The sequence below is a fragment of the Parasteatoda tepidariorum genome, chromosome 2 (assembly GCF_043381705.1).
Source record: "Parasteatoda tepidariorum isolate YZ-2023 chromosome 2, CAS_Ptep_4.0, whole genome shotgun sequence".
Lineage (NCBI taxonomy): Eukaryota > Metazoa > Arthropoda > Arachnida > Araneae > Theridiidae > Parasteatoda > Parasteatoda tepidariorum.
In genome coordinates this window covers 48,300,737-48,372,825 of record NC_092205.1, presented here as the reverse complement: position 1 = coordinate 48,372,825, position 72,089 = coordinate 48,300,737, and the positions used below count along the sequence as shown (strand labels likewise).

At 29.8% G+C, this 72,089-nt stretch overlaps 3 protein-coding genes across 6 annotated transcripts in view; all 3 read right to left on the bottom strand.

Annotated features, from left to right (window-relative positions):
- The window catches only part of LOC107437920 (U2 snRNP-associated SURP motif-containing protein), a 33,776-nt gene extending 12,284 nt beyond the window's left edge, over window positions 1–21,492 (bottom strand). The window contains exons 1-11 of one of the 2 annotated variants that reach the window (XM_016050066.3): window positions 21,364–21,492; window positions 18,439–18,506; window positions 17,258–17,356; window positions 14,041–14,155; window positions 13,819–13,940; window positions 12,078–12,142; window positions 11,898–12,001; window positions 11,679–11,767; window positions 10,896–11,061; window positions 10,029–10,234; window positions 5,854–5,897 (exon numbers count right to left, since the gene is read on the bottom strand). In XM_016050066.3, coding sequence (XP_015905552.1) covers window positions 5,854–5,897; window positions 10,029–10,234; window positions 10,896–11,061; window positions 11,679–11,767; window positions 11,898–12,001; window positions 12,078–12,142; window positions 13,819–13,940; window positions 14,041–14,155; window positions 17,258–17,356; window positions 18,439–18,474 — 1,046 coding nt within the window. In that variant the 5' untranslated portion in view covers window positions 18,475–18,506; window positions 21,364–21,492. Of the gene's footprint in view, window positions 1–5,853; window positions 5,898–10,028; window positions 10,235–10,895; window positions 11,062–11,678; window positions 11,768–11,897; window positions 12,002–12,077; window positions 12,143–13,818; window positions 13,941–14,040; window positions 14,156–17,257; window positions 17,357–18,438; window positions 18,507–21,214 lie in introns of both variants that reach the window. The other variant, XM_043038719.2, reaches the window with a different exon arrangement.
- Window positions 21,493–25,019: 3,527 nt separating this feature from the next.
- Window positions 25,020–28,809, bottom strand: LOC110283126 (zinc finger protein 570-like). Its single transcript, XM_071177556.1, has 2 exons — window positions 25,750–28,809; window positions 25,020–25,593 (listed from the first exon to the last, which is right to left on the bottom strand). Exon 1 carries the CDS (start codon window positions 26,561–26,563, stop codon window positions 25,880–25,882), a length of 684 nt encoding a protein of 227 aa, XP_071033657.1. The 5' UTR covers window positions 26,564–28,809; the 3' UTR covers window positions 25,020–25,593; window positions 25,750–25,879.
- A 9,684-nt stretch (window positions 28,810–38,493) lies between these two features.
- Window positions 38,494–68,115, bottom strand: LOC107437919 (cystathionine beta-synthase). Of its 3 annotated transcripts, none has more exons than XM_016050065.3 (13): window positions 67,969–68,115; window positions 57,017–57,424; window positions 55,873–55,979; window positions 55,045–55,182; window positions 51,837–52,048; window positions 50,532–50,693; window positions 45,405–45,530; window positions 44,343–44,427; window positions 44,048–44,231; window positions 42,878–43,012; window positions 41,890–41,998; window positions 40,356–40,431; window positions 38,494–39,100 (listed from the first exon to the last, which is right to left on the bottom strand). In XM_016050065.3, the coding sequence occupies exons 2-13, from the start codon at window positions 57,421–57,423 to the stop codon at window positions 39,006–39,008; spliced, it is 1,836 nt and encodes a 611-aa protein (XP_015905551.1). In that variant the 5' UTR covers window position 57,424; window positions 67,969–68,115; the 3' UTR covers window positions 38,494–39,005. The 3 variants fall into 3 exon arrangements, with proteins under 3 accessions (XP_015905551.1, XP_015905549.1, XP_042894654.1); XM_016050063.3 differs by lacking the exon at window positions 67,969–68,115 and adding an exon at window positions 61,213–62,046; XM_043038720.2 differs by lacking the exon at window positions 67,969–68,115 and adding an exon at window positions 61,296–61,504.
- Between the last annotated feature and the right edge of the window lie 3,974 nt (window positions 68,116–72,089).

Here is a 72,089-nt window from a genome sequence, read left to right as displayed (position 1 = left end):
ACAGATAAACCATAGTCAGATTTAAAAGAGTAAATAATAATTACAACAACAATTCACTTTACTTATTGCTTTATATTATTGAATAAATAAAATAAGGAATTTCCTAAACACTTTAGTTAATATATATAGTTTAATTTAGTAATGGACTTAATATTTAGACTTTAAATTTCTACATTCAGTATTGAATACATTTAGTTATATGTTTAACTTGAATTCATTTAAAAACAAATGCCTTACCCATATTAAATACTCATAAGTTAAAAATTTTTATATCAAACCCCTGATAAAGAAATTTTAAAAATATATCTCAGCTGCATACTTTTTCAGTACATAAGCCTTGAAAGGACAAGACAAAAATAGCACAAGTATTATTTTTAATACTTCAGAATAGCAGCTAATTAATAATTTAAGTTTAACCCTTTTGCGCCGACTGTCACATAGACGTGCCAGCAAGAAACGTGCTCACTTCCCGACCCACACACCCACGTGCCAGAGCATTTTCTCATTTAGCCCCGGCTGTCACTTGTTTGTGCCAGCGTTTCGGAACGTTTTAAAAAATAACATTTCTTTCAGAAGATGGCATTGTATGTACATATGGTTTCAGATACATGTAGATTTGACCTTCAACTCAAGATGAGAGTACATTCACGCGGTTTTTAAGGGAAAGGAATGGAGGGGGAAGGAATGTTTTATGATGGCTCTTTAAATTCGCACGTGGTATTTGTTTATAGTAAGCAGGGGAGGTTTTTTCTCTCGCTACTTTCGATTTTTGGTTTAGTTTTTAGTGGATAGTTAGATCTTGTAGATCCCTGTTTTAAAATTTTTCATACGAAAAAAGAATTTTAAGTCATACATTTAGTTTTCAGATATGTAATGTTAAATGTTATTAAATGATAGGTACATAATGAAAATAAAATGTGTAAAATATATATTTAAACAAGAAATAACTTAAGTAAATAATGTATACATAGAAATATATATAAAGCATGTAATTTAAACACTCTACAGAAAAATATTAAACATTGTGTTGATATTTCGTTAATTTCATGTAATTAGGCTTAACTTCAAAAAACCCACCGGCCCTGGAGAGACACACGTGAGAGAGACTGCTGGCCTCAGCGATAAGAGCGCTTTCACACTTCCCGTCGCGAAAGGGTTAATGAAAGGAATATCATTAAAAATTTTTTTTTAAAAATTTAATTTCTTATCTTTAAAACTAATAATAAATTTCTAATTTGATTATAAATTTTTCCTCTAGTAAAATAATAAGGTACAGTAGATCAAAATATTTATTGCTGTATTATATGTCAATATATTTCAGTACGTAGTAAGTGTACAGGAAATTTAAAAAGCTAACTTTAGCATATTTTCCTATGCTTTTAACCTTAGGAAATATCAATCAATTAGAGTACATGAAAATGACATTGATAATAACAGAACACACAAAACATTTAACATTTTAACAATTTCAAAGGTATGGAAAAATTATCTGACAATTAGTACACAGATACCCATAGTTTCTCATTACATTTTGTTTGTAATGTAACGTTCTAAAATGTGTATAAAAAATAAAAAAAAATAAAAAAAAGAGATAAAATCATAAAAAGGATAGAATAACAATAAAATAGTTAATAATAATCTAAAATTTTCAGTGCACTTAAAAGAGTTAAAAAGGCTAGATAGAAGCACACTTGACAGATACGTTTTAAAAGAACTAATAAGGAAAAAAAAAAAAGAAGCCTAAAAATGGAACTACTGATTGTTTAAACTTTAATAAATTAAATATATAATTCAACAATTCCAAATATTTAATGACTTTATATAAAGAACATGCAAAATGAAATATATTATAATAAACTATTTATAAATATATAACATGGAAAATAAGGTTTTTATGCTGCTAATATTCCTTTAACAATAATAATTAATTTTTAGAATTTACTGGCAAAAATTATGTTTCAATGTTCCACTTTCAAATTACTAGTTTTACTCAACTTGGCAAATACTGCATCAAATTTCAAGCATATAAACAGATTTAAAAATTGAAGTTTGACAGTAACAAATAATTATAAATACACTGGGTTACAGCAGAGGAAAACTATAACAAGAAGCATAATACACATAGGTTTTAGGAAATTTAATTTTATTGGTTCACAAACTACTAGTGCATCATTAGTAGTTCTGCAGCCCTTTGTAGATCCTGGTTTTCTTAAGTTGTTTCCGATATTTTGTTGGTAATAATTCTCCAGTTTACAATATTTAATACTACTAAGTTTTTTTCTCAAGGTACTCAACATACCAAAGCTATTATCTGCTTAAAGATATAGAATACTACAGCTTGAGGAAAAAAATTCTTCTAATATTATCCTCTTTCATTTTCACTCAATTTGTCTCTCTGAATTTTATGAATTTAAAAATATCTGATAGTTCATATATGTATTTAAGCATTCTTTTAAAATATAAAAGGGAAAAAAAATATTAAAAAGTCTAAATGAAATCAATCATTTCTGTACAGCAATAGTACTTTTTGTTAAAAAAATTTTCTTTTACATTTTATAAGTACTTTTTTTAAAAAAGTTATATTAAGCTTCAAATATTTTGCAGCTTAAGTAAAAAAATTGGTACCGGTCCACTTCTGTGAGCCGCAAAAAAGAATCATCAACCAGTTATGATTAATTAATTGTGGTGACAAGCATTACTATTGTGGTACTAGGTACCTATTATACTAATATAGATACCTAATATAGATGGAAGTTTTTTTTAGCTTCCCCCCCCCAAATGGATAATTACTAACATATTATAGCACTATTTGAATGAGTTGTAAAATGCTTATATTAGCTCATGTTTATTTCTGAAATTTTTTAACTTGATACTATATCACTTCACACGGCAGACACAACTATAAAACTGCAACAAAATTTTAAAAGAACTCCATAAAAATTTTTGGAAATTGTGAAATTTCTGTCAAAACTATCATATAACACTAAATAGGATATTGTACACATTAGAAAAATTTAAAAATGCTAGGGGTTTCCCACCACAACTCACTATCTGCTAACCCTAAAATAGCTTCTGTAAGTTTCTGTTAGATCAATTTTGTAAGCGTACATGAATCTTAAGTGTGTAGTGTTTAAGCACCATGCTTGCACGCAGTCTGAAACTATATGCATTTTGATAGCACAGTGGAGCCGCCTATTAAAATAACGGCCATTCTGAAAGCATTTGACTTTATAAAAGTACTAATTTTATAAACTAAAATGTTTATACTTATGAAATTTTTCCTTTTTTGTTCACTTTAAAATATTAGTATATTTGTTTGATAATTTAAGTTTAAAATTAAATATTCAACATGGTTTGAAAGTTTAAAAAAATTATTTTGTAACTAACAATATTTTCTTTTCTTTGCTGCAAAGTTTGTTTAAAAGTATAAAGCATTTTCTGACATCTATTGAAGACAGATTTACCTTAGTGAATGAGTGCTCATCATTGTCATTGAATGATAGGCATTCTAACCCTTTTCATAAAACATGAACAGTTTTCATTTTGTTTTCTTTACACAACCTGCTTCATTATTTTTAATTTCTTATTTTTAATTTATCTTTTAATTTCCATAAGAAGTGCAATCCACACCTGTAACTTTATTATTTGTAGGGGGAACAATGAAATTTGTTATTTACATGCTTTCAAAACTTGAGAAAAGAAAAAATTCTAATTATTCAGACAAGCAAAAGAATTTTTAATTATTTTAAGCATACCTAAAAATATGATTTTACAAAAAAGGTGATCGATTTTAAGAAAAGGGGAGATTTTAGCATGTTTTGATATTGTAATAATTCCGTTTTTTGAAGATTTGATTGTAAAAAGCGGTTGACTTCATAATCCAGTGATTCAATTAATGACAGTCAATGCACACAGATTGCAAACTTAAATGTTCTAAGTTATTGAAAGAAATAATACATAAATTAGTTACAATAAATACCAAAATTTGTTTTCATGTAAAATTGTACTGGATTTATGAAGTAAATAGAAAATTATTGCATTCATTAAAAATACTGAATAAAAATAAAGAAAACTTCTCATTTAGAAACAATACCACTTCGGTGTTTGTCACATACAGATGACATATGATAGGTATCAAACTTTAAAATTTTTAATAACATGTTATAAATGCCTCTATGCTTGGTTGCCAGTAAATAAAAATTTTATCAACACATATTACTTATGCTTACACACCTTTATTTCTCTTTGCTAACAAAGAAAATTTTTCAATATGAAATGAAAAAGGCAATAATTTACATTTATGCTTATTTTTTAACCTCAAATATCCAACATATAAATTTTAAAACAATAATTGAATATAATAACATATTTCAGTTATCTGCCTTTCAATTGATTGTTTGTTACTTGAATTAAAGAAAAAGGCTATAAAACTACACACATCACACTGAAATTTTTTAAAAATATTTTGTCAATTTATATCAGTTTCTTTCTCTCCTCACTGGCACAACAGCCCCAGGTGGGCTCTGCCCTTTCACAGAATTTTATTCCAAGTTGTCCTGTTCTTGGCAAATGATTTCCAATTTAGTACTTTTACAGTTTTTAAGTCATTTTCTAAGCAATTGGACCACTTAAGTCTTGATCTTTTGTTTTCTAGAGGAGACCTTAGCCAAAAAGTTCTTTCTTTGTGGTTTGAGTATTATTCATTTTTGTCAATTGTCCTGCCCATTTTAACCTTTAGATAGCACTATACTTTATTATGTATTTATATAATAATCTATGAAGTTCTATGTTTAACCTTTTTTCTCCATTGAGTTTCCCCACATTTTATTCCCTAATTTTTTTTAAGTGAATTAATATTTTTAGAATTACAACTAAAACAAATCCTTTCAATTTTATTTAGCGTTGCAGCATGCAAAAAGTTTTATTTGAGACAAATGACACAGTTTTAAAAAGCCTTGATCAAGATCTACAAAACTAGAAGACAATTTTAACGTTGAAAATTTCCTTGCAAAAGGAAGTGTTTCAAAATAAACACCAAATACTAGTACATATATGGATGATTATTGCACTTAAATTCTGCTCATCAGTGAAGTTTAAACTTTGAACACTCTGCAAAGTTTAGGGGGAATTTTTTCCAACATATTATGATTTAGTGGAAAAATCTGTTCAATTGTCCTCATTTACCAAGTAACAGAGTAAGTGTAAAAAATTCTTTATTTCCTTTATGGTTGAATACAACAGTAATTAAACACTGTAGAATGTTTTTTAGGGAAAAATAAATAAGAAAATAAAATCATACAAATGTTTTAATAGCATTATGAAAAACCTTCAAGTGGTATTTCTACACTTTTTAGCAAACAATTATTTATAATAGACTAATATATACAGCCACAAAAACTAGAAAGCCCATTGGAAATATGAATTACAAATAAAAACGGAAAATAATACAAATCCAAATTTTGAAATTAATAAATTTTTTCATTTTTTGTATAAGGCAATCACTTTTAAGGCAATTTATATTTCAATCAATATAGTAATACCACTACTAAAGTAAATGAATAAGTAACAGTATAAAAAGCAAGTTTTAACATTATAATTAACTCTTTACTGCAGAAATATTTTTAAATATTGAAATTCACTTTTAAAAATAACAATTCTGTTGTATTGTGTAAGAAACATCAGAGGAAAGTAAATAAAATGTTTAGTTCAAATATACCGACTTTAGGATTCAAGTCATTCACATCCATTCCTGTTTCTTATAAAACAGCAAATTTGCTTCGCTCAAGAAAATTTTGGAAATAAAATATATTAGGTAGGCAACTGTTATGAAAGAAAGCACTGAAAAATATATACCTTTCGGTAGGGATTACCACTTTGACAACAGCATTCGCTAAAAGCTGCAGAAGATGTCGACACCGAACAAAGTAAGAATAGATATCGATTATTATTAAGAAAAGCAATATAATGAACATAATATAATAAACAAATAAGAAAAAGATATTTAATTATAAAAAGTTATAGTAACTAATCTAAATAATTAATTTTCACCAAACAGAAACTATCATAATTAAAATAAAGTAAATCCTTTATTTAAAAGTGTTCTATAAACCTTACAAAATTTAGGATTATGTTAAAAAGGATTCCCCCCCCCCCTTTAAGAATTAGAAATTAGCTGAACATAAATCCCCCTTTAAGAATTAGAAATTAGTTGAACATAAATCCCTCCCTTTAAGAATTAGAAATTAGTTGAACATAAATCCCCCCTTTAAGAATTAGAAATTAGTTGAACATAAAATCTTTTGACAGTATCCTCTAAACAACTGAAAACAAATTTTAAATTAAATTTTATTTAGTATCGGAAAAAAAATGATGGAAAAAAACAAAAATATATAAGTATTGTTATTTAGTTAGATTATATAAATCACTCCTTTTCCATAAAAGTCAAGTGTTAAGAACAAAAAAGTCATAATAGTATAATCTCAACTTAAAAATATGACACAAATGTCATAATGCTAACTTTAAAATGAATGAAAATGTTAATTGTCAGAGAACTCTTTTTCACTTATTATTATACTAAACAAAATTAATTAATTTTTTTAGCAAAACTGTGTTGTTCATATTTATTAAGAGACGAAAAAAAAAAAAAAAAACAATTACGTAATAAAATTTTTTAACACCTGTATTTTTGTGTTTTATTTGATATTTTCGGATAATCTCAAGTTTTTAAACATTGCTCAAGGGAAGCACATCTTTCACAGAAATTTGAATTTCTTATTTTTAGTTTTGGATGATCTCACTTCTCACACATAACATTTTGTAGCATATAATGATTGGCTTGGTTGCCATAATTCTAATGGAATTTTAACAGTAGCGAATTATATACTCAATTATGATTTTAAAAATGAAAAAGAAGGCTGCTGCCACAATCGATCAGCTGCAGATCAATGCTAAAATAACTATTCTAGACATGAAAATTAAAAGATTTCTAAACATGATACATGAGAATAAGAATAGTGAATTATTCTAAAGAGGATTCTATTGTGAAATGTAAATAGTATCTGAATCAGTTCTGATTGCACATGAAAAATATTTTAATAAAATTATTTGTTTGGAAAGTACATTTCCAACATAAGAAACATAATGTTTCAGATATTAATAAAACTCTTTAAAATAAGGAACTGACAAAATGTTTTAAAATCTGAAAAACAATTGTATGAAAAAATTCAAAAACTTTTTAAAGCTATAAAAAAAATGGATGATTAAGAGAAATTGAAATTTATGTTTTAATTGATAATGAAGTACAATTAAAAATTCTTTGAAAAACTGAAGAAAAAAAAACAGTGAATAGAAATTTATTGAATATAAAATTAAAAAATATCCACAGACTTTGAACAAGTTTTTAATAAAATTTGTAATGCAAACAAGGAAGAAATCGTCAAAATAAAACAACTATCTCGTTAAGTTTAGAAATTTTTTTTTACTAAATTTCAATAAAGTAATAATTGAATTTTAAAATGAAATTTTTATGAAATACTGTTAGAAATAATAACCAAACTCAGCTCATGTATTTATTGAAAGTTGGATATTGATAGACATGCAATAATTTTGCAAATTTTTACACAAGTCCTTTAATGAAAAAGAAAATGATAGTAGAGACTATAAAAACTCAATTTTGAATAAATTTGATATTTTCAAGAAATAAATTTCTATTAGCATGCATATTGTATTATTTAGAATGAATTGGCATCACACACAGTGTATAAATCTAAAACTATTATAATCCACTAATTAATCTTAATAAAACTCAGCAAAAAGCTAAAAACTTGGTTCAACGGATTTTCGTCTTAACTATTAAGATAAAAATGTATGTAAGAAAAGACCAACTTGAATGAGTAATGTAATAAGAGGTGATTAGCTAACAGAAAGCCAATGGGAAAAACCTTTTTTCCTGGTAGTTATTCTCTCTTTCTTCCCATCCAGAAGACATTGTGTGAATTGATTTACTTAGTTGTTTGCATTTGAGAAAATAAAACATTTTCTCATGATTAGCAGTACATAACGAATACAAACACCACGAGTATAATTGAAATTTAGATCGCAGTATTGATACCACTTTTTTTTAAATATTTCTTTTAATTCTTTTTATTATGTATTTAGTAATATGAATTTATAATACTTGGATTGGTTTAACATATATAAAAAGTAAATTTTTAAGATTCATAGTCCAAAGATTTACTTTTGGTTATATATACATTATTCCGAAAGAATTCAAATGGAAACTTTTTATAAAATTTTGCTTTTAAAAATTAGGTTATGAACTTAACATTTCATAAAGTTATCTTTTTAAAATCATTACACTATTATTCTTATTTTATTACAAAAATCACATTCGTACAAGACCTGAACAGAAAATAATTTGATAATTTTATGAAACTCTAATTTTTGAAACTTAAATGTATTTAATATATACCCACTATAGATAAAGAACTGACCAGAAAGATACTACCATTAACATGTTTGATTATGTTCACATTAAATCTGAATTAAAGTTATCTTAATTTCAATATAAACAGAAAAATACACATTTTGTTGGAACAAAAGCAGACAACTATGCACCCAAAATATGCATATTATCCACAATCGAAAAAAACTAAACTTTATTACATGAACCTATTTGTTTATAACTATGTTAAGGGAGAAATAGCTGCGAAAGAAGTGTTACTAAAAACATAAAATAAATAAGAGTTGGTTTCACTATTCAACACCTTATTGTAAACTAAAATAAAAATTTTCATATAAAAACAAAAATTGCTTCTCACACAAATTTTAAACCTTATTGGAATATGATTGTCAGGATATTATATATATTCTATATGCCTGGTTTTAAACAAAATATGTTTCAAGAAACCAAGTAAGACATTACTTAAACATACTTCTGGGAGATTGTTTTCAAGTAATTGAATCATATAACTTTTTCAGATATCAATAGTCTATTTTATAAAATATGAACATTTTCAATTTGATAGCTGAACTTGAAACTAAATTTCAGTTCTGGTAAAAAGTCCATAAAAAAGCATCAAAAGGCTTAAGTAATAAAAAAAGCTAAAGCACTACTTGTCAATAGTGAACAATAAAACACTAGATGATATTGATGAGCAAATACTACACCAAAGAGTAACTATTAACAACAAATTTTCTGTACAAGCACCTTGAGTAAGTAATTCTTGAATCCTAGCAACAAATATATGTATTTTTTTTATCGAAGTCATATATTTTTTGTAAGAAAAAAATCAATTTAAAATTAGGAAAATTTCAGATGTTATGTGGAAAACAAATTAACTGATCAAGCAAAGATGCCATGAATTAAAGTACTTTTACTAATGATTAATGACATATACAGGAACATTCTCACTATCTTTGTTAAATTTAAGTATATATTGCATTCCAGATGATCGTAACAAGTTTCAGTCTTATTAAAATAGACATTAACAAATTGTTTTTCTTTCTTTCAGTAATGGAATAACATCTTAGGAAAACAAAAAATACACATAAGCTTAGTGTGGAAAATCTTAAATATGGAAGTAGTTTTGGTTTCAACAATAAAATATTTCACAATGAACAATATTTTATTTAAGCAGAGACTTGTAAATGCAAATTTATTTCATTAAAATGTCTCATAAATCACTACATAATGCCTAAAAAAGCAAATAATGCTTTGAAAACTCAAAACTGTTGAAATTTTAAAACAGCAAAAGTTATTTGGAAACAAAATACAGGTAATAAAATAACTGAAAGGGCAAGTATATTTCTTTTCATGAGATAAACAAAAGAAAATAATTATTTATTTCAATATGTAAATTTAAAAAATATATATTAATGAAATCTCAAATTTGAATAACATATAAAACCAACACAATTGTTTCAATATGTATGATTTAGAAATATTATAAGTGTAAATAAAATCTTTTTGGTCAGATCTTTATATATATACTTATGTTCAAAAATTACACAAATAATTATTTGTTTACCTTCTCAAAAGACTCTTTAGTTTCTGGCTCTCCAGGCCAAAGTTTATGACGATCTTTTTTATCTAATTGAGCATTAAATGGTAGACCAGATGGTGGTGGTGGGAGAGTGAACTCAACCATTGCAGGAGGAATATAAATAGGATGGGGAGGTATAGGTACAGCTTTACCCCAACCAAGTTTCATTTCAAAACTCATGATGTCTTTTCCTACAATTAAAAATTGATTATACATTTATTGATTATTCACTATTATGTTATATATATATTATGTTTCATCAAAAGAACTAAATAGAATTAATCATTAAATGTCTCAAAAAGAAAATTAACAAAATTAAAATAACTCTAAAGTATATTTAAAATCATTGAAAATATTCGAAACTTGTTCACTATTTAACAAAATTTCTTAAAATTCTGTACACTTTACATGTAATCATTTGATTTGATGACTTAAATTTTTGATTGCCCTTGGCACTAGCAACCCATACTCTAGGCTGCTAAGTATTAGTTTATCTCTTAAATACTGTACACACTAAAGTGAATCACCTTGGAAAAATAAGATTGTATTATTTAAAAAGTAATAAACATTTTAACTATCAATTTACATTCACAGATGGAATAAAATTGGTATAAGGTGGGTTAAAACTGGTAATAATTGAAATTTTAAAATTTTTATTGCAGAATGTTTTTTCAGTAGTTATATGCCTAATGATTAATACTGCAAAATTTGGGCATAATTAAAAAATAACTTATTTTTGATTGAATAAATTTTTTATTATTAAAATGCATATTTATACAAAAACAAAATTAGTATACACTAGAACACTTAATTTATTAAAAGCAAAAAAATTTTAATTTCTGTGATAATTACCATTCAAGTTTTTCATGGCTCTTTCTCCATCTTTTCTGTTCATAAATGCAACAAAACCACAATTTCTCCCCCTTGCTCTCTCTTCATCAGAACGGGGCCACATAATTTTAACACTAGCAAGGGGACCAAATCTGCCAAATACTTCACATAATTGCTGTTCTGTCATCTAAAATTCAAATGAAATTAACCATATTTAAAAGATAAATTTGGAGAAAAAAAAATTGCAAAGATCTCTTTTTACAAAATGTTTTAGATAATTCAAAAGGGTAAAAAAATGTATTGCAACTATTGCTTAACAAGATAAGACAGCAAAGAAAATTATGTTGCTTATCATATAGTAATATTTATGTTCCTATTAAGTATTTTGGAATCAAAGTGATTAATGATATATTTTCAAGAAATATTTTGATTTTAAAAATAATTTAATGACAAAAAATTTTTTTTGTCGATGATTTCATTGCATGTGTGTCATCCACTTTATATAAATTATTTAAAGTACACATTTGATGCAGAGATTGTGACTTGTCGCTCAAGTGAAATGCTTTTAAGAAAATATTTTTGCAGAACTACAAAACAGATTTATAATTATAAAATTCAGTCTAAGTAGAATCCTGATATTCAGATTTCTATTGCATATATAAATACAATTTATAGCATTGAATAATCATATACAGTACTTTTAACTGTATGAATAAATGTACAGAAGGATGAGTACTTATAACAATTATATTTATAAATAGCATAAATTAAGGCAAATAACTTATATATAATATACATAAATACCTTTGGATTTAAGTTTCCTAAATAAAGATTAGTTGTACTAGGATCTCCAGTATCATATGATCCATATGAAGGATACCGGTAATCATCAGCTAAAATAGAAAAATAAGAAAATCAATGGACACAAGCTTCTTTTACCTAAATAACTACACAAAGTTCAAATGTTAGATAAGGCAATTTCAAAAATTTAATAAGAAAGAAAGAAAAATATCCAAGTTTTACCCAGTCTAATTTGTGTTTCAACAGGCTCAACAGGTCGGCCAACTTTAACTTGCTCCTTAACAATGTTTTTCAGCCGATGTCTTTCTTCTCTTTCCTCTTGAATCCTAAACGATACAAATTTGATTTTAAATTTTTATATTAGAGACTAATGCATGGAAATAAACTTGGCATGCTACTTACATCCGCAGTTCTTCTTTAAATAATTCAAGATTGCTTTTCTTTTTCTCTTTCTCCTTTTTCTTATTCTTTATAAGAAAAAAGTTTAAAAATGTAAAATAATACTAAAACTCAATTTTTTTTTTAAAAGTAAGTTTACTTTCTACATTATTTTAGAAATAAATACAATCATTATTATTTTGTTTAAATAATTCTTGATCACCACTGCTTAAATTTCTGACAAAACACCGAGATATTGAAATGGATAGATTTGTTGTAAACTGGAAATACTTAAAAATTTAGCTAATATTTGTAAAAGTGGTTCGAAATTTCTGTTTCAACTGTTTGTATAATATATCATAAAAACTGACCAAAATTTGGATTACAATATGTGAAAAAAAAAAAAAAACACTGCACTATATTTATTCACCCCCTTTTTAAAGAAAAAGAGGTTATTTTGATATAGAAATGGTGAAAAGTATATAATATAAGCGAAAGTAAAGAGACGAAGGAGAAACCTTTAAAACTCTAAATAAATAACTACAGTTCTCTTAATAAAATAAACTAAAAAGATTTTTTCCCTTTAAAAATGGATTGCATGGTCATAAAATTCTAAAAAATCTATACCTATCAACTTTTTATAAATGGAACATTTTTGATCAGTTACTATATTAATTAAATCAAGAAGAAAAAAATAAAACTTTATGATTTAATGACTCTAAAAGTGTATATATATATGTAACATAAAAAGCTTTTATTAATCTTTTTATGTTAGTTTCTTTGCTATAAAACAACTCCTACTTTATTACTAATTAATTATTCTATTTGAAATACTTTCTCACACTTTTAAAAGCCACATCCTGTTTCTAAATCTATTTTTGCCAAAGTATGCATACATTTAAATAAAGATCTTTTTTCCCCTTTTAAGCCGTGGGAATCACTCGAGCAAGTTCATTAACCAATTGTAAGTTCTGAGATTTCCCTCTTTTCCCTAAATAGAGACATTTTAGGATTTTTTTGCAAGATTTTCCCTACCAGAAAGACTGTTTGCTGATGGAGTAAACATCACTTCTTCGCTCTCACTCAACTAAGAATGTTCAAATAAAAGTTACTCTGATTTAATTAAAATCCTGTGTCTGTTTTCCTGCTCGGTCCGACTGCAACATTTTACATATATATATATGAATTATATAGTACGAAAATTTTTTTTTTACTCAACTTAGACTTTACAGAACGCAACAATTAATGTCTGCATCAATAATATTTTTATTACAAAATGTGCATCAAACTAAATGCTAAAAATGAGCAACATTAAAATGAGCTAAAAAAATGAGCAACAATTCAAGAAGAGCAACTGAGCAACAAAAAAAGAAATGAGCAACGTTTTGTTGCTCTTTCAAAATGTTAACAAACTTTTGATGAGCAACATTTTATATTTTACACCTAAAACTTTCTAAAATGCGAGAGTCAGAAGTGTAAGAAATTCTGCATCTATTAAGTCAACATAGAACTGTTAGCATAATTTTGCACAAATTTATTTGAGTACTAATTTGACGATTAATTATATGGATATAAAGAATACAAACAACATCAAAGCTACTAATAATAAAGAAATACTACTTTTGACACTACAATATTATATCTTTTATATTTACAATAAAATGTTTTAAATTTACTATTACTGTCTTTTCTTATGGCAAGAAAGATATAAACTATGTAAAAATAGAAAGAAATAATAAATAAATAAAAAAGATTAAAATCATACCTGACGTTCTATTCTTTCTGCTTTTTCTTTTGCAGTTTCTGGTTTTTCTTCAGGTTTTTTAATATTTTCTGCTATTTTTGGGGGCTTATATAATTTTCCAGTTTGAACAGTAGGCTTCTCTTCTAAAAATATAATTTATTTCTAACTCTCGAGATACAACAACAAAAGCAATTACAATAAAAGTAATAACAAAAGTAATAAAAACATTTGTTCATTACTGACCTCCAGAACCTGCATTAATGACAGTTCCTCTAACAAAAAGTTTGCCATGTTTTACTGGTTCATCAAATGATGCCAAAAATTCTTCATAGACTTCAGCTGCAGCTTTTTCTTCTTCCTATAAAAAAAAAAAAAATTTAAAATATTTTACCTTTTTTATTGCGTCGTACATGATAAAAAATGCAATTAAGTTGTGATGGAAGTTCATTAAAATTTAAATCACCATCTGTACAATGTCTTCAATCAAGAAACTATTGGTCATTAAAACTGCTATAATCATGATGCTGTGACATAAAATAATCCATAATTTGCAAATTTTATAGGGTCACTTGAGATAAAGTAGGTACATGGGGTAAAGTAGTATATGTTAAAAAATATATATTTTCTGCTCTTAAGTTCTTATAATTTATTTAATATTTTAAGAGACATTTACGGATTTCTGGCAGGCATTTTTATTTCAATTTTGGAGACTGATAAAAAAATTTTATGTTTACAAACTACCTATCTGTTTATGATTAACTCATAAAGTATGTTAGTTTAAACTGTAGATGAACTTTCTTTGAATATCTTTAAAAAGTGTCAAAAAACTATTAGATTAAGTTCAAACTGGTAGAGAGATATCTAAAGAACAGATTAACAAGAAAATTTAAGAATTAATTTTAAAATTCTATTTATTAAGAATTGTTTTCTGAGGCAGGGTAAAGTGGGTATATGGTTAGGCTCAGATAAGTGCTGTATGATAGGGGTATTTTTTTATTTTAATTTATTATTATTATTATTATTTTTTTAGTGTTTTAGCTCTCATAAGTTTCTAATGCTCTATATTTTATAATAAAACAGCTAAAAAATAATAAACTTGTTTGATACATGAACATGAACATAGTTATTTTAATGTTTAAAAAAAATTCCTTTAAATTTTATTTTTTTAAAGCGAAGAATGATAGAGGGAATAACAATAACATATTATACAATTAGAAAAATGAAAAAAATTGCATAATGGTACAACTTATTGAGCATATTTAAGATAAAGATGACTTTTCATGCAAGTTTCTGCTTTCTGTAATACAAAACAATTTCTTTAAAGTAACTAAATTCAATTTAGAGCGGCAGAGGAGATGGGAATTAATGTTGTAAAAACTTAGTACACGGAAAAATGTAAATCTGCAAATGATCAGATAACAAAGCTTACTGCAGATCATTTTGATTTTGAAAGAGTGCATGGTTTCATCTACCTTGGCTCCATCATTACCGATTTAGGAAGTAACTCCAAAGAAATACATGCAAAAATTCTTTAAGGAAACGAGTTATACTTTTTAAGCTGTTACTCTTTTGAAAAATCAGCTGCTTATAAAATCTTTAAAAATGTGACTTCATAAAACTATTATTAGACCAATTGTGACATATGGAAGTGGACAATCATCCTAAGGTCTTCCTAGGAAAAATCTAGGTCTTCATTTAATATAATTTGCGTAGCTCTCTGACTCACATTTTTTTCAACTGCCATTTTATAAGCAGAATGTTGTAGATTTCTTCAATTTTTTCACTAATTCTATTAATGTGCTCTTTTGTACTAATTGAGAGCGGACGACCAGTCCTGGGTCGATCTTTACAGCTATTAGTATCTAATTATCGATTTATAGTTTCATCTATTAATGTTCCATTAAACCCAAGAGGTTTTAATTACTTAAAGATTCTACCTGCAGAAAATTTGCAATCGAAAAGAAATAGCATAAAATTCACGATCCTTCTTTAAACTAATTCTAAATATTTAACTTTACACAACACAAAAATCGTCTGCACTTATAGAAAGTGTCACTCACAGAAGTAGTGAGAGAGTAATTGTTTTACTATACAATTAATTCTTATTTTTTAGAGAGTTACAGTATTTAGTAGCCACAATGTAGAGTTCAGCAATATATACTGCATTCAAAGTGAAACCTAATTTTGATAGCCATGTACATTAACTCTTTAATTTAATAATATGATAAAATTTTTTAAAGCATTTTTTTAAAAATATCATGATACATTTATTTAAGAGCATTGTTATTTCTAAAACAATATTTGTACATGTTTTTTAGTGAAATATAAACTAATTTCAGAACTACACCCACTTTACCCCAGGGTATATCAAAACATGTTCTTTTGAATGCATTATTGTAAGAAAATAATCAAACAAAATGGATAAGTTATGCTTCATATTTAATCTATATGAATCCAATGTATATAAAATGTATCAAAATTTACAGTTAAACAAATTTAATGGTTTGGTTAAGCAGCTTTCTTTTAAAAAAGCTAATTTTATACCCACTGTACCCTACCTGACCCTATAAGACTAATAGTAACCGACCTCACCCACTGTCACGTGAACTAAACACTACAAAACTACAGAAAGTAAAATCAAAACTAAAAAGATTGATAGCACATAGGAAAAATCCCAAAATCGAAAAGATGATAAAAATAAAACAGAATAAAAATTAAAAGTGCTTAAAACATCTAAGTGAATAAAATTAACCAACAATAAAAGCGTCGAAAATACAGGTAAAAACACATAAAAGGTCAGGTAAAATATCAAATGGTAAAAATATGAAAAATCACATTAAATACAAATAAGACTAAAATAAGATTAATACAATAATTAAAATAGTTGACTAAAAGTTCAAGTATCCCCCTTTCAAGGCTAAGTGCCTCTAAGATTAAAAATGTTCAAAGGTAAACCTTAGTTTCTCTAAAAAGGAGAAACACTCAAAGATAACACCAGGTAAGACAGAGGGTGCTGAAGTTCACCAAGGTCAAGATTCAAGGTAAAATACTAAAAGCAAATATTAAAACCAGTAAACCAAAAGTTTAAAAAATAAAACCAGATAAAATTAGTCAGGTGTACTCTCAGGGGCAAGCAGATCATCAAAATACTTGACCCTATAAATGATATGTTATAAAAACCAGTGTATGTAATGCAATACAAAACATGCAAGAGTAACACTTTTTAATGTCTGCTAAACAAAACAGAGTAATTTTTTTTAACTTAGTGTAGCAGTTATAATATAAGGAATGACATCTGACAGCATTAACAAAGTTTCCAATATTCAATCGGCCTTGAATTTATAACTGAAGCAGTCATTACCCCAAATAAGTTTTATTTAAGTTTTTGTCACAAGAAATAATTGACTATTTAGAAAAATATATTTTATTTAAATGCAATATGCATAAGATATGTACTTACAGAGCATTTAAGTTTGGGAACTTTAGATTTGTCTACTTCTGGTGGTTTAGGACCTTTAACTCCTACAGGATATATATTAAAAGATTTCATCTTCTGATTCTAAAAAGAAAGAGATTGACATCTTTCAGTGGACTATAAATAAATGATTAAAAAAACAATGCAAAATGTTTAGCTTTAAATTGATCCATATTAATTTAGTGTGAAACATAATTAAATACAATATTTTAGATAATAATGGCTACAGGGTCCATAGCCAGATTTGTCAACAAAAAATAAGCACTCAAAAAATATTCGATTATTTTCATCTCTGTAGCCCATAAGAATTTTTTTTTTTAAAAAAAGGAAAGTACTTTTTTTTTTAACCTTACTTATACAAAGAAAAAAAAAATTCCTTTGAAGTCTAAGTCAAAATTTGTTTCGGAATACTTATTTTTATTCATAGAAGAGTTAGGATGCCTATCGTAACTTTTAGTACTTTTCGTATCAGAATATATGATCTTTTTTTAAGAAAAAAAATTCTTTGAAGTCTATGTTAAAATTTGTTTCAGAATACTTATTTTTACTCATAGAAGAGTTTGGATGCCTATCATAACTTTTAGTACTTTTCATATCAGAATATATGATCTTTTTTTTAGAAAAAATATTCCTTTGAAGTCTATGTTAAAATTTGTTTCAGAATACTTATAATTACTCATAGAAGAGTTTGGATGCCTATCATAACTTTTAGTACTTCTCGTATTAGAATATATGATCTTCTCGCACACAAAATCATCCTCACTACCACTCATTTAGTTACTGATTGCTAATAGTGAAAAGTTTGTATACCATATTTCACAATACCATTTGCATGCAGTCTTAGCTTTGGGAAACTTTTTGAAGAAAAAATCCACTTTCCATTTACAATTGGAAATAGTACAAGGTATCTTTCTAACATACAAAACATATTAATATATTTTGTAAATTATTAGCAAATTTACAGAGTAAAATTATTTCTATACAATAAGACCAAATTTGGTTCACTTATATTTACAATCTAAATATATTATAATCATAAATAAATTAACAAAAACATAAGCTACACTTCAAAAATACTTTCTCAGCATGTAAAACAACATAAATATAGAACTTGATATATAAGTGCGCAACTACACAACAATAGTACAGACAAATCAAATTTTTACTTTAGAGGAAGAATCATTTCCTTTCGATTCAGCCATTTTTAACTTTCAAATCTATGTTCCGGAAAACCCTGGACAAAAATAAAAAAATTAAAATTAATACACATTTTTCTTAGGGAAAATATGTTTTACAAATTCATATTGATTCTTTGTTATGACATAAATGAAATAGAAATATGACAAAAATCTAACTTTATATCAAAATTGCAATTGTATGAAAGTTCACAAGGCTTATACTAAAAATTAAGAATATCAAACAGTTTGCTTTGAGCATGTAAGATTTAAAGATTGGGCACCTCTGACGAGCAAGGCACGTCGACCAGAGGTCTATTGTACCCGAACCCCATGATTACCATGAAAGCCCTATAGCGAGATGAAATTTAACAGACACCTTACAGGAACGTCTTGCAGTTCCCAGGCGTTTTGAGCATGTAAAGATTTTGGGCAAACTTTTCTAATCATGCATAGTAACGTCATTCAATATTAAAGTTAATAACCATCCATCTATTCCATGTATAGAGGTAGCAAAAGATTTTCAAATTAATATGTGTCATTGATGCTTAATAAAATATGGTAATAGGGACTTAATGGGAACTATTCTATTAATTAATTAAGCACAGCTGTCATTAATAATGATTTGGTTATTTTTATGGCCCCCGAAAATGGAAGAGTACCAAAACTGGTTTATTGTGCCGATAAGCATCAACATTAAAAAGTTAATAGGTAAGATACAACACATCATTAAAAAAAAGAAGACATTCATAAATCCCAGTATGGGATAAACAGATATCCATAATATAAATAAATGTGTGAATGCTGTTTGTGGAAAATTTATCACTATCATGGAATTTTTTTAATTATTACTCTTTATAGAGAGTATGAAGTAACTAACTATAAGGTAAAACACGGTAAGTCAATAACTAATAGTAAAAGCTACTAAAATTTAAAAAAAAAATTATGCTGGTATTTATGAGAGTCAAAATAGTTTTATAAAAGTAAGATACGTTTAAAAGAAGAAAAAAAATCTGTGATTTTCAAACAAATTTCATGAAATTTAGATGACAGCAAAAGGGTTTGAACTTTAAGAGTCAAGAAATTACTTGCAAACAGTTTTTTAATTGAGATTTTGTGTTTACAGAAAATTTTTCATTTTTTCATAATATCAAAATAATGTTAAGGAATTTTAATTATCATACAGTGGCCTTTGGTAGGATGAGTATCAAAAACAGGTAATAATTGGCAAGAAACTTATTTAAGTTATTGATTAATAATCAAAACCCTAAACTTATTGCCGGCTAATACAAAAAAAAAAAAAAAAATCAACCATCAGAGATCAGGCTATTTTAGATACATTCATTTATATAGAAACAAATGCATAACTATTTAAACATAAATTTCATGAAAAATAAAATCAAATTTAAATAAAGTAGCATTTTTACAACTTGTTAAACTTTTCCACAATCCTATTAAATAACATGAAAGAATTTTTAAATCATAATATTTTGTTTTCTTTCCTAAAAATAATTTTTAAAAATTAATAATTAAATTGAGCTTAGCACTTTGTTTTTTAATCAATTTTGATATCATTAATATTAGAATTCATTCTTATTGCCGTAAAAGTTTTGTGATAAAGTGCTTGAAGTTGTAAAAATTGTTGTCTTGCAAAATGTATCCAAATTGATAAAAACATAGTCTAAACATCTAAAGTCCCTTGAAAATGTAAAACAAATTTGAAATTTTAACATTAAACAAGTTTTTAGAAATTATTTGTCAAAAACTTTGAATCAAGAGAGGTTAATTTTAAGCTTAACTATTCACAATATTTTAATTTCGGGGATATTTATGTATCGGTATCTGTTTTTTCTCTACAACCTTCACCAAGGTACTAAATAGTCTTTTGATAAAAAAAAAAAAAAAATATGTTGTGGTTTTCCAATGGTCGGCTATGAGTTAAACTTTTCAAGATTCTCCTCCTTTCTCCTTTTGCGATTTTTTTTTTCAGTTCGTCATTGGCCGCTGCTCGGAATTCGCCAAAACTTAGCAATTACTTTGGGGTAGGTACCTATACAAAATTCTTTTCTTAATTTTGGTAGTTGAAAAATTCAAACACCCTTTAAAAGTTTTTTGAGAGTTAAATATTTTTAACAAAATAAATTTGTATAAAGTTAGTTTGACTACATGCGTATGATGAAATACTATAGCTTTAGCATACAATCATTTATTTTTACTTTATAATTATTTTAATAAATAAATATCTATAAACACAAATTTTTTTTCATAGAGAGAAAAATCAACAGCACAAAATAAGGTTATATTTTCAATATGAAACTAAGGTTTAAAGGTTTGCAATAAACTTTCGTTAATTAATATATAACCACCAATTAGAAAACACTTGCAACTTATTTTGTACTAATAACATTATGTAATTTCAGCCTTTATAATAAAATTCACAAAGCCATGAATTTCTTAAATTAGGGTGCAGAGGTTATTTTAGCCTATTTAAGAATAAATTTTTCACGCCAAATTAGGTAAAAAATAGTTTTAAGCTTCTGATCCAAACTAATTATTTAAAAACTTAAAGGAAATAATTTTATGAACAAATTTTCAGGGTGTTAACTTTGAATTTATATTAGTCGATTTTTGAAAAATTGTTGACATCAGCAACAGGGAGAAATTACGTTACAAAAAGCACAAAATGAAGTCTTAAAGAAATAAAAGGTAAATGTTTACTACTAAAATAAAATAAAAAATCGCACACATAAATAAAATTAAAGCATACTACAAATAAGCCGTGTGATTACTGTGTGAGAACAGTAAAGCTGTTTTTTTCCACAAAAGCAGGCATTAAAAAAGTGTGTCAAACATATATAAGATGATTAGAAATCACTGTTAATTAATTTTACTGGATACGTTATTGAATAAACAAACCTTTTTACAAGTCAAACTCTTTTCATATTAGCTAACTATATTTCACATAATTTGTAAAAAAACTTAACAAAACAATAACAATCTCGAAATGTATGAGTTGCCATCTGATTATCTAAAAGAGTACACATATCGTCAGTAGCCAAGTGACTAACGAGCATCATAAATAATGAATGATATAGTAAAAAAATACTTCAACTTTTTTTTAGCAATCTAAATTTAAAGCAAAATTAAGCTGTTGTTGTAGTATAGTTCATTTACGTCGCACTAGAGTTTCACAATGGGCTATTGGTGACGGTCTGGGAAACATCCCTGAGCGTTGATCCGAAAACATGCCATCATAATTTTGATCCTCTGAAGAGGAGATGGCACCCCCGCTTCGGTAGCACGACAACCTGTATGCGAAGTCGAGCTCTTTGCGGTAGAACAGTTTAACGAGGACCAATACCGCACACCCTTGGTCCCTACGCAGACTGATCCAAGTGGTCACTGACCGCAGCCAGTAATGCTTGACTTCGGTGATCTGCTGGGAACCGTGCCTTAACGATCTCTCCACTGCGGGAGGAGCGAAATTAAAATCGCTTAAAATTAAAGCAAAAATTTAATTAAAAAAATTATATTGACAAAATAAGCAAAAAGTAAAATTTTACATTAAGGTGTCCAAAGTGTGGACTGCTCTCTTGACCATACCATTGGTACTATTTTTCCTAGCCTTCAGCTACCCCATATGTTTTGGGGGACAGAAATATTTATCTGTCAAAAGAGAAGTATCTCTTTTAGTTACCGTTACAGTGGTCACTTGTGACTAAGCCACGGCGGTGGAGTGGCGTCGTCCACGTCATATACAACCACAAACCCGTTTGCAGGGCGGGTTTGTGCTCACACTGAGAGAGAGAAAGTTACATCTATACCTACTGTGTTATTCGAACCCACGACCACTGGCTCTGTAGTCCAGTACAGTAACACCACTAAACCAGTGATCAGCTATGTATATATATATTATACAATATATCAAAAAGATATAAATAAAAATTTTTGCTATTTGCTACGTTTAAATAACGAAAACTGACACTTTTTACTATATTTTTTATATCTTTTTGCTTATATATATAGATTTAGGTCTGAAATTTTTTTTTATTCACCAATGAGTGTTGTGTATATAATTGTCTAATTTAGTTGTATTTTTATTCTTTAAAATTTGAATGATCCAGTCATATTTAGGATGTCTGTCAAAGTATTCATATTTTTTTCTTTCACATTTTATTAATATTTATAGATAATTCACAAGGCCATTCGCATTCAATCCTATTGCCCTAAGTATACATATGTAGGTTTAAAAAATTGGCAATTTCATACAGTGGAAGTTCTCCCTAGTTCTGAATTGTAATATCTATATAATCGATTAAAAGTTATTTTGATTTCCAATTTATGTTATCCGTCTTTTCCAAAATAAATGTGTAAGCTCATAGCTAGAAAATTTTGTATTTTATTTTCAGCTTATTGTATATTTTGTTTAAAGATAAGTTATCTAAAAAAATAAATATTACTTTAATTTTTTTAACGAGTTAAATTTTCATTGCAACTTTTTTTTCACGCTAACGTATTCTTTGTTAATTTCAGATGGGAAGTTCGTTACAAATTAATCGTTTCCTTAAAAAACTAATATTTAACAATAAAACTACAAGTACTAACATATCACCCTATAATATCAGTAAATCAAAAATACTGTAAAATCTAAGAAAAAAAATCCTCTGATCTAACATGCATTTTTGGAAACTTACAAGTTTTATTAAAAAAAAAAAAAAAGCCTAAATTTGAAAATGCAATTTAAATTGTTCATGACTACATGGATAATTTTCTGTTCGAATTTGTTCAAAGTAGTTTGTTTCATAAAACTTATGTAATTGATTATTTATTTAAAAATTCAGTAATCTGTTAATAAACATTCTCAAGAAAAAAATTATTAGGATTATTTTCTGAATTATAATTAACTTAGTTTATTAGTTATGAAAAAATGACATGACAGAAAGGGCTTGCAATTTGCTGCTCGGGCAGATCATTTTCAAGATATTTGGATATTGACCGATAGTCGTGCCTCAATCCAGCATATCTCTAATTGGGATATTATCGGAGATCAGACCAGCCTTGATATTTTAGACCTATTTGACAGGCTTTCATCCAACCATTCTATACACTTTCAGTGGATTCCCTCACATGTTGGAGTTGATGGGAATGAGAGGGCTGACTTCCAAGGCCAAATCCGCTGCCGAAGAAGACACTGATCATTGTGGGAAGCTTACCTTTAGTGAAATTTCTTCCCTGGCAAAAATGAAATTAAACAAGACCATAAGAACTCCTCCCAACCACTCTTGGTATTTTGCNAAAAAAAAAAAAAAAAAAAAAAAAAAACGGGTGAATTTTTCAATCTTAGATCGAGAGCCTTTTCAGGCTTCTTGAGTGGACACACTATAATCCTATCTTTCAAATGGGTTCAAAAAACCTATCCTGAATGCCATTGGTGCTCGACAGACATGGCCTCCTCTGAGCATATTCTGACTTGTTTGGGGTTCGGTAAAGATGAGGTCCTAAGAGACTCCAGTCTTTTTATGGACTTCCTGGAGGTGTTCGGATTCATGGGAGTCCGAGATTAGCAACAACAACAAAAATGACATGTATTAAAGATATCGGCTGATAAGTATCTTTAGCATACTATATAAAAATTTTGAGTATTCATAATTAAGAGCATTTGATAAGAAAATTAGTATGCTATTTGCAATGGTGAATACAATATGGGATTTATAATACAATACAGTATATATTTTATTATAATTAAAAAATTTATTAGAATTTTAAAATAAAGCCTACTAATTTTTTGTGTTAAACATCGAGAGAAACTCCGTTTTTAGAAAAATTTCAAAACATATTCATTCCATTAATTTTTATTTCCAATTTTTTCGTTTATTATTATCACTTTAGGTAACCCAAAGGTGAGCAGTGCTCTTAAGGTAGACCACCTCCTAAAAAAAGAATCAATATTATTTTTAATCACTATATAGTGCTACTGCATTTTAAATAATCCATAAACAGAGCAAGTGGCCGAATTTGAATTGTTTAGTATAATCAGGGATGATTCTGAGTCCAACTTAAAAATCATGAAAATTTCTTGAGTAAAATCATTAATAACGCATTTAAAAAATTAAATGTCCTTATAAATTTAGATCATTGATATTTTCAAAAGAGATTGAGTTCTTTTTCAAAAGTTTCATAAATTATACAATCTAAGACGTTCAAATGTGATTAACAAAATTTATGTCAAGTAATCATTTAAAAAACCGGCATAATATTCAGTACAGTAGTATTTCTGTAACATAAATATAAGATTTATAAAATGATGAAGACTTAGAAAAAGTTGAGATTTAAGTACAAGGAATTGATTTTATGAAGCAAATATTACTTTATCTATATGCTTCATAACTGCAATTAAATCGAATTTACTTCAAAACATTCATTAAATAAAAGATGTTACATGATATTTTAATTAAAGGCTGCTATTTAAGTTTATTATTATTAAAAAACATTAGCAACAACTCAGGATTCTAATGCTGAGAGAATAAAAGACAATTTATAACCAATAACCAACATTAAAACTTCTACTAAGATGTGTTTACAAGAATGCATTTTAATTTTAATCCACAACTTTTCAATATTGGAACTTATTTTACAGGCATTACATAAGTGTAAAAACAGAAAAACTGCATTTTAAAATATTTTGAAAATAAAAAAAACATTTCAGCTTCATTAAATTGTGTTAAGTCTAATGACATTTCTGCGAAAGTTTTTACTTATAATGGAAGCAAGATTTTCCTCAGTGAGAAATGGTCTATGTTCAGTCAGTCACTTTTTACATATGCTGCAAAAATAAATGCACCAGTATGAATTAGAAAGTTTCTTTTGACATGTGCAACAAGAATTAGGTTTCTCATCTGGGTCAATGAAACAATGATTAGTTCGATTAGCTCTTGTTAAGAAAGACTTATTACAGATGCTACAAGAATATGGTTTCTCAACCACTATGAACAAGAGTGTAAATATTCAGATCACTATTATTTAAAAAAAAAACTACTTCATCACATACTTCAAAGACATGCTGTGTCGCTAGTAGGAACAACACTGTATTTAGTCAGATGACATTTCTGAGAAAAAATCTTATTACGTTATGGTACAACAACAAAGCTTCTCACCAGTGCAAACACAAACATCAATGTTATAAGAATGCAGGTTTTAACCAGGATGAATAAAACTATGATAAGTTGGATGCGTTTTAAGTAAAAAAAAAGACTTTTTTTATACAAGTATATGGCTACTACACAGTATGAACATGAATGTGACGAGTTAGGTAATCCTTTCTTGAAAAAGTCTTATTACATGAAAAAGGTTTTTCACCAGTATGAACACAAATGTTCTTATTTAAAAGAACCATTTGTGAAAACTTTTATAACATATACTACAAGAATTAAGTTTATTCCCCAGCATGAACATGACTGTGTCTAGTCAGTAGACGTCTCTTTGAAAAACCCTTATTACATATACTACAAGAATAAGGTTTTTCACCAGTATGAACACGACTATGTTGAGTCAAATTAGATTTAGTTGAAAATTTCTTATTACATTTACTACAAGAATAAGGTTTCTCACCAGTATGAACACGACTATGTTGAGTCAAATTAAATTTGAATGAAAATGACGCATAACATATACTACAAGAAAAAGGCTTCTCACTTGTATGAACACGACTATGTTGATTCAAATTACTTTTTACTGAAAATCTCTTATAACATATACTACAAGAATAAGGCTTCTCACCTGTATGAACACGATAATGTTCAGCCAGTATATTTCCAGATGAAAAACTTTTATTACATATACTACAAGAAAAAGGCTTCTCACCAGTATGAACACGACTATGTTGAGTCAAATGACCTCTTCGAAAAAAACTCTTATCACATATACTACAAGAATAAGGTTTCTCATCAGTATGAAGACGACCATGTTGAGCCAAATTAAATTTATCTGAAAATCTTTTATTACATATAGTACATGAATAAAGCTTTTCACCTGTATGACCATAGCTGTGCCTAGTCAGTTGAATTGTTCGTGAAAAACTCTTATTACATATATTACAAGAATAAGGCTTCTCACCCATATTAACAAGATTGTGCTTAGTGAGATCTCTTTTGTGAAAAACTCTTATTATACTCTTCTTATGCTACAAGAATAGGATTTCTCATCAGTATGAAATTTGCAGTGTTCAGTGAGACTACTTCTTTTTGAAAAAATATAGTTACATATATTACAAGAATAAGGTTATCTTACAGTATGTAAAACACTTTTACAGTATATGTTTACTTTTCTGAGAAACAATTTCATCATAAGTGCAGATAAATTGTATGTAGTTGAGTAGAATAACAATCATAAATATGCTGCAAAAAATGAAGACATATATCCACTTTGCAATGATATTAAAAATAGAAATGCATAAATATAAGAAAAAAATACAGATTTTTTATTCAAAATAAAATTTTTGCTTTTTCCTTTTTATTTGAAACAAATAGCTATAACTAGATAATAGAAAAATAATTAGCCATTAATTAAAATGAATGCAATAATTCAGAATAATTTTCACTACAAAAGTAAGTCATTTAATAGTATAAAGTGGCCTTCAACAGCACATAATTCAAAATTATAATGTTGTATCAAATAATTTACTTTGACTAAATTTTTTAAATAAGCAAAATAAAATTGTGTAGAAATATGATCACTTTATAACATGAATATGATTTATTAATAGGTTCTGTGAAAGGATCAATTTAAATTATACTGAGATGAAATTTTTTCCCCCCACAAATTTTAACAATATTTCTATTTTACCATAAATACAAAACTAAATTAAATTATTTTACTTTATATTTTTTTTACACAAAAAACTGCAGAAACAACCTCTTTATCTAGGAAATTCTTTTAAATTTAATAAACTATGAATGAATGCATTCTTAGACATACTGCAAAATGAATGCTATTTGTTATTACAAAAACTTGTTACAAAAATAAACAGTAATGCTATTTACTATTATGAATATGAAAATATCAAATTAGATTTCGTCTACAATTTATTTCATATGCCCATCGCAAAAATATGGTACACAATATATATTTTTAAGTCAGACAATATATTTTTATTTTCACTGACTTAAAAGATTTTGACATTACAAATATATATATACATTAAAAAAACTAAATTGCTAATTTTTGTATCAATGTTTCATCATACACGATAAATGCATGCTTTCATAAATTAACATAAATATGAGAGGGTCAAAAAAATTTAATTTTATCTAACAATTTTAAATTTTACAAACTGCATATAAAATACATTTTCTCAGTGTCAAGAAAATCACAATCTCAATTACTTGTATATAAATATCAAATTACATGTGCTTTATGAACGCAAGAGACAGTTTAATTACTTGCAATTACAATCTATTTTACAGTTTAATAATGCACTACACGGAAAAGTTCGTATAAAGTGTTAGATAATTACGAATTTCATTCATCATGCTTGCTTAAATAAATTATTCCTATATTGCAAACATAAAAAATTTAAATGAAATCACTTGTTATTGCATACTTTTTACAGAACTATCATCAATTACACTTGTAAACTTTTAAGCATAGTGCAAACATTAAATTTCTACGAAAACATTTCTCTCTTAGAACATCATTGCAACTGTGTGTCACACTTGGCGGAGATACTTTTTACCGTTAGTGTCGCTACAAAGAATGTTATTGTCCACACAAAAAGATATTGCCTTCAATAATAATATCTCTTTCTGCCAGTAATCTATCTTAAACGAATCGAACAGAAAACACGCTTTTTTTTCAATATTTAGGCACGCACAACAGGAATTTTATTTACTGTCAGTACAAAGAAAATGTTATTTTATCATTCCATCGATTTTTGTTTTCAGTATAACGAAGATAATATCATATGAATACTATTTGCATGGAAATAGTTTTATTACATCCTGTCCCCAAGTACGGATAAATCTTCTAAATCCAAATGTCACATTAAGTGAAATACAAATCAAAAACAATTTTCTTTACACATATTTAGTTGCGAAAGTCTTCTTCAGTTTATGCAAGATAGTATTGTTTAAATTAGTTTATAGTTAGACTTATTTAAATTCTAACAGTAACCATGACAGTAACATTTGTTTTATTGTGGGTGGTGAGGGATGTATAAGACTGCGACGAGCTCTCTGCGTTAGCTTATAGCTTTGCATTTCCATTATTATAGTTTAGGGTGGAGGCTTGATAGATAGCTGGAGGTTGTTGCAGTAAGTCAGAAGCGGTTTGTTGTTGTTGTCATCGCAACGCTCGAAGATGGACGCTCGAACGATGGGGAGAGACCGGTTTCATGCCTTTGGCCCTTCTCCCTTCCTTCTCCCCCTCTTTTCAGTTGTATGCGAATGTACTGCAATATTTTCCCTTTTCTTAATATTTTTCATTTTTATTTGTTGTTGTTAATTTACGTCGCACTAGAGCTGCACAATGGGCTATTGGCGACGGTCTGGGAAACATCCCGGAGGATGATCTGAAGACATGCCATCACAATTTTGATCCTCTGTGGAGGGGATGGCACCCCCACTTCGGCAGCCCGACGACCTGCGCGCGAAGTCGAGCATTTTACGGTAGCACAGTTTAACGAGGACCAATACCGCACACCCTCGGTCCCTACGCAGACTGATCCAAGTGGTCACCCACCCGCACACTGACCGCAGCCAGTGATGCTTGACTTCGGTGATCTGCTGGGAACCGTGTCTTAACGATCAGTCCTCTGCGGGACTATTTTTATTTAATAAAAATATTTTTTGAAATTTCCGTGATGCTTTTCTTTAGAACAATGTTTAATGTAGTTTTCTAACTTAAAAGATTTTAATCTACATGAAAATCAGGAGAGAAACTAGTGTACTTCCTTCCTCTATGACTTTCCACAGGCTAATGGGGAAAGCATGAGAAGTGTTGCCATAGGTAGAGAGTTCTGTTCTACGCCGTCCCGCAGTGGACTGATCGTTAAGACACGGCTCCCAGCAGATCACCGAAGTCAAGCATCACTGTCTACGGTCAGTGTGCGGGGGGGGGGTGACCACTTGGATCAGTCTGCATAGGGACCGAGGGTGTGCGGTATTGGTCCTCGTTAAACTGTGCTACCGTAAAGTGCTCGACTTCGCGCGCAGGTCGTCGGGCTACCGAAGCGGGGGTGCCATCCCCTCCGCAGAGGATTAAAATTGTGATGACATGTCTTCAGATCATCCTCCGGGATGTTTCCTAGACCGTCGCCAATAGTCCATTGCGCAGCTCTAGTGTGACGTAAATTAACAACAACAACAATCTGCTCTACGCCACCTGCAGCCCATTTCGATTGCCAATTTGAGTTTGGTTCGAGGATTAAAAGACAAGTTCACGATATCGGTATATGTTGAATTCAGAAGCGATGAGGACTGGTGAAGCTCTTTCCGGGGGTTCAGGAATGAGGGACATTCCAGTAGGAAGTATTTGTTTGTGTCGATACCTCCACAGTACGGCAGTTTGGGTTTTATATCAATTTACACTTGTGTAAAAATAGCATTTGTTGGAAGAGATTTCGGGAGCTGATTAGTGGACGGTGATCTTGAGATCCATCAAGATGAGGGAAGGAACGGAAGTATTTGCAATCCTTCCTTCCACAGAGTTCTTTATTGAGCTGTTCGTTAAGGAAAGCTTGGCGAGATGGGAAATGAAATTAAGGATGAGATGAGAAATGAAATTTTGGTTTAGTGCTTGTTTCACACGCTGGTCTACGTGTTCGTTTTCTTTTATTCCAGTGTGAGTTGGAGCTCAAATAAATGAGAGAGAACTCATTGTCTGACTTGATTTTATAATTTGATCAAGAAGAAGAGATTCTTGGAGATTTCCGGATGCCGTTTCCGGTTGTCCGTTAGACATATACTGTGGTCGTTGCTAGGATAACATGAGATGGTGTACCCTTTGGAGGTATATAATCCCCCGCCAATTTTGTCTGATTGTTTGGATCTATTTGTTACCTGAACAATGCAGTTTGAGAGATTCTGGAGGTGAAACTCTTCAAACAGCGCTCGAACCTGTAGCGGGAGTAAATTTTTGGTTTGGAATGGTAAATTGTCAAGATAAACTGAAACTTTTGAAGGGATTTGAGTTGGAGAGTGATATTTAATAACTTCATCTTGAGAGATATTCTTGGTTGTCATCCATCTATGCATAAATAGTATAAGTGGAATTGTTTTACCTTATGGAAAGCTGGAGGGAAGGAGATGTAGGTGATCGTGAGCGGAAGAAGATGATTGGAGGGAGATGTGTCGGAAGTAGAATTTTGCCAATAGCCATTTATGTCGTGAAGCTAGAGAGCTCACTCCCACTCCTTTGAGTAGGAGAGCAATAGGCGCTCAACAAGTCAAACCAGTTGCGACTCGAAGTGCAGCATTGCATAATACGTCTAAGGTTGGGAGACCGGTTTGACTGGAGAAGGAAAATATGTGACTTCCAAAGTCAACGACACTCCTGATGCAAGAATTGACTATTCTAAGCAGGTGATCTGATTGTGCAGCCCAATGTGTGCTAGAGATGCAATGGAGCACAGAGAGTTTCTTAATTAACTTTTGTTTTAACATTCTGAAATGATAGTGAAAGGTCATTTTGCTAGAGAAATGTAGGCCGAGTATTCGAAGGTTTTGGACCCAAGGGATGGCTTTGTCGAAAACGTTGAAGCTACAATTATCTGCTATCAGTCCTCCAGAGAAGTTAATGGTGGTACTTTTTTCTGGAACAATTTCAAGGTTCAAATCATTATACTATTTCTGAATTTGGTGGAGAGAGAGTATTGGATCTTGCGTTTTACTCGTAACTAGATTCTGCGTCTGCAATAAGATAGATATCGTCCCCGAAAACAAGGCTCAATATATCACCAGGAAGACTCAGATGTAGATCAGACAAGTATATCATGAAGAGGAAAGGGGAAAGAACTGACCCATGTGGAACAGCTTGGTTCATTGGGTAATAGGCTGGTAGCAAATTTTGCCATCACACGGCAATCTTTCTGTGTTTGACAAATACTAAAAGAAAACACAAATATTTTTAATTCTAAATAAATAAAACTTCTTTGAAAAAAAAAACGCGCTGAAAAGCAGCAGAAATTTCAGAAAAAAGTAACAATAAAGGAAACGAAGGAAATAAAAATAAAAATATGACCACCGAAGCCGACGTCTTCAGGGGGTACCGGCCTCGGTAGCCATAAAGACAAAACCATTTCTAATTGAGGGAGAAGCAAAATTATGGATGAAGAGGGCAGCTCTGCCTGTAATGCCAGATTTTAGGAGTTTGAGAATTAAGGCTTCCTGGTTGACATTGTCATAAGCTGCGTGGATGTCAAGTGAGCAGCAGATTACGAACTTCTTTTCATGTCAAGCCCGAAGGACTTCATAAAGGTGGGTGGCGAGAGCTGAATCTGCTCATTTAAATGGAAGGAATCCGCAATGGAAAGTGTGAAAAATTCCTGTCTTGAGTGAAAAGTCAATGAGGCGTTTTAGGAGCATACGTTTGAGAGTTTTGCTTAGAGTGGATGTTAGCAATATAGGTCCATAAGAAGACACCAGATCAGTAAGTTTTCCTTTTTTGTAGATTGGAATGACGTGGACCAATTTCCAGGACTCTGGGATTCGTCCAAAAGCCCAGATAGAGTTTAATTCATCCAGAAGTTTTTGTAGAGCTGCTTCCGAGAGAGAGTGCAATACTTTTAGGGGAAGTTTATCTGGTCTTGGTGATTTGCATTTGGAGGATGAGAGAGCATCTTTGAATTCCTGAAAAGTGAAGCGTAGATTGAATTCCTGATATGCTCCGCTGAAGTCCAGGGGAAGCCAGTTTTTGGTTGGCGGTTTAGAGAAGAAGACTGCAAATGCGTTTGCTAGTGCTAAGGCACTGTAAAGTTCACTGTGATAATATTTGAAGGTGCATGAAGGACCTCAGGTTACATTTGATATATGTGATATATTTTATATACGGAGTATTTTATAGAGGGATTTAGATTGACAAGCGTTAATGCAGATTTCAATTCAGTGTTTCCTGCGGGCTGAGTGCCTTCCGCAACTCTGCGGCGAACTTTCTATAAATTTTTCCACACATCCGGATTTTAAGTACGACGAGCAATTCTGGAATATTTGTTTTTTTTTTTTACCTAATAGAAAAAAACAAAACACCGACTGTTACTGAAAGGTGGAAAGCGTGAATTAAGAACCGTTCTAACTGAGCCGTGTTTCTTGAGTTTTTGTTGGTACATTACTTGAAAGCTTTGCGTGGAAAAGTTATTTTCTGCCAGGATAGTTTCTTCTAAGTCTGCGATTAAGTCGTCCCAAAGTACTCAAATTTGTTTGCTTAAGGGAGGGTTGTTGTTGGAGATTGACAGAGTGATATTTTCCGAAGCGTGGTCACTATCAACTGTATCAGAGGATACAACAAAGTTTGCTTTTGGAAAAAGCTCAGTAGACGTGATGATGAGATCAAGAAGTGAGGGTTGGCATTTTGGCTTGAAACAGGTTGGGAATTTTGTATTTAGAAGGCAATATCGTGCTTCAAGAAAGCAACTCGAGAAACCTTTTTACATCTTTTGACGTTGACTGGGCTCCTGGAGCAGCGTGGTGTAAGTTGAAGCCTCCTAGTAAGATGAATGAGTTAATTAGCCATTGTCTAAGGGATTGTAACCAGTCGACTGAAAATCGGCCCTTAGGGGTGTAGAGGTTAACGTGAGAGAAAGTGCTGTCAGAAGTGGTAATGTGAACTGCTAGAACTTCGTTGTCGGATGGTGGTAGGTAAGATATGGGTATAACTTTCGTTGGTAAATCATGGTCAACTGCAATGATTAGTCCGCCCCTCGCGGCCATTAGTTTGATCCTGTCGAAATATTGTTTTGGAGGGAGCATGAAAATTGTTTTCTTTAGTTAAAAATGTTTCCTGAAGAACTATCACTTGAGATTGGGAGAAAGGTTTTAGTTTTAGCCAGTGGAGTTTTTTTTCATGCTGCGACAGTTCCAAGTAGTAATACTTATTGACATGCTAATGATTGTGAGTAGAATGAGGGACTGTGGATAATATTTATATAGATGTACTGGCCACTTAAATATGGAAGTAGAGTCTTACAGCTGTAGGAAACTAAGATCTGAAAGCAGCAAGAAATATTTAGGCTAAAGAGACTATTAAATGAAACAATGAACTGTCGCAACGCAACTACCAAGGCATTATACTTTTTGATGTGGCTTTTAAAATCTTTTCCAAAATGTTAGACCATAGATTTAAAAATCATACGAAAATACCAATCTCGTTTTGAAGAGAGAAAATCTACTAGATTAATTATTATTAATAATAATGTAAATTTGATTATAATTTTCTTGGCTAATTTATGAATTCATTTTCACTATTTTGCTTTTTCAATTTTTCGTTTTGCGATTGATTACTGTCATGCAATAAGACCTTCATTTGCAAAATAGGTTTTATTTTAGGTCATTATTTTTATTTTATTACCGAGCAAACCAATTGAAACAAACTTCCTTAATTTTTAACTATAGCCTACAAAAATTGTAATAAACGTGACTTGCGCATTTCTGAAAAATATGTTATTACAAACAACATAAGACTGTAGCATTAAATAGACTGGGTTAATTCTATTAAATCAGGGAATAAATTCTTCCTTACAAATATAAAAAAAATGTCGCGTGTGTCCAGTAGGCACGCAAAAATATTTACCTTAGGCCGGCCCTATTGAAAGGTACAAAACTGCAAGATTTGGTTTGTATTTCCTATTGTATTGCTAGTTAGTCTGTTAAGAGACATGAAAACTCTGAAATTTCAGAAGCGTAAAGGTATTGATAGATTTTGGGGAAAAAATACCTTTCTATGTTTTTGAAATGTCTGAAAATTATATTGTGTGACATGTCAGGGTCGGGCATGATGATATTTTAACAGAAATAATACCTTTAACTGATTAAGTGCTTTTTCAAATTTCGAAGAAGAGCACAAAGATGTTATATACGGTGTTAAACGGTGTCAAAAAGAAAGAAATTAGATTATTAGAAATTAGACTTAAGCATTACTAAATTGAAACTGATTTATCTTATTCTATTTATCTTCCTAGCCATGTGTATTTTTATTGAAAATAAATTTGCTTAGACAAACTAATAGCGAGAATCTTCAATGCAAGTATATATATTTTTTCTGACAAAAATTAAAAATGTTAGACCATAGATTCTCTAAAACGAAAGTGCATATAGAGGATTCTAAATAGTTTTTATTAATAAATTTTCGCACCGCAGGATTGTTTTCTAACTATGATTAAAAGAAAGGATTAGTATTAAAATTACTAGGGAAATAATTTAAATTTCTGAGGAAATAAAATTTGAAGGGAACTAGTAATTTTATATTTAAATGGATGAAATAGACTTCACGACACAGATTCGAAATGAATATTTGTAAGTGGTGGATACTGTTTCCAAAAATAAATAAAATAATAATAAACAAAAACATTGTTGAGGTGTTAAATTAGTATGTGGAATGCATGTATGACGTTACAAACCGAAAATGGGGGTAAAAATGTTCGGAACTGCACTCTTTTGTTTGGTATTTATAAAGGGAGTAGAGCAACTGTATAAATTGTTGCAATTTCGGGGGAAGGTTTAGGAAAAATAACAGTTAAATGGGGGGAGTCTTCCCTTCAGGGGATAGAAATATATAGATTTTTTTTAATATAATACTAGATCCACAAGACAATTGTTTCATAAATTTCAAACATCTGTCAATTATTCTGCTCTATTTTTTTCCCGTTGAAGTATTCAGATGTCATTCCTATGTTATAGGAATGACATCTGATCATTATTCCCATGCTCAGAATTCTTTGTTTTATTATCCTACTGACTCATTGTAGGTATAGAATTTGTAGGAGATTTTTTCTGGTTTTTAAATATGCTTTCAGAAGATTTCCATCTTAAACCAAAAAAGCAATACGCACAAAACTGATTCTTCCGGGGTTTTCCTGGGGAAAAAAACGTTCGTCATAAAATGCGGATTTGTTTTCCAGAACCCCAAAAAACTTCCAAAAAATAAAAAATACCGACGGCAATTTTCTAGAGTAGCCATCATTTAGTTGCAAAGTTTGCTGAAGACTTAAATTTGGCACTATTTCGGATTATTGGCTGTTGAAAAATGAAAAATTGTTGAAAGGAAGTTTTGTACATGTAAATTACGTAAATGATAATGTAAATTGTTGCAAACAGAGCAAGTATCATCTATTTGAGGAGCCATAAACATGCAAACTTTCACCATCCCGTTCAGTGCAAAGAATTTGAATCAAAGTGAGAAGCTTTTTTCGCTCATAGATTAACACATTGCAGTCACGTGTCAAGAATAATTGTCAATACCCTAAATCATGAAGAATTAGTAGCGCTATAAGAGTAGTGTGACAGCAATTTGTTTATTGTAATGTATTTTGAATATTTTAAGTAAAACAATATTTATGCATTTTATGCCACACTTATATTTAAAAAAAAAAATCAAAACAGTGTATAAGAGGTAAACGAGGAAAAGATATTATTATCTCTAAAATCTTTTCTGTACAAAGAGTTAGTTACTTCTTTCGAACCAAGAGTTAATTATCTAAATCATGAAGAATTAGTAGTGCTATAAGCGTAGTGTGACACCAATTTGTTTATAGTAATGTATTTAGTATATTTCAAGTAAAATAATACTTGTGCATTTTATGCCACACATTTATTTAAAAAAAAAAAAGAAAATCAAAACAGTCTATAAGAGGTAAACGAGGAAAAGATATTAATATCTCTAAAATCTTTTCTGAACAAAGAGTTAGTTGCTTTCCCGAATCAAGAGTTAGTTACTTTTTTCTACTTTTAATGGACATGACAATAACGTGTTGTTTCCAAGGAATTGTACATTGAATGCATAAAAAATATGTGGTTTTATTTATATGTGAAGCCAAAAACATGATGTTTTTCCTATCTCTTAGTTCATTGTTAAATTTCAATAATTATTGTATTATTTTTAAAATTTTGGCTCTTAAAAGTGCTGTAGGGAAAAAAATGTCTTTTTTCCTTCATTTGGGAAAGAAAACATTGTTCAATATAGAAATTATGTAAATTGATTACATTGTAAAAAATCACGATTCGTTGTAAGATATTGATATACACTGAAGAGCCATTACATTATGACTACCCTGCTAATAACATGTAGGACCACCTTTAGCCCTCAAAACTGCTAGCACCCGCCGTGGCATTGATTCCACAAGGTGCTGATAGGTAGTCTGAGGTACCTGGTACCAAGCGCTCACCAACTGGTCCTGCAATTTCCTCACATTGCGAGGGGGTAGTATGGCAGCAAGGACCACTTTTCCAAGTAGGACCACTAATGCTCTATTGGATTAAGGTCAGGTGAATTTGGGGGCCAAGACATGACTTGAAAGTCGCTGGAATGTTCCTCGACGATTCGATCCTTATGACACGGTGCATTATCCTGTTGGTAAACACCATCCCCCGCAGGAAAAACTGTTGCCATGAATGGGTGAACCTGGTCTGCAACTATGTTCAAGTAGCTTACAGACGTCAGAGGTTGCTCTATGAGGATTATGGGTCCTAATGTGCCTCATGAAGACATTGCTCCTGGGCGAGAAACCATGAAAACTTGGGCGAGCCCATTTTTATAGATGGAGGGTGGTCATAATGTAATGGCTCTTCGGTGTATTTGACAATATGTCATGATATTAAAAATTCTGATATCTAACAGTAGTGGTTGCGTACTTAATCTCTCAGTCCCTCCTCTCTAAACAGTACTTCTCACTTTTTGCTTACTTTTAATACGTTTTAAAATTTTCGCAATTGGCTTTCTTTACACACTATGTTTAATGCAGGTTTAAATTGAATATAAAGCTTCCAAACCTAGAATTTTTTTGTCAGATTTAAAATCAGGTGCGGTAAAAATTCGCAAAGTGTAATCTATAACACTGGTAGAAGGAGATCATGCCCTGGGCCAACTCTCATTAATATTTAAAGGATTTTAATTTTAGATTTTACTTAAGGTTGTGCCTTGCTGATTCATTAAACTGTTGCAGTAATTCAATTTTCATTAAAAAAAAAGAAAAAAAAAGAAAAACAGTCAAATCAATGGCTCATGTGTATCAATGCTAACTTTTGCTACTGAAAGAAAAGTAGCTACAATGTATTTCTGTATAAACAAAACTATGGCTCATTCTGGTTATATATGCATCATGCGTATATAGACGCAGAGCTACAATCCGATTCTCAGTCATTAGTAGCTTACTATATTTTGTCTAATTAAGAACTCCTCCAGACATTCGTCTGGACCTGTGGTGGTGACTATGGTAACGAGGTATGACTATTTCAAGTAGGGGCGCGGGGTCACTGTTTTGATGTGGTTTCGGCTTGGGTCGGCGAGAGATAGGGAATCTCTTTCTTCGATCTATTGTGTTAGTCCTAGAGTGAAGCTACCCTCCCCGAAATGCGCCATTCTTGTTTCCATAGCACCAGACGGTCTCAGACTTTGTGGCGGGAGTAGTTCTTTGCTTAGACAAACTATAGACAAATTTAGGAACTGATTGGCGAAGCATTGAGACCTATAATGCGTGTAATACAAATCGCATTGTCAACACTGAAGTGATCTCGTGAAATTTTTGTTATTAAAATACAAGTTATGCAAATTTTATGGCAGTCAGTGAAAATGTCAAATAATCAGTATTTGCCCAGAGTAACATCTTATTACAAGGCTTGCCGGCCCTTGACGCCTTACGAAGGCGACCAACTGATTTTAGTCCTTGCTTTAAGTATTTAAATTACTAAAGCAAAAGTACCCATAAACTTACAAAGAAAATATTACTTTGTAACATAAAAAAACTGTTTTATAGCTTCGTTTCTTTAATGAAGAAAAATAATATGCAACTTTTAATAATTTCTATCTAAATTGTATAGGTATATTTATGTCATTGAGAGGCTACACTTATTGGAACAAAAACTTTATTCAAATACATAAGAATACATAACATGAAATGAACACAAGTATAATAAATACATATAAATACTACAAAAGGTGGAAAAGACAGCATAAGAGCACCAACCAAACATTTCAGACAACTATATATTATTATAAATACTAATCAGAAATTCGAAAGATATTGATTTTATCAAATTTTCAAATAATGTTTCCATTTTAACTCTTTCACATTTTTTTCTGATTATAAAAAGAATGTTCCAGAGTAAGTTAACAAAGAACATTCATCAAAACTTTCCCTCTGTAGCATTTCAGATTGGAACTTTCTCATAATCGTACTAACTCAAATATAATTATAGAACTTTCCAATTTTATGCGCAGAGAGATAGACTCACACTATGTGATAGGTAGATAGAGAGATAGATCAACGACGAAACTTATTAAAAAGCTCTTCTGGTTTGATGACGTCATAAATGTCCAGTCATGTTTTAAAACAGCACATTGCTTTTAGGAGCAATGTATTAACTTCCATTTTCACACTTGGTTGTGATGAAGTTTACCAGATCGAGTTGATTGACTACGCCAACGAGTCGTTCAGCTCCGGTCTTGCCTGCATCTATTAAAAACATGAAAAATCAATCAATATGCAATATCCAGGATGTTCCATAATCACCGCCTGTAATGGGTATTTTTAAAATTCTTGTCCAAAATTAAGGGAAAAAACTACAAACGTTAAGAGTTGCAAATTTAGTTAGGCGAGGAAAAAGGAGAGAAAAAAAGTTCAAAAATTGGTAGGTAGGTTGGCACTTTATTTACGTCGCATTAGAGCTGCACAAAGGGCTATTGGTGACTGTCTGGGAAACATCTCTGAGGATGATCCGAAGACATGTCATAGCAACTTTGATCCTCTGCAGGAGAGGATGGCTCCCTTGTTTTGGTAGCACGACCACCAGCGCGAAGTCGAGGACCGATTTCAACAACTGACTAACTATAAATGGGAGCAGCGGTTTTGAAAACATCAAAACTTATATTATTGCATGAGGACTATGACTAACTATAAATTGGAGCGGTGGGTTTGAAAAGCATCAAAACTTATATCATTGCATGAGGACTATTACTAACTACAAATGGGAGCTGTGGTTTTGAAATCATCAAAGCTTATATCACTGCCTGAGGACTATGACTAACTATAAATGGGAGCGATGGGTTTGAAAACATCAAAACTTATATCATTGCGTGAGAATTAAGACAAACTAGAAATGGGAGTGGTAGATTTGAAAACATCAAAACTTGCATCATTGCCTGAGGAAACGGAGAGTGGGTTTAGCAACATCTCTAAGCTTCAGCCAGCAATCAAGCTTGTTTTTATGTTTTCGTTAAGTATTCACTATAGTGATCTGTTAGATTTTGATAAGCTTTTTTCTCAATTAAATTATAATTTGTAATCGCTAGTATGTATACTTTTTTAAAAAATTTTAATTCGGAAAATGATTCTAAAAGTATATATTAAAGGTGATTATTAGGTAATGCATTGTATAATAAATTAGTATCATTGACGCTAGAAAAACTGAAATAACTATATTGCCCAAAAGCAGTCAAATTGACTGCATTGTGAAAAAATAACTAATGTATAAAGAAATCTGTTTAAAATTAATTTTTAATATTTTTGATATTCTTGATTTGATTTCAGTTATACAACAAGTTATTAGTAAATATTAACAATAAAAAAATTATATGTTGTACAAAAAGTCACAAAATTCTGAGAAATTGTGTCATCATTGTTTTTCTAACTGAAATTAAAAAGCAGTTAAAATGACTTCCTTGGGTAATCTAGTGTTAATCATGATGAACATATATAAAACAGTACTTACTCTCTACAAGAACTGCGAATTGTCCTGCTTCCAATATTTTAGACAAACGTCCCAAAGTGGTGGTGTCCACATTTAACTGTCACGAAGAAAAACAAAATGGTATCAAAATTTTGTGAATTAATAACGTTGAGTGTTAATACGAAATTAAATTTAAATTATTTTTCTGTAGTAAAAATAATATCACTTAATGATATTGAGGTTGTTCTATTATGGATTGTTCAGCTCAGTTAGTTTATTGTTATTTACTAGTACAAAAGTGAGATACGATTAAATTGAAGACGGGTATTTTCACATAAAAAAAGGTGACGGAGCTAACATTGGAATTACTAAATTTGGTCCTGTCGATTACGAATAAATTCCTTAAGGTCTTTTATAAATTTTATTGCAAATTTTGTTTAAAAATAAAGTAAAGAAAGTATTCATAACAGTTACTAGTAAAATGAGATTATTATGTTACTTGATAAGGTGATGTTGTCTTTTTGATACTTTTAATTTCATTGCACAAATTAGACCGTGACACTTTAATAAATTAACAACTGCTTAATCATTAAAGAAAGATGTTTTACTTAATTTAAAGTTTAATAATAAAGTTTAATAATAATTTACTTAATTTAGTTTACTTTCACATAAAAAAAAGGTTAAGGTGCTAACATTGGAATTACTAAATTTTGTGCGGTCGATTACGAATAAATTCTTTAAGGTCTTTTATGAATTTTATTGCAATTTTTGTTTAAAAATCAAGTTTAAGAAAATATTCATAACAGTCACTATTAAAACGAGATTATAATGTTACTTGATTAGGTGATGTTGTCTTTTTGAAACTTTTAATTTCATTTCACAAATTAGACCATGACACTTTAATAAATTAACAACCGCTTAATCATTAAAAAAAAAGATGTTTTACTTAATTTAAGAAATAATAATAATAATAAACTCATGGAAAAATAGGTCTAATTATACCATAATGTGAGTATTTCAAACCATAATAAGGTGTAAATCTGCTGCAACCTTAATATGGTGATGAATAACGTTTCCGTTCATAGTGATGTGTTGAATCATAGTAATGTGTAATCAATTCAAAAAGTGCGACAATATGGTTCAATTTAGTACCTAATATTTTCCATTTAGCACCAAATGTAAGCGCTATATTTTGTGTTCAGCACACTCTAAAACTTCAAAGTTGTAGTGTGGACTAACTTTGAAAATAGGCGTGATTTGCATGACTTGAGTTCAAAGGAGATTGTCATATTCCAAACTATCGAACCAAATCGATACTACTGATTAAATCGTAGATAAGTCTATTGAAAATAATTCTAATATGACAGTTTCATTTGTGCGAATTCCTATTATACGTATATGAGAAGTCTATATAATCCTAGTTTTAGTTTTTATCCAAAGCCAAAATCTAAATTTAATATCACTATTTTTTAGAAGAACATTTTTTTTCTTAGTTTATTCTATGAAATATGGAGAAAAAAAAATGTAAAAATAAATATATATTTATAAGTAAGACATTTTAAATTTAAAACTCTACCTTCAGAAAAGATGTGGTTGTAACTTCGGACACTAAAGAGTTTGATAATACTTTTCCTGATACTATCTTCTTGGTCAGATCTTGTAATTTTACAATGCCTTTCATAGAGCTAAAAGAGGAGAAAAAAAATAGGAATGCACGAAACGAAAACTAAATCAAATTTTTTGAATTATATATACATCGAAATAAATCGTTTTCTGCGATTAAATTAATGAACGAGATCGAGTTTGTTTAGTTCATAATGTTTAAAAAGATTGATATTGCGTTTGCTAGCCATTTTTATTCTTAAATAAACTATCGAAGATTAAATAACTGAAAGCATAGTTATTGAGCCCCGAAAATTAATTGATCATGAAATAGTTTGGCAATGAATCCTTCTATAAAGTGAAGTTAAAAAACTATTAATATTAGAGGACACTAATTGATCTTTTCATTGTTCTTTCTCACTAAAATAATATTTTAAGTGCAAAGTTAAGCTATTTTTTTTTTTTTTTAAGATTCATTACAGAGCATCATGTATGTGTGTCGCGAGCTAATCGAAAAATTCGACTCATTGTCAAAATCTTCGACATTTCACAATGCGTCACGCTAAATGGGAAAGTCTTAAAAATTTTCTAATCTGCTTGATATATGTTAGGCTTTCTAAATCCAGCCAGCATGCCTTTAGGCACTGGGCGGGCAAAGAAGTATTTATCCAGACTGAATTGACTTAAGCTTATTGCAATATTCGCTTAATTAGGTTATTTGCAATAAACATTCCTTAATGTTTGGTTTATTGCAAACTATGCGAAAGGAATCAGGTTTATTTAGAAATGAATTATACGTTTTTTAATTAGCCTAAAGGTATGAAGTGGCTCATTGAAATAAATTTTAAAAAGTGTCAGACTAGTATTGAAATAATAAAAACTTTTCCAACTAATCAGCCGCGTCGTAAAATGATGACTGATGATTGCAAAAATAATGAATAAAATAATGAATCATAGATTACCCTTTTGTGTCAATAACAGGCAACTGGAAGCAACCTTTTTTATTCATGATATCAATAGCGTCACAACAAAATGTTTGAGGTGTTATTGATGATACATTTGAAACTTTCATGCTTTTCACCTTTTGATCCCACCACCTAAAGGAAAACATAAGTTTTTTTTTCACATTAGAAATTTTCAAAATGTATAATTTCTTAACGAAAATCTTTTAGTCAATTATGTAGAGTCATGTTAAAGTCGAACTAAGTTTCTCCTCTTAAGTTCGAATGTTATTTAACGTGAAATTAATTAAATACAGCGCCGCATCACGCATTGATTTTGCTGAAATATAATTCTTTCTCTTCTACTTCTTTTACTTAACTTAAATTTATTATTTGTTTCTGTATTTCATTGTAACCGTGATATATTTTTGTTTTGTGTACCTGGCAACTTTGATGTAGAATTAGTCTGTTTATGCTCCACATGGTTTCATGTCTGTCTTTATGTTAAGTAAGAAATACATAGGGAAAAATTTGAAATCTTTGTGTAAGAATACAGAATGAGTCACTTAAGAGAATTGATATTTGAGTGACCTGCCTTACTCGAAATAGAATGGAAAGAGCAGTTGCCAACTTAAACAAATGCCACGTTTTAACAACCAATCAGAATCGAGATACCCTTACTACGTCACTTTGCAGGTATCCCATTAGAAATAATTTTATTTATGATTATTACGTTGTTAACAATGTGTAGGGAACCGATTATCCGGAACGATCGGGACCATCGCTATTCCGGATAACTGATTTTTCCGGATTTCTGAATCGCTACAAAAAGCCGTTTTTTCATTGTTAAACCCAACTAAAAAAATATTTGGAAATAATCTTAAAAAGAAGAAAAAATGATGAAGTAATACACGAATAATTATTTCCTAAATGATGGTAAGGTAAACATCTTTCAAAAAAGAAAGAAAAATCCTAAAATCATAAGAGGAAAAAAAAACATTTTTTTAAAAAAAATGTCGGGAAAATTTATCGAATTTCGTTCCGGTTTTTTGATTTTCCGGTTTTCTGATTTCCGGATAACGGGTTCTGTACTGTATTATAGCCAATTTAGGACATAAAAAATCCAAGGAAATGAATGAAAAAGTGATATAACCAAAAATAAAATTTTGTTTAATAATAATTCAATATTACCATGGTATCGTTGAATCTTCAGGATCAGCACTCATGAATTGTTTTTCTACCATCCAGTTATCCGAGAGAAATTTTGTCAAGTAATTTCGCGCCCCATCGGGCATGATAACTACACATCTTTGTCCTTCTTTCAGTTCTTGAGCGGCTTTCAAGGCAGCACACACGACACTACCACTACTTCCACCTAATTCCAAATTAATTATTTATAAATGCTTAATTATTCAATTAAGTTATTTTTAATGCGTTAAAGTAGTTAGAGAAGAAATAAAAAAAAATACTATAAAAGGAAATTTACCACATAATATTCCTTCTTTTTTAATAACTGATCTCGCCATATGTAAAGATTCATTATCATTCACTTTCACCCATTTGTCAACGACCTACATAGAAAAATATTTGAATCATTATATGGTAAATACAAACAGAATTGTTTCGATTATCTATATTAAAGCTCTTAATGTGCTAGGATTAATTATTAATGAGTTTATAGAATTTAAAAAAATACTGCATTACATTATTTTAGCATTATATTATTTTAGTATTACATCGAAATTAATAAACATTAGTAATATTTAAATACATGCAAATGAATTGTTGATGGGAATAAAATTTTCTAGTACAAATAATAGTACAAATTATATTGAAAGTACGATAACAGAACAAATAAAAGAGCTGAAAATTCATAAGTAAAAAATAATGTGGTAGATATTCCGATAAAAATTAACCAAATGGTGGTCGATAAAAATTATGAACTACGTTTCATAATTATTTACTTTATTAAATTACTATAGTCTTTTTCTTAGTATTATGCTGTCCTTCATGCAAAAGAGGACTTAAATATACAACTTAATATCCAATAACCCAAAGCGGATATATTGAGCAAAACTCAAATTTTTTGCGCTCTCAAGTTGAAAAAAAAAATCAAAGTGTTCAAAATAACATCTCTTACAAAAAAAAAAAGATTAAATAAAAAAAAGAGAAAACAAAATAAAAGAAATACTAAGAGGCCACGGAGTTACTAAATGTATAATTACATGCAGAAAGTAAACCAATAAAGTTCCTATTCAAACGGTCAGTGTATACTGACAGCTTGAAGGTCATATTCATGTACGAACGAAAAGATGAAAATTTGTATTTTAGATAAATTTATTTACATTTTCCTATCACTTTTGTGTGAGTGTTTTGCTGAACTATCAAATGTATTATTTTCCATAAAAAGATATATATTAACTCTATAGTAAGTTCATTAAAATCAATGATTTAAGAGTAAAAACCTTAATACTTCTTTAACTATAAATTTCTCATTTTTCGTAATAACTTTACAAAATAAATGAAAAAAATTATTTATGATACTTACCGAACGATCGAGAGCAGTGGGAATAAAATCGTGTCCAATACCTTCAACGTCACTGCCTTTGACTAGTGGTCCATTCAGTGATGCTGGTTCAGCTATGATAGAACCATAAGGATCAACTCCAATAACCTGAAAAATGAAGGAGATACAAGATAAATCAACAACCAAGATCCTTCTATGCTATATACAAATATTTTGTCATAAAGATTAGATAGAGAGAAATGAAAAAGAGCATTATAATTGACAAAGAACTACAATTATACTTTATGATTAATTGCAATTAAATTAAATTGTGACAACGGCAATCTTCTTGAAAGCTTTTAATAATACATTCAGAACTAGGGGACAGGGGCACGGGTTACAGTGGAGAGATGAAATAGTATAAAGAATGTAATGTGCATGCATTGGATTTTGTTAAACGAAATTGAATTTAATCGTAGCTTTTGTCAGATAATTTTATCAAGTTTTGATAGAATTCAAACGATGGACATTTTTATAATTTATTGAGAAAAATAAAGACATTTTTGGTTTTGAAACTATTTTTCGGAGAAGTGATGCACTAATAATATTACTAAACTCAAAAAACTTCTTCTATATGAATATATATATTGTGTGTTCGGTATGAAAAGCTTTAAAACATACGGAAATATGGTAAAAACGAACTTACATTGTCTATCTTTCTATTTTGGTTACATTTTATTTTTAAAGTTTCCAATTAAAAAAATAATTTAAATTTCAGAAATAATCATAGTTTGCAATGGATATTTTTAAGAATTTGTTAATTGTTTATAGAAGAGATATTTTATGCTAACATTTTATACAAGCTTCTCAGGATAGAATTTTATTTTCAGTGGTTATGCATCTTTCTGGAATCGTTTTTAAAGAATTTTATTTGCGAACATAAAAAGTAAAAAAAAAAAAATATTGCAAAAATGTTTAAATTGCAAATAAAATGCTTCATTCCAAATATTTTTGAAAGTATAAAAAATGTATGTCGCTCATTTGATGTTGTATTTTGAGATTTAAATAAGTGTAAAACAACATTAATTGACCAAATGATAATATTTTTTCTTTAAGTTGCGCGAGAAGAACATAAAAAACAGGCATTTCGTAAAGAACTTTAAATGCATTGTGACGGAATATGTTAACGAAAATGTTTCTTTTCTTACTATTATTACTGAAAATGCTTACTTGGAATGGCCAATAAAATTGTTAACGGCCTAATTGAGGGAAATGACATCAAGAATCAGAAGTTTCTATATTTTTTACTCGTGAAACGTAAGAGAGGAAAATTTTTACTCTAACCGACTTTATACACAGTAAAAAATTCCGGATCAAATTACGGTAAGAAGTACCGGGGCTCAGAAAACAAAAAGTCTGATATCCCGTAATATTTACAATATTTACTGTAAAATCACTGAAACACTGTAACTAAATATAGATTATTGTATAAATTACGATATTAAATTTTACTTTAAAAGTGAATTTTACAGATTCGGAGTGGCAATACTTTTTACCATACTTTGATCTGGAAATTTTTTGTATTGTAGGGCGAAATTAACTGTCGCTACCGACCATAGGGAGACTAAATATTACAAACGGTGATTAAAAATTTTTTTTTCTACCAGTTTCCACCAGAGTGCCACTTTTTTCACCTAAAAAGCACTCTCTGTGTATTTAATAATTATTTTATTGCCAAGAAGAAGATGATGAGTAGAGATGAAGAGAATAATGTATTATGCATATTTTATAATAATCTGAAAATTACTTTATTTAACGTTTTTCTTTTAAATTTTTCTTTATTTTAGAAATAAACCTTGTAATTTTAACAGATTTTGAGAAATTCTTGAAAATAAATACCTTACATTATTAATAGCAAAATATTTTTTCAATCATTTAAAATTTTCAGTTTTTGAACGAGTGTTTCCAAATATTAAAAAGTGACCACCATTGAAAAGACTACAAATCTATGATAAATATTACAAAACTACAAAAATATTACTACAATTTCCTAATTTTGCTCTATAACTGACTCATTATTTATTTTAAAAATTACCTTTGACTTTTAAATTGGGTATGAAGTAAGAATTAATACATTTTTTGAAAACACAAATGTGATAAATTACTTAAATCATATGTAAAAGAACAAAAACGAACGAGATGCTAAAATGTTTCATTATATAATTATTTGTATAACGAACAAAATCTACAGAGCCCATTTTTCTTTTCGGCAAACATAATAATATCGATATTACATGATTAGAGGCAATACCCTCAAAAATTATATCCATTGATAAAAATATCCTGTAGTAAACTAATTTAAGTCCACTTCAGATTGTAAAGCTTTATCGCCTCAAGTTATCACCGTTTATTTTGAAGTGAACAGCTGGGTTTAAACTACTCAACTGCTGATTGATTTAGACTAGCGAAAATGATAAGAAAGTAAAATGAAATACAAAATGGGACTGAAAGTGATTATCACTAAAGAATTTCCGTAATATTCATAAACTTTGCTCATTAATTTATTTAAAATACTGGAATTGAAGCATTAGTGAAAGAAAATGGAAACTTCACTTTGAAAATGTAAGAATAAAAATGCTAGTACTAAGAGAACTTTGCAAGTGCTTTTTGAAAATGGGAAAATGGGAATAAAAAAAGAATAAATGGGAAAATGGGAATAAAAAAAGTAATACTTTATCATTAGCGATACTTTTTCTCTAAATAGGTAACGGAATTCCAAGTAAAGGGGCTAATAATTTTCACAAATAATGAAGTACAATTTGCAATTATAAAAGTACCTCAATGTGCCAACAAATGTAATTAGATATACGAAAAGATTTGATTGAAATTAAGATTTAATTAATGTCATTGAATTAACAGATGTGTTGATAATGAAATTCAATTTTGTTATTATTAAATGAATAATTATTGCGAAACATGCTTTACTTATTTTGCGAATTGCAAAATTTTATTTATATTTAATCTTTAAGTGAAAGCCATTTTTGAAAAACTTTTATGAAACTAAATAGCAACAATAATAACAATATTGCTTTTTAATTTCATCTTTAAGTAACTTAAAAAATTTAAGGATATAGTCAAAAAATGCAAATTGAAAATAATCTATTTTAAAGCATAATTATTTACCACCAATTGTTAGAAATTCAGCCTTTATTAACTGAATAATGAAAATATAATAACTTTCCTCCAGTATTAAAATTAAAAGTCCATTAAATAAATAAAGTAAAAAATTTATTACTCTACTAAAGACAATTACATCCTAATATGCTAAACGAAGTTAAATAAAATGCATGGATGAAACTATGAATTGTTTGAACAAAATGTTTACAATAGTACTCCAATAATTTGACATCAAAAGTTTAAAATCTTATCAAAAATTTAAAGAAGAGAAAAACATTACTAAGTTATTTTTATATATTTAAAAAAAAAGATGAGTTATTACAAAGAACTTAATATGTTAATTACATAAAGATTATTTGAGACCTTATTTGTATTGCGTAGTGATTGTACATTTGAGTTCGCAACACTGCGTAGTGGTTGTATATGTATGCACGTGTTAATGCCGTATTTATTGGACACCCTAATCTTTCCTAAAATTGTCTTAGATAAGCCCACTTTGTTGATCAATGTATATGTATGAAATCTGAATTATTATTGGATCATGCATAATCTTGTGTACGATGCATTAGCTTTTCTTTCATGAGCCTTGAACATAGGTCAGGACATTACACACAAAGAAAGATATGAGGTGATACGTTGTATAGTTTTATCGTAAACAGGAAAGATTTCGTCGAATCTTGAGGGTCTTATAGTCCTCGCGTTCTTATCTCTTTAAACTTATTATTTTTTTTTAAAGGGCAAAAAGTTGCTTATTCATAGGACAGCCTGATTATCACACTGGATTATATTCTCCAAAGTGGTTTATTTACTCGACAAGAAGTCCAGGATTCAGAGTCCCGTTAAGGAAAGGACTCTCAAAAGTTTATTCAAATACTTCTACCCGGTGGAAAATCTATAAATATTGTTTAACTTTCGCGTGATATTTATCTGATAAAAAAGCGGGTTAGGTAAACAAGAATTAAACGTTTTTTTCCCCTGCTACTTTATCGATAATTCTATTTAACTTTAATTATTATTTTTTAAATTTATATCTGCGATTATTTTTTGCCATAACTTTACTAAATACATCTGTCTTGTTACGTGAAATTATTTAATAAAGGATTAAAGAAAAAATTTATGTAAAAAGGTACGATGTAAAAAGAATGTTTGGAAAACTGCTGATAATAGATTGCTACAACTGTTATCGCGTTTTATTGAGAGAGTTTGGCCATCTCACTTGTTTCGCTACATTATCAGTTAGAGCTCGATTATTGAGAGAGTTTGGCCACTTTCTTCTTCAGCGAAATATTGATAAAGATCAAACGTCATAAAGAATTTATTTTTAAGAGAGATAATATTTATCTCGTCTAGTTTTGATTGATGGAGTTTATTTTTTTATTACTCATGATGAATCATCTGTGTTGTTGTAGACGCGTTTAGTTTTATGCTGATTTGTTTATTGCGAGAGTTTGGCTACTTATCATAAAAAGTACGTGGAAAATCACACATCCAGATGGAAAAGTCTGCGTGAAGGTTAAAAGTATTTTTTTTTTATATCTGGTTTTATTTTTAACCTTTTGATGACGAATGTTGGAACTGGTGTACTAAAATAACGGAAATTAACTTACTGAGCTCTGTATCCAAGAGGTTTAACGCGTCACGTTAAACAATTGTTATTCTACTGTAGAACAAACTAATATTTTATAACGGATAATAAATAAGGGAAGTTAAATTACTGAGCTCTGTATCCAAGAGGTTTAACGCGTCACGTTAAACAATTGTTATTCTACTGTAGAACAAACTAATATTTTATAACGGATAATAAATAACGAAAGTTAACTTACTGAGCTCTGTATCCAAGAGGTTTAACGCGTCACGTTAAATAATTGTGATTCTACTGTAGAACAAACTAATATTTTAAGCGCTATCTTTTAAACTATTTGGGAAGTATATTTCTAAGCAATGAAATTTCAGAAAAACAGTAGCATATGATTTGAAATAAGTATTGCATACCTTGCAGTTTGGACACTTTTCTTTAATTTTGCGTCCAATACCAGTTATAGTTCCACCAGTACCGACTCCCATAACAATCATATCCAAACGGTTATCACATTGAGCAAGAATCTCCTCAGCTGTCCAGTCATAGTGTGTCAAAGGATTTGATGAACATCGATACTGAAGATATAAGTTTAAAGTCAAATAAGGAAATTTAAAGAATATTATCATACACAAAAACACTTTCAATAACTTAAATAAAGGCAATGTGGTAAGGAATGCTTCCTTGTGTGTGAAGTTGTTTCTGATTACATATGAACAAGCCAAGCTCACTAGCCACTGACTGGCTTTTCACGAATTGATTCGGTCTTACGTTGGACCAGAGAGCACCGCAAGATTGAAAGTACATCTTAGTTCAGAACTTCAAGGATAGATGGCAGCATCATTCATTCGTGAGGCCACTTCCTCGATTTAGACATAGATCTGAAGTGGAAGGAAATTTTCTCCAGATTCCTATATCCATGATGCTGCTCACCGACCAACCACAGAACTTTCAATTCCACTGATTTTACTAGCGCGTATATCAAAGGTACTTGGTGGATCTTAGAGGAGTCTAAGATCGAACCCTGGTCCCTACGGACCGGAGTCCGATTCTTTAACCTCTGGGCTACAACGTACGGCGTGTAAAGTTTAAAAAAAAAAGAAAGATACACTCGAATAACAAATAAATTTTAAATGATTTCATCTATAGTCATAAGCTTGTGTCTGGAAATAATAAAGTGGTTTTGACTCATTAATATCCGAGCTGCAAATATTTATTAATTGTTTCTTTAATAATATTAGATGGCATTAACTTTTTTATACGAAGTCTTTTCGTGCCCTATTTAATTTTTTCTCGCGTTTTAATTATAATTGCATTATGTGTGATTTCATATTTTTCCTATGTTGTTGGGATTTATTTTCAGCGAAAGTATTAACTAGTTTGTTGAAGTGTTACGTACTACAGGTAACAAAACTTAGCTTTATGTTTACTTTAACAGTAATCGCAAATAACTTCAATTAACTTTGTTTGTATTTTACAATCGTAAGAGAATATAGGAATGAGAAGAAAATTAAGGCAGAACAGTATCTTACATTAATAAATTTATCTTTTAAGAACTCTAAAACAAAATTAGTTATGTGTGTTTTTTTAATTCTTAAGAATAAGGCTGTTTTTTGACTTATGCAATCTGGGTTATAAAATGTAATAGTCGACTAAACACATAACAAATGATAGAAACTGAACACATAATTTTTTTTGCTAGAGCATTAAAATATGCATACTTGATATGGTAAGAAACTGTTGTCGCTTTCCTCATTAATTTTCTGAGCGACATTGTATGGAGAATCAAGAGCATCAAATTTGCCAGCAGGTGTTCGAACTATGTTTGCTCCAAGAGCTTTCAACATATCAATTTTTTCTTGACTTTTATTTTCTGGTACAACTAAAGTGCATTCATATCCTTTCACAACGGAGGCCAGAGCCAAAGCAATTCCTATAAATAAATAAAAAAAGAACTCATGAACATGGTTGCGTATGATAAGCGTCACAAATCCTAAATTTTATATTCAACAGTGATGCCTATTTTTCGTTCTAATTTTCTTTATTCTTAGTTTACTAGAGAAACGTAGTTTTTAAAATTTCAATTTTATTTTAGTAATCCTATAATTTTATGTTTTTGTGACAGTAACGTTTGGTAATGTCCGAAATTCCTGGAGCATACAGAAATCGACGGAGTTACAGTTTTCTTTCAATATTTAGAAAACATTGCCATCATCAGATGCGGAACTTTAGTTGGAATCTGAGCATCCTAGCTAGTCTCTCTGAAATTTCAGAACTCTAAAAGAATTTGTTTCAGCTAAACCAATTAACACGAGAAGAAGAGAAAAATCTAATTTAGATGACAGACGCATGAAAGGAGAACTGTTTCTCCTTTAATGCGTCCTTAATACTAAAAACCTTAATACTTAATACTAAAAACCGACTTGCTGTAAGCAGAAGTGGGTAGAAATACCTCAGAAGACCTTGGCCCACTCTCGTCTGTTCTTCCACGAGTGATGATAATAAATTTTATTTGGATTTAAATTCTGCTTGCTAGTTAGTCAGAAAAAATGCGGAACTTTGATTGATGGTAAATTTCCTATGGTGATAATATAGCATTAAATTCTGCTAGTAGCTGTCATAAAATTATTGAGACTTGTATTGTCATCAGAAACAGAACCTAGGGGAAATTCGAGAGATCTAGCTTGATGGGATCAATAAATTTTACAAGCAAAGAGCTGTCAAAAATACAGTGGACAGTTATCTAATTCAAAATCAGGCATATTCTTCGTATAATCTATTTAATAATTTATGACTGGACTAATCAAAGTGCTCAAAAACAATTTTTTTTTTTCTAATTTCATTGCATTAAAATTAGAAAACTTTTAAAATCTGAACTTAGTTCAACAAAGTTAGAATTTCAATGCATATAATATTTCAATTACTTTCTATCTTAAATAAGATTTCACACGTAATAGTTTTCGGACATAGTTCAACATATAAAAATAACTTGTTTAGGACTCGCGGCAATGCCCTTTTCTTTTATCATCGTAGTGCAAAGTAAAACCAAACAGCTAATGCAATCAAATAATAAACAAATAAACAACTTAAAAATAGCTCAGCAAGATAATCAAAATATCTGATTTTTTTCCCACAATACGAACGATTTGGGTTCAAACGTACTTTTTAAGAATGAGTGCAGCGAGCCGTGCAGTGGATATTCAAATAAATAAATAATGAATAAATAACCTTTAAAAAAATTCGATTTATTTAAATTTTTTATTGAAGAATTATAAACTTTCTTAACTATTTTTTCATATTTGAAGGTAAAATAGAGACACTTCTGTAGATAATGGTGGGAGCATTACTAGAAACTATCCGAAAAAATCAAAACCATAGAATATAGGATAGAAAATAGGAGTGAATTAGAAAATAGGATATATTTGAAAGTTTTTAACGATTTTTACGGAAACACAAAAATCCACACTTCTACAGTCCTGATACAGCATTGATAAAAACTAAACGGAAATGTAAAATTAAAAAAAAAAATTAATCACGAAAAAATGACTAGTTGTTCATTATTAGGAATAAATCGTGAGAATAAATAAAAAAAACTAATTTCAATCAATTTAGCCTAGGGAAAACTTTTAAAATAGAGTATTCAAAGGGCCCTAAAAAGTCTAGCGATGGCTCTTAGTGAGTGACTTCTTAGAACTTAAGGCGAAGCGTGCAAGTCATATGAACAAGAAGATAATTGATTAAATGTGTCAAGTATCAACATTGAATAAAAATCCAGAACTTAACCTAAGTTCTTAATTCACACCCGGATTCTATATTTGTACAGATTTTTACTAATTTGTTTCCATAATAAAGTTAGACATTTTTATTCAATGCAATTTAAAATCCCTTGCTGAATTTATATAATTTTCTTTATTGAATACACATTTAAATGAGTTACATCAAAGAATATGGTAAAATTGTTATAAAAAAACATTTTAAAGTTATCTAGGGGTCTTGATATCCTTTTCCATCAAATAATAATCAAAATGTTACTTATATTATAATATTACATTTTAGTATTTTAATATAAGTCTTTGATAAAACTCGCGTATTTACGAACTTAAAACATTTTTATATAAGCTTTATGTCCGTTTATAAGTAAACAATATAAATAGCTCATAAAGTTTTGTTGCAGCATTTAATCGATCTTGTTATGTAATGATTTAAGAAAAATAACAATGAAAAACCATTGATATTTTTCATATTTTCCTCAGACATCTCGTTTTGTGTTAAGTATTTGTACATACAGTAAAAGTCATACTAGTTGGACATGAATTTTATTTTTATGTGAGCAGAGCTACAAAGCAAATTCCATTACCGTAATAAAATTTTTTCACATAACAGAGGAAAAAGAAATGGCTACTTGTTAATAAAAGTATTGATTACAGGTGTGTAATATTACTTAAGAATAACTGTTGTTCAAACCTTCTAAACGTTTAGTAAAGTATGTAAATTCGACGAAATGATTATGAGTGTATTGAACGAAAATTTTGCCTGTAGTTTGTTTCGATTTACGGCATCAAATTTTTTCGCTAAACTTATCATTTACAAAGCAAGGCCGACTTAGCATATTACGTAACTCCAGTATGAATCTTAAATTTTTTTTTTTTAATTCTAGATAACTCTTATTTAAACCAGTTTGTAGTAAATCAAACGAATTGAGAATTAGAACACAAATCAAAAGAATAGAATTGCACACTTGCAAGTGACGTCATCGTAGCTAAATTGCGGTATTTGTTGATTCAAAAGCCAATCATGTTCGCTACACGCGTATGACGTCGTTTACAGGTAACCAATTAAATCTGATTCAAATCCTATGGTTAGGCATAATCACTTCTCTTCTTCTTGAGTTGCAAGCACTACCCAATTAAAGTGGAAAGTAGAGCTTACCTGTATTTCCAGAAGTAGGCTCAATAATTTTGGATTTTTCTGGAGAAATTTTATTTTCGCGTTCGGCTTCTTCTATCATTCGGACTGCGATTCTATCTTTGATACTTCCTCCGGGATTGAAAAATTCACACTTTGCCACTGAAAAAAAATTTAAGAGGAAATTAATTTTGATATCTGGACATCATTTAAGACTCAAAAATTTTACAGATATCTTATTTTCTTTTTCTATCAAATTTTTTCTCCTGATATTGTGCAAACTTTTGAAAAGTTTTCTTTAAATATTTGAAGAACATATTTGCTTTAAAATGCTTATTATCATATTAACATTGCATATGTCTACACTAATAATTCCAATAATTCTAATTTCCAATATTGTAAACAAGGAAATCATATTATATTAGCAGTTTCTTGAATCAGTTTTGCTTTTAAATGGATTAAAAAACGAAAATTTATAATTTATGCGTGAAATGAAACTAGATACAATTCATAAATTTAAAATTTGACGAGCAAAAAATAACTTAAGTATATATTTTTGGCTTCTGTAATACATATTATATGCAAATGTAATATGCTTCTGTAATATATATTACAGCAAAAATCGTTTGATTCTCCGAACGAATCATTCATGAGTTTTGCTTACACAGAAAGGGCGTAACTGTCATAAGCCTTGAAAGTGATATGATTAAACTAATAACTATTTTCAACAGTAGGTACAATTGTAATAAATAATGATTATTTCTAATTATATTATTATTATTTTATATAAATATTACTGGTTAATAGAAGTGCAAACACTAAATCTTTTTTTACTACTTTCATTTTACTTACACAAATCACATTTTAAACCATATTCTTTTGGAACGATGTTTAACTTAATCAGTGGGGTGTTTCCAATAGCATGTAGAACGTTTGGCAATATTTTTGGTCTGCTTGGCCTATGATAAATAAACAAATACATGTAATTTGAAATGATTCTGTCTTATAAAATTATCAATAAATTATTTAATCAATAAAAGTAATTACATTACATGAAAGGGAATCTGCGTGAATTAAGTCTATAAATTTCAATTGATGTTTTTAGATTTTTAATGCTTTTGGTTGCTCATTATAAGTGGATTAAACTCCAACCTTTCGAAATATTCAATAGGTAAAAATCTCATTTTTTAATGGATGAAATATTAACATAAAGTTAAATATAGTAATTACGCACTGTCAACACTGCTTACAAAAAACTTATGTTTATTATGTTAGTAACTTCGCTATATTATTTAAAGAGGTATTTTATTTTTGTGCAAAACCTTGTTGAAATTTACATATATTATGATTTTTAATGCATCCCTCCTCTTTTTAAAGACCTATTTCAAAAGAAAAACACTTTTTTTTTCAAGAAGGCAAGCAGAAATGAATCTCGAACTGTTAGATACACACATAAATACTTTTAAACAGAAATAAAAATTTTTAATTGATCACATTTTATTTTTTATCATTTTTCTTTTTGAAATAGTTAGATTAAATTTCATTCTTACCTTATTCCAATTGCATAGCCAATAGCATCATTGGGAGAAACAGTATCTATTACATTATTATAGATAGACTTAATTTTGATAATGATTTTTTTTTTGATAGTTGCAAAGAATATTTATTAAAAAGTTGATTGTCTTTTAATAATTGAAAAAAAATATTAACAAGTACGGTACAAGTATACAAGAAAGACCTATTGCAACGTAATGATAAGCTACATTTTGTTTAAGAGAGGGTTTTCGGAATAAACACTGCGTTTCCTATATAGGCAATAAGAAGTTTCTATGCATTTTGCTGGCATCTGAAGGACATTATAGAAACTTGTAAAGTACCTATTAAAAATAATATCAAGGAACAGTTTGATGTAAAAAGCATCACGTTTGAAAAAAAAAACGTGGTTTATCACTATATTGCATAAGTGCTTCTTATTAATAATAATTAGAAAACGTACTCAAAAGTGCAATGATGGTGGGCAGATTTTTCTTTCGAATTTAAACGCCAAGTGCATTTGCTTGGTAAATCAGGAGGGATAAGTTCTCCTCTGAAAGGACATCCATTTGATTTTTGACTTGGAACACCATTTAGTTTGGAGTTTTGAAAACCATTCATTTCTGGACTCTGAAAACCATTCATCTTGGAACTCTGGAAACCATTCATTTTGGGATTCGAAAAACCATTCACTTTAGGACTTTGGAAACCATTCACTTTAGGACTTTGGAAACCATTCGTTTCGTAGTTCTGAAAACCATTCACTTGATGACTTTGAGAACCATTTACTTCGTGACTTTGAAAACCATTCACCCCGTTACTATGAAAACCATTCTTTTCGTGACTTTGAAAACCGTTCAATTTAGGCATCCTGAAAAATAAATTTTGAAAGTAAGTAAAGTTTTGTTTAAGATAATAATTTTGCGCTTCATAAAGATGTCTAAAGACTCTAAAAGCGAATAGATCAGCTAAAATAATTCTAACATAAGTGTTTAGATACATTAGAGAGTGTTTAGATAGATCTATGAAATGATCAATTTAATTTGAAAAAAGAATTGTCTTATACATATTATATATAGTATGTGTATAACTATATATTTAATATATACATAGAGATTTACCTTCCAATGCAGTGACCCAGGTTCAAAACTGAGTAATGCCTCGTCGATACAATTTCTGCTAACAGCTCACACTAACCACATAGCCAGTGTAAATATATCCTTAGTGGTAGACGGATATGGAATAGAACCCCTTTTCATTGGGATAACCATGGGAGGTTTTCGTGATTTTCCTCACCATGTAACTCAAAGGCAGGTTAATTATATTAAAAAGTTTTCGGTGAAGACAAGTTTGTCCCAATAAGGATGAGGATGAGAATGAATGAATCGGGGGTTCACTTTTTTATTTATTTATTTTAATTTTATTTTATAACTGTCGTTGAACAATCGACACAATTTCGGTTCAACCCCGTAGCCTTGTAATTTTGAACTCAATCAAGAAGACAAGGGCGCTCCTGGATCAAGTATTGGGAGAAATTTGCCTTCGTGGAGGACTTTTTGATGAAACTTGCCCGTATTTGCGTTACATGGAAAGAAAAATCACGAAAACGTACCACGGTTAGCCTGGTGGCAAGGGGACTCTAACCCATGATTCGTCCATCTCTGAGGATATTTTTTGTCAGCACTGTGGTTGGTGCGAGCTGGGTGCAGAGTTCGAATCGACCAACCATCGCTGTGATTTGAATTCGGTTCACCTCATTGGAAGGCGAACGCTCTATCCCTTAAGTCACCCAGATGTTCACTTGTCTTCTGGTTAGGGTTCAAAATTACAAGACTGAATCGGCTGTTCAAAATTATTTATAATTATAAAATAAAACATCTTGTATTTTAAAAACAGTGTTTCAAAACTGTCAATGAATTAAAATTTTAGAGACTAATACTTTTTATTTTTTTACTGTTAATAGTTAAATCAACAACGACAAATAATCTGCTAACTTTGTCCAGGGCCATTTCATTGATTTTAGGGTGTTAAATCAATCAGTTGTATCAATAGAATAGTGTAATTAATCGAAAGAATGAAATAACTTCGTCGCGTCGTCCATTAAAAAAAAGTGTTAAAGTGCGTTTATTAAACAAAATTTATAGTTATGTAACATGAAAACCTAACTTCAAGTAGCAGAAGTTAGTATGTTTTCTTTCTAAATAGAATTTTCTTGTTTCTTTTTTTGGAAAAAAATCAAAGCGTTTTGAGTTTTGCCATGAGCTACTTATATACTACGACTGTAATATTAGTTCTAAGCATTCTAAAACATGTATGTAAGTACTGTGAACAATATTATTATCAAGTATAAAATATTCATAGCAACTCTATTTTTAGTAACCCTAACATTTTATAATTATCATTGTATGTACAATTTAAAAAAACAAAACAAAACACAGAATTCGTTTCAACCAGCCACTTCTGAGATTCGAACCTGGTTCACCTCATTGGGAGGAGAACGCTCTATCTCCTGAGCCACCGCAGCTCATTCCCGTGCATTATAAACAATTCACTTTTGAATGATAGCTTGAAAACAAATACCATATTTTGTTATATTGGATAGATGATAATTGTTTTAAATACTGCCTTGTTTTTATGTAAATAATAGCTCCAAGAAGTTATTCACTTTGACTTTAAGACTATCTATCGAAATTGAAAGATTTATAATACAATGTAGCAGTTCAACAAAAAGTTTAAGAATCTTAAGAAAGGAAAGTGTGAAACTAATTAAATTTAAAAAAAAAATTTTTTTTATTGGTTTTTACAGCTTATAAGTATCCTATAAATAATACTGAAGGGGTTTTTTCAACCTTGATAGTTATCAAACCGGGTCAAACTGAATAATTTCGGAAAGATAAGAATTCCAGATAAATGTTTACAGTTCTAATCATTTGCAAATGTTTCACTTTACACTTTACATGTACGCGGGGTTACGCGGGAAAAGATTATTTTGATACTTCGAAAATCGAGCTGTTTTCTGATAACGTTTTGCTTTATCAATCAGCATATCTGCATCTGACTCAGAAAAAAACTAAAATATTGCAAACTGTAGGGAATTCTTAAAACCGGTTCAAATTATGCAAACTGCTGTTAAGTATAGTGCGATATCACTTGTAACCATGGCAGAACCAAAAGCTAAAAATTGAAGTTTCGTGTGAGAAACACAGGTCAATTCCATTTTGATAATTATCTAATAAGAATCGAACAATGATTAAAAGTTTTAAGTCTTACGAAAGTAATAAACTTATTTTTTCAGAGTATTTGTCACATCAAAATGTGCTGAAAGTATCAAAAATAAAAATCCTCGATAAATCGGGTTATGCTCGTTTAAACATGATTTTATATTAACTGTTTAACATGAAATGAATCTATTAAGAATTTTCTGTTTAAATCAAGAAACACGTTAAATCAGGGCTCGTAATAAAGGAATTCAATTGGATTAATAGTATTAGCTGCTTAAAGATGTTTTCATACATTCTTAAACTAATTTTCTCAGATTAAGTAAAATGTTCACTATGATAATAATTAAAATGAACCTCTACTTTTCCACTTAACTATTCAATTGTAAATTTTTACATGAATTATGAATTTCCTTTTGAGTGGTATAGTTTCTAAGGTATACTTTGTAAGCTATAGTCGAAAGTTTTGTAAGATACTTGAACTAACTTTGCTTTTTTATAATAAATTGCACTTTTAACTGATATTTTTTTAAATGATAAACAAATTTAAAAAAAAAAATAATATTTTCATACAAAAAAGAACTTAACAAGAAGTCCGCGTACGTATGTGAGTTTAATATGAGTACAATGTGACGTTTTATTACCTTAAAGTTATGCGTACGTCTATTATTCAGAATATATTATTGGTAATCACTACAAATTTCAAATTTCACTTCAAATTTTGTGATAGGCTCGTTGCATAAAATTTAATGAATTCCACAGTTAAAGATCAGGAATTTTAAACCACAATAAAATAAGCTTTAAACATGTTAATGGAACGCAGTAAAGATGTTATCTAATATATTACTAAAGATATTAAAATCTGGTTAAAGTGTTAAGAAATCAGAGTTATTTAAATAAATAATAACAGAATTTTTTCGAAAGGGTGATTTCAATGTATTTTAACTTATTAGTATACAATCCACATAAGAACCATTCTGGAAAACAATAAAACCCCAAGAAATGACTAATTATTTATATTAAAATATAAAAAAAGCTAAGAAATAAAATAGCTAAGTTAAGTTACTTATAAATGTAATTGCAACACATATAATTCTATTTCAGCATAGAAATAACAATGGCACATAGAAAACAGGAAGCAACAACCAAAAAACAATAAATCAAAAGATGAAAATTAATACATCAACATATGAAAACACATACAAATAATCAAAGAACGGATAAAAATAAAATTCTATTTACTGCTGCCACATATAAAGTCGCAAAATTTAGCTATCATATTTCTGTAAGGCTTTATTCCGCTTAAAATAACTCAACTAATTTAGCTATTGTGTATTTTTACTGTGTATTATTACTATAAAATAAAAACAACGCTTAAAAAATTCAAAACTTTCAAAATATAAATTCGAACAAATAAATAGAATAAAAAAAGTTAGCTTACTTAATGCTGTATAAGTAACAGTTTCAGACGATAATAGTAATTTCAGGAACAGGCAACAAATAAAAAATAAACAAGTCAGCTACCTCGTTTTACTCAGCAAGACAGGAGTATGTTCATGGCCAGCCCGATGGGAGAGCGAATTTATAGCCCCGCTATCACCTCCAATGTTGAGATAAGGTGCGCAGAGCATGATTGCGCATCGAGATAATATAAACAAAATCAGCGCAAAATTGAACAACGACTAATGTTTCTTTTTTTGTGGTTTGAACTAGAGTCCCGGGTTCCAAAGTTAAGCATCACCCTGCTCTTCAGGGACGCCGAACAATTAGTTGATAAAAGCCACATCACCAGTCTCATCTTTTATCTGCCCTCTTTCTCAATGTTGAATCGGTCATCCAACCAAATAAGGGTTTTAAAATGCAATATCACTTGTTGCACACAACCTATTTATTTATACAGATATCAGCATTATATAAAAGTACTCCATAATCGTTACTAAGTGCAAAGAAATTTATTTTAACATAAACTTAATAAAGGAACCACCAAAATTTTTTTCTCTTTACAATTCAACCAAAATTATTTAATATTTCATATTCATACTAAAAATCAATTTTATATTTCAGTCGTAATAAAATTGTTTTTATTTATTTTTAATTGTAAATCGAACTCAGAATATTAATTATTTCTATGGCACTAAAGGATTTGGAACACACGTATGTAAATAAAAGGTGGTAAACGGCCAAAACAAATCGAAACTAAAACTAGAGTATAAAGAGATTTGTTTAGAGAATTGTAGATAATGAAGCATCATAACTCTTATCTCATGGCGTTATCACCTCATTGAGAGAGTTTGGCCACTTCGATCGTTGTGTAACGTAATTTGTTATCAGTTATTCGCTGTATAAATAAGAGGAATTGAGAGAGTTTGGCTACTTGCTTCATTACACACGAGTAGATAGTTTTAAATATCATAGTCTGCTAACTTAATGAAATAATTGGGAAGCAAATGTCATCAAAAAAAGAATATAAGTTAAATAGAGCTTTTTTTTAAAGAAAAATTGACTTGCTATGATTGCTAATGATGCTTAATCTTATCATTAGAATAGAATAAATAGTTTTGAGAGATAAATAAAGTGTGAAAGAGCCGTAACGTTCACCAGACTTAATTTTATAATAATTTTTTTCTCTAATAGTTTTGTTATTTAAGTAATAAAAGTTTGTGAATAAAAATTCCAAATCTGTAATTTCTTGATATTAACAGCGCTAGTAATCATCAGTTCTAAAAATAGTAATAGTTAAATTTTTGTATAGTTAGAATTGGTTACCTAATAGTCTGTTTGAGACATATTGTTGGTAGAATTAAATAAAAATATTCATTGTTTCTCTTAATACAATTTATCATTGGGAGAAAGTCATTGTTCCATCACTTTCTTTTAAAAAATATTGTTCTGAAAATGTTGTACAATAATGATTTACCCAAATATTATAAAATTAAACAAAATAATTTAACTACTTAAAATATAAAATAAAATTTTTGTTTTGTGTAAATGACTGAGTAACTTATTTTATTGTAATCGAAAAAGTCACAGAAAACTTAACAGAAAAATGAAGCTGTTTTATTATTTTTGATAAAAAATTTTTTATAGAAAAATTTGCATACTATGATTGCTAATAATCTTTGATCTTATATTATCATTGGAATACAGCAAATAGTTTGAGAGATATATAGAGTGTGAAACAACCCTCACAACCACCAAACTGAATTTCATAATATTTTTTCTCTCTAATAGTTTTATTATTGAAATAATAAAAGTTTGTGAATAAAAAATCTAAATTCATAGTTTCTTGACATTAACAACGTTAGCAATCATAATTTCTAAAATAGTAATAGTTAATTTTTTTTGTATATTTAGAATAGGTTACTTAATAGTTGTGAGTCTGTTGGAGACAAAATATTTGACATGAATTTGGTAGAATTGAATAAAAATATTCATTGTTTCTCTGAATACATTTTATCATTGGGAAGAAGTCATTGTCCCACTACTTTCTTTTAGAAATGGTTATTTGTTTTGAAAATGTTGTACTATAATAAATAGAGCCCGGAAGTTCAGGCAAAATGCCATAAATGCCCTTTTCTGCCTTTTTTAAACGTTTTCTTCTGAAAATGCCTTTTTCTTTCCTTTTGTTCATAAATGCCTATTTCTGTCTAATTTAAAATTTTTCTGCAAAGCTTTTTGTGCTTTTGACCGAGCATAAACGCAAAATGAAGAAATTTTGAAGTACAGAAATGGTTGACTGTCATCCGACGTATTGTAATGCATTTATAGAGATTAGGACTTTATTCCTTTTGTCTTATTAATATTTTCTCTCCGTCTCTTCGTGGCGTCACCTTCGTCGTGGCGTCACCTTCGCCCGATGCGCTTTGCAAGGAGAGAGAGAAAGGGAGTGAAAAGATTGGAGTTATTTTTACTTACAGTCAATAGAATTTATTCTTACTTACGGCCCATATAGCCTACACCATCGAATAACTCGTATGCTCTCTTATCTACAAAACGAATTCACCAAGCTGGTTGAGCACATTGTAGCAGGAGCACGAAAAAGTTTTCTAGTATACTAGTTATTTCTAAAATGCCTAAAGTAAAAGCCTGCACAAGCAAAAAACTGGACAGTTTTGTGAAAGAATTTGGGTCGGATGTGTTTTCTACTGATGGGAGCATTCTGTTTTGTAAGGCATGCGAGAAGTCAGTAAATTTTGAGAAGAAGTATTTTATATCTCAGCACTTGGAGACATCTAAGCATAAAACAGCAAAAGATAAAAAAGATGGGAAAACATCGACTCTGATTTCCACCTGTTTTCAATTATCTTCTCGCAAATCGGAATTTGCAATGGATTTATGCAGATCATTTGTAGATGCCGGCATTCCGCTGTGGAAACTTGAAAATAAAAGTATACGAGCTTTTTTGCAAAAATATACGAATCAAAGTGTGCCCTGTGAATCAACTTTAAGGAAAACTTATTTAGATGACTGTTATACCGAAGTTCTTAAAACTATTCAAAATGAAATCGGAACGAAAAACATATGGCTATCTATAGATGAAACGACAGATGTAACTGGACGATATGTTGCGAATGTTATTGTTGGTGTTATGGACCCATTTGAAAAACATAAAATCTTTTTGTTGACATCTGAACAGTTGCAAAAGACTAACAGTACTACAATTGCACAGTTGTTCACTAATGCACTGGCTTTACTTTGGCCAAATGGTACTGAGCATGAAAGAGTGCTATTATTTCTTACAGATGCAGCCTCCTACATGAAAAAAGCTGGAAATGCCTTAAAAGTTTTATTTCCTAATATGATCCATCTAACGTGCCTTGCTCATGCATTGCACAGGATAGCAGAGGAAGTAAGAGGTCTCTATCCTGAGGTAGACTCGCTTGTTTCTAGTGTGAAAAAAGTATTTGTGAAAGCCCCTTCAAGAGTTCAAGTGTTCAAAGAAATTGCACCAGACATTCAATTACCTCCTAAACCGATCCTTACGAGATGGGGAACATGGATTTCAGCAGTCTCATACTACTGCACAAATTTTGAGGAAGTTACTCGAGTCCTTACCAGCTTTTCGGATGAAGAGGCAATATCCATAAGAAAAAGTAAAAATCTGCTTAGCAGTTCTAAAATTAAAAATGAACTGACTTTTATTTCAACTTATTTTGGGAAGCTCCCTGGAGCTATTGAACACATGGAAAAAAGAAATATGTCTTTGTCCGAGTCACTAAAGATTTTCGACAATACTATTGAAGAACTAATGTCTGTGCCTGGACCAGCCGGTGACAGAATAAGGAAGAAATGTAAAAACGTCATCTCTGCAAATACAGACTTTGGACATTGCAAAAGTACTTTCTGGTGATACTACAGTTGAACTTACCATATCTCCTACCATGACAAGTTGATTTAGGTACGCGCCCATAACCTCTGTCGAAGTAGAAAGATCCTTCTCTTTGTTTAAAACTATATTGACTGACACGAGACAAAATTTCTCTTTCGAAAATTTGAAAAAGCATCTAGTTGTGATGTGCAACAACAACCAATCATCAGAATAAATCTGCATGCAATATTATTGTAAGTACGAGTTTTCAATTTTTATTTCGCACCTACGCAGTTAAGGTTTTTTTTTGTGCAATTATGTCCACTTCTTTTGTACGACAGTCGAGTGAAATGAATATGTAGGTATACCGGATACTTCTAGCAACTTTTTTTATACCTTGGATACCTATATGGGCTTTTAGGCATTACCAACTACCATTTTGCTCCAATTTTAAATGCCTTTTTTAAGTGCCTATTTCAAACTTTCTAAATGCCTTTTTGCCTGCCTATTTTTGCATTTTTAATTGCCTGAAATTCCGGGCTTTAATAATAAATTACCCGAATATTATAATAAAACTTCCCAAAATAACTTTATTATTTAGTGTAATAAAATTTTTGCTTTGTGCTAATGACTGAGATCTTAAGCGCAGAAAACTCAACAGAAAAACTTAATTATTTTATTTACATTTATTATAAATCTTAGTTTCAGATACAATAACCGAAATTAAAACAGGCTTTATTACAGCAAAGACCACTAAACATGCAGTTCTGGCCCATTTAAAGTTGCTTCACTGCGAAAAAAAAATACAAATAACAAAGTGATATTTATTAGTGATTAAATTTGTAGGAAATTTGGATCTTGAGAAATCAGTGCACAGATTTGCCATCTTTTGCTGCAATAAATGCTATTATCTGCCTAGTTAGGGAGTCAAAGAAAGAGCTCGTCAGCCGTTATACACACTTTTCCTATTGTTGAGAGATGGCAATCCATCCTACTATTCAGATGTTGGCCAGGGCAATAGTCGAATTTGTTCTCAAGGAAGGTCAGACAGTACGAGCGACATTGCTGTCGTGTATTTTTCCTTTGAAAAATAGGAAAAGAAATATCTCGAAGATAGGCCTTAGATAGATAGTCTCAAAGATAGGCCTTAGAAAGATAGTCTCGAAGATAGGCCTTAGGAAGATAGTCTCGAAGATAGGCCTTAGAAAGATAGTCTCAAAGATAGACCTTAGGAAGATAGTATCGAAGATAGGCCTTAGAAAGATAATCTCGAAGATAGGCCTTAGAAAGATAGTCTCAAAGATAGGCCTTAGAAAGATAGTCTCAAAGATAGAGCCACAGGCCTCAACGCGTCTCAAATGTAACAGTTGCTGTTGTTAGTGCTCCGAATGCAAATAAAAAGGTGATTGAGACGCGCATACAATCGCATCCATCCCATTCCAACGATGAAAGTCAATATGAGGATTTCAAATGCGTTCTTCAATATGCCTATGCGGCCGTCACAGTCATGTCATGCGGCCGTCACAGAAGCCGAATTCGTTTGTAAGGATAACGTGCCTCCATTCCTGTGTTCAAACTGATCCTCTACTAGATCTTAGGAAAAGTGTTCACGACATGCGTATGAGATTGCAGAAGTCACTAATACCACCTGTTTTGCCTACATAGATTATCATTCATGCAGATTTCACGCGTGTGACAAACAAAATTCTTAGTGTAGCAACTTTAAGATCTAGAAGTGACAGTAGTTAAAAAATAAAATTCGAGAATAAAGTTTAAAAAAAAAAAAAAAAAACGTAAAAAATGCAAATGAGCAGGTTTAGACTCATAAAGCAAGTAATCAATCTATTTAGCACTATACAGAAGTATTTTGATAGTATCGAGGAGAAATAACAAATTTTCGATAAGCAACAAGTCCTTTGCTTGCATACGAAGGTATTTCTATTTAGTACCGAAACAATAACCTGTTTTATAAATCCATTTATTTGTGATTAATATGGAGTTTTTTACTTTGTGTCACTTCCAGAATAAAGGTAATTCTGCCTTTTATTATAGAATTTACAAACTACGCTTTGAATTTAAAGAGTAGTTTATTCAAGTACAAGTCAATGTGCAATTCTCACTCAAGAAATTTATAGGAATTTTTCATTTTATTGCAAATTTTTTCTATAGATAGTTATTTAGCTATAATAGTTTAATGTATTATATAATAGCTTATGTTGTCATTAATGCTATAACAGTTAATGATATAATAATTTTAAGTCATTTTTTCATAGTTCTATGTTTTTTTATCTGTATAGTTGTAGTTATTTTTAAACGCTAAATTCTTGCAAAAATCAATATATCAAAAATCTCTTGCATGCTTCTGTACCTATTTGCATACATGATCGAAAGAAAATTGTTTTCCTTCCAAAGTTAAAAATTACTGGTGCTGCTGATTCGGCCGTACACTTTTCAACAAAAAAAAGTCGTCTTCAACGAAGGAAAAAAAACTGCATCGATAACATTCCATACTCTATCACTTTGGATAAATTAATATCTACAGTTCACTAACTGTATAATAAAGGAAATCTTTGAAATTTAGATTTCTAATATTGTCTCCTTGAAAAAATATTTCCAAAATGTGTTTATTTTTACCACTCTTTTTTCTTAACCGCAATAACACGGCAAAATAGCTTTGGTTTGTTTTAGTCTTGCAGAGAAAATAACAGCTTTTGTGTCCCGTAAGAAGTAGACCTAATACTAGAACTCAAGTACTTAGTTTTCAGTAAAACAGAAACATGAAATATCCAATAAAATATGAAACATAAAGACTCTTTCTACAATAAACTGTTGTAAACAATTTATAGGACTGCGCAAAAATATGTGATGAAGATATAAAATATGTCTTACCCATTTTTACAACGAATGCTAGATAAAGGAATGTCTTCAAACAGAAATAGAAACACTTATGAAACATTCAGGTACTTATAATACTTTCAGGTGAATAGGAACAAACAGGTTTTATTACAAACTCTAAGATCTATACTGCACTGAACTGGTTTTTTTTTAATGGAACAACGAAAGTAATTTTTCTTAATGATGCTACAATTTTTATTTCTCCCAGTTGTGCTGAGTAGGACGAGATTCTAGGTCAAATAAATAAGCAATTATTTTTAACAGCACCAAATAAGTTGTATACATGTTTTCGTCTTACAATTTCTTCTGATTTATAGAGATCTGATTTGAAAATCATCTCAATAAATAATGTTTCGGTTTATTGGTTTATTTTTAAAATTAAAATCTTTCGCAAATGGCTGAATCTTCCTGACTAGAAAGACAATATTAATTACTAATAGCAGAAAAGAAATTTGCATACTCAACTTATTGTTCGGTTTTTCTTCCTCTTACGCTTACAAGGAATATGAGAAGCCTATTGATTGACTATGGGAGCATAGATATTATTTTGGTAAAGTTCGTTAACGTCTAAAATTTACAAATTTATTTAATGATTCTTTACGAGAAGGGTGTATTCTGTTGGTAATCCAACACCTCTCAGTAGCGCATTCGTTTCCGATATTCTAAATTATAATTTTTGAAATATTAAGTTTCGGATATATTATTAACATCTCTAATGGTGAAATTAAATTCTGCCAGAAATTAAATTCTTATTCTGATTGATATTCTGTTATCGTTGTTCACCTACTAAATCAACAATATCATCCACTGGTTTACTAATTGAAAAAAAAAAGACGCAATTATACTCTGGCAAAGGGCTCGAGCTACTGGCATCAATAGACAGCTTGCGTAAACGCACTTTAATTTCCAAGTTTAAATCTTGACCGAGAGAAAATTAATAAACAAGGTAACTAAGGTTCGTTCACTACAATATGAGCGAAAGAAAAGTATTATGTACAAAAATGAAAGGGAAAAAAAGGGATTGAATGCCAAACCTGTGATATGTAGTTCTAAACCACCGATATGTAAGGAAATGCTACTCAATATTTGCCCCGGAAAGGAAATAGGAAGAGAAAGTTTACTTCTATAAAGTAGGGGTGATTGTGAGCCCAAGTCAAAATTCCGGAAAATTTCTTGAGTTAAAAAAAAACAATTTAAATTGAAAAATTTGAAAAAAAATTTAAACAAGTTTTTTTTCTTCCTTTTCTCAATATTTCTTAGTTTACTTAAATTATATTTAAAATTTTACACATACCTATACCATTTACGCATACCTATGACCTGGAGAAGTAATTAAAATTTACAAATATGTCTTTCTTTCTTGAGTTCTTTCTTTTTCTTAAAAAAAAAAAGACACTTAAAGATTTTTCTCCTAAATGAAAATTGAAGTTTCGGTATCTCAGAGGTCAGAGCACTCGCCTTCCAATGAAGTTCGAATCTCATCGTTGAATGGTAGTACGAATTCTGCTCGCGGCCCTCGCCGACGCAATACTGGCATAGTTATTTCCTAGGGATTTCACAACAGAGTTTTTTTGTTGTTGTTAAAATAACAGAGTTCTTTTTATTAAAATGACAGATATTGTTTGGTAAAATAATAGTACTTATCTGCTGAAAAAATGTGTCCACTTTTAAATACGAGTAACCCTATTTATCTCTAAAATAAACGGTTTTATGCTGGCATACCAACTGAGAGTTTTTTTCGTAAATTTAACAGATTATTTTTTACACTGTATATACATTATATAAAACTAGTGGGCTGCGACCCCTGCTCGCTAACGCTCGCCAACCCCGGAACATTGTTACGCAATCTTGTATGGTTAGCTTCGCAAACCAAGCTCGCTTCGCTCGCTACTGACTTAGGTACATTGCAAATGTACAAAATTCTAAGAATTCAAAACAATCATTCAAATCCGTATAAAAACTTTTTTTTAGAAAAAAATTACATATTTTTAGTAAATACTAAGTCATTAAAATAAATTTGAATTCAAATAAATGACATGTAATTCATTAAACCTATTAGAAATGTGCTATATATTATTCGTGATATAAATCAAAAATCGTCAAATAAATTCGTAATATATAAATTCGTGAAAAAAGCGCTTTCGACAAAATACTAAAATAGAGATCTATCGACAAAGACTACCCACTTCTGCCTAGCTTAATAGTATGAGATTGCCGCAGCTGATGCTCTCTGGTTATTTCAGTTTCCGTTTTTAAAAGCGCTACATGTTGAGCCACCTCTTCTAGATTTGGCATGTGACATTTTTAGCGGCAATCATTGGTCGATTCGCCGCGTAAGAGAAGTAGTAACGTAAACGAAACAAAGCAAACGTTGCCACCGGCGGAAAAGAAATACAGCCAAAATTTGGGAGCCGCGTAAGAGAATTATATATATTAGATGTTTATTAATCAAAATTTCATAGGATGATTATATTTTATTTCATTTTATAATCGACGTTGATCAGATAACTTGATTTTGAGTTTGCGACTATCATAGTTCAACTCCGTAGCGTTGATGTTTTGAATCCAGAAGACAAACGAACTCCTGGATCAAGAATAGTGAGAAACTAGCTTTCGTGGAGGATCTCTTGATGGAACTAATCCCCATTTGCGTTAAATGGAGAGGAAAACCACGCAAAACTCCCACGGTTAGCCCGACAGCAAGGGGACTCTAACTCATGATCCGTCAACCACTGAGGATATTTTACGTCAGCACTGTGGTTAGTGCAAGTCGGGTGCAAAATTCACATCGACCATCTATCGCTGGGATTCGAACCTGAGTCCTTTCATTGGGAGGTGGATATTTTCAGAACTTCCTTTTAAACAGAGTCCCAGCATGAATACCATGCTAGACAAAAGCATCCAATGAGTGAGTGAAACGATCTAGAATTGCGAAATAATTTCAACAGATCCGGGGCTTGATGGGAGCAGGGGTAGGTGCCACAAAGTTATCGCTAAAAGTCTTTTGTTGTAATCTGCGTTTCTTAAACAAAATACGTTTTAAAAATCTTTTTTCTACTTATAACCTTGCTTAAAATACTTATCAATATACTACATAAACATAAACCGTTATCGAGTGTTTCCGAGATCGTCATTTCAAGGATGACGGTTTTAAAAAAGTATACAAAATAAACAGAGGGCTGAAAATTGCGTCATAAATCTGACTGACGTAGCAATTTTTATTTCTCAAAAACAAATTATATGTACTGTTATGATGGTAGCACACCTTCCTTAATGTAGCTATAAGACAGTCGCATACGTGGTACTGTGGTATAAAAATCGGAATCAATTGTTATTATTCCAATACATTTCAATATGTACAAATTAGCATGATTTGCAATTTCAATAATTATTTTTGGATCATATTATTTTTAGGTAAATCCATAAAAGTTCACAAATTAATTAATATTTATGTATTTTTAGATGCTTAGGATACCGGTCCTAAGAAAACGCTTAAATAATATGTTTTTCCATTATCTCATGGTCTCGCTTATCTTGACTTTTAAAGTATACAAAATAAATAAACAAATTTCTGTTTTAGCATGACTCTCTAAATATTTTCATTGTTTTCGACGAAAAACAAATGGTGTCCTTATTTTGTTGTTTTATTTATTTTATTTTTCATTTTTTTTTTCTCTTTACGTGTATTAGATAAAAAATTGAACTCGTTCGCGCTGAATGGTTGCGATAAATATAAACAGGAATAAATAAAAGATAAATGATTCAATAACCGTCAAGAGTATATTATTTTTATTCAGATAAAGAATGAAAAAATTCAACATATTTATCACAATATAGATATAAAAACACCCCCCTTTGTTACTTTCCTGACATCAGACTGGAACCGGCTGCTTTGTTTTATTTTTCTGTTGCTCAGATGAACAGGCTGGGGTAGACTAATTTTTGAAACCTATGCAGTCACCGTATTTAATTAATTAACCATCACCCATCTGGTCTGCCCATACGAAAACACGGCATTGTGGTTTCATATTGACCTCGTTCAAAAGAACTCGCCGCCTTCACGGTTCCATATTAACCTCCGCTTTCACCATTATCCAAGTTCACAATACCGCTGC

What these genes read in the sequence shown, in the direction of transcription:
- LOC110283126 (XM_071177556.1), bottom strand. Translation starts at nt 26,563, where the DNA reads ATGGGTGAGAAGCCTTATTCTTGTAATATATGTAATAAGAGTTTTTCA.
- LOC107437919 (XM_043038720.2), bottom strand. Translation starts at nt 61,402, where the DNA reads ATGCTCTGCGCACCTTATCTCAACATTGGAGGTGATAGCGGGGCTATA. An exon ending in GTCTTGCTGAGTAAAACGAG is followed by an intron (nt 57,425 to 61,295) that starts GTAGCTGACTTG and finishes TTTATTTTTCAG; the next exon opens with GATGCCTAAATTGAACGGTT. An exon ending in TGGTTTAAAATGTGATTTGT is followed by an intron (nt 55,183 to 55,872) that starts GTAAGTAAAATG and finishes ATTTTTTTTCAG; the next exon opens with TGGCAAAGTGTGAATTTTTC.